Here is a 72,089-nt window from a genome sequence, read left to right on the forward strand (position 1 = left end):
TTATTAGATCTAAAAGTACTAAATACAAGTGTCCTAGGCTCAAATGAGGTAGAAGAATTGTACTGTTATTTTTGCTAAGCTTCCTAGCTCTCATTAAAGCAGGTGATATTTGTTTATTAATAATTGTACTCAACAAGTGTCAGATATTAATATCTAGCTTTATAATACTTTAAAAAAGTATTTTATACTCTTCACAGCAACCTTTATTTTAAAGATGAAGGGGTATTGTGAAATGAGTTAAATATAACTTTCTGTAAGTCATACATCTGGTAAGTGGCAGAGACAGAATTCCATTCCAGGTGGGATTGGCAGCAACATTCATGTGATTTTTTATATACCAGGCTTTCTCTCTACCTTTTATTTCTGATCTTACATGGTAGACTACTTGTCAGTCCTATTTTGTATAAATGTAAGTCCTAAAATCCCTTATTCTCCTTTAATTTTCCAAGAAACCCCAGACCTCTCATTTAATCTAAGGCTCTTATCTAAGAAACCATTTTAGTTCCCAAATGATTTCCCCATAGTGATTGGCAACACTTAAGCCCAGTGAACAATCTAGCACTTAAACATGTAGTGTAGATGCACCAGTCAACTTCGGGGCTCTCCCTGAAAACTTGTCATGACAGTTCCTTTCCCCAAACTGCAAAATGTATAACCATGAAATAGTAAAGAAGCAGTGAATTTATATCCAGTAGATAACAGAGAGGACATATTTGATGTATACATGCTTTGGTGGTATGGCTGATGCAGAGATTTGGGTGGTGTGGTTGCCTCCCAGATATGCATTAGAGACACCACCTGCCCACTCCTTGCCACACCTATTCTGAGTTCAGTATAGTGAGTTGGCTATATAGAGCAAAGATAGATGGAGCATATTTTTAAGCAAGTTGGCTCTTGATTATTTGTCTCTACTAGGCATAAAACTTCAATAACTCTCCTACCTTAATTGTGTGCTGCCAGAATGAAGAACAAACAATTTCCATATAAGCCAGCAACTCTACTACTGGGTATACATCTGGAAAAAAATGAAAACACTAATTCAAAAAGATGTGTGCACCCCAATGTTCATAGCAGCACTATTTACAATAGTAAAGAAATGGAAACAATTCAAGTGACGATCAACAAATGATTGGGTTAAGAAAATGTGATATATATATATATATATATGTATGTATGTATATATATATATGTGTGTATATATATATATGTGTGTATATATATATAGTGTGTGTGTATATGTGTGTGTGTGTGTGTATATATATATATATATATATATATATATATATAAAATGGAATATTACTCAGACATAAAAAGGAATGAAATAATGCCATTTGCAGCAACATGGATGGACCGTGAAGTAAGTCAGATAGAGAAAGACAAGTATTACATGATATCAGTTATATGTAGAACCAAAAAGTAATACAAATGAATCTATATGCAAGATAGAAACAGACTCATAGACATAGAAAACAAGCCTATTGTTAGCAAAGTGGAATGAGAAGGAGGAAGGGGATAAATTAGTAGTATGAGGTTAACAGATACAAACTGCTATACATAAAATAGATAAGCAACAAGTCTTTACTGTATAGCACAGGGAAACTATATTCAATATCTTGTAATAACATGTAGTGGAAATTAATCTGAAAAAATATGTATATGTAACAATAACTTTGCTGTACACCTAAAACCAACACAATATTGTAAATCAACTATACTTTAGTAAAAAAAAATCTTGATATACAGTAAGTACCCTACACATGAATAAGTTCCATTCTGAGAGTACACTTGCAAGTCCAATTTTTTCATAAGTCCAACAAAGTTAGCCTAGGTACCCAGCAAAAACAATCGGCTATATAGTACTGTACTTTAATTGGTTTATAATACGTTTCACACAAATTATACATAATAAACAAACACAAAAAATGAAAACATTTTAAACCTTACACTACAGTACCTTGAAAAGTACAGTAGTACAGTACAACAGCTTACATACAGGGGGTGGCATTGAGTGAACAGGCAAGAAGATTTACTGACTGGAAGAGGGAGAGGAGGTGGGAGGTGGTAGAGCTGAAGGATCATCAGCAATAGGAGACGGAGGGCAAGCTTCAATTTCACTCACGCCTGATATTGATGGCACAGGCTCTGGTTCCTTGTTGAATTCAATTCTATCTATACTCTTGAAAAAATGATCAAGTGATGTCTGAGTAATAGCTCTTTTCTTCTTGTCATAGATGACATGGAAGTACTGGATTGCATTCTGAATGGCTGCTGCAACCTTCGTGTACCATTCTACATTCAAGTCTTGTGCCTCAAAAACTAACAGTGCCTCCTCAAATAAAGAAGATCCCCTGCATCTCCTGCCCACCCTCCCTATCCCAATAAAGAAGTTAAAAAAAAAGAAAAAAGAAAATCCCCTTGCTATTTCCTGCATTGTGACTCTCTTCAGTTCTTCAGTTATTTCTTCCTCTTGTCTCTGTCCTTTCTCTGGGCCTCCAATTCCATCAGGTCTTCATTAGTAAGCTCCTCTTGTTGCACAGCAAGGAGTTCAATGAAGTTGTCCTCTTGCAGATCTAGCTTGAAATAAAGATATTATACTACTGTATTCTCTACAGTACTGTACAGTAAAGTGCACATAAGCACAACTACTTATAGAGGATGCACACACATGACAATGTACAGCAGACACGTGAACTAACTTATGTGATTGGACAGGCAAACGCACATTCGCATCTTTGAAAGTTTGCAACTTGAAGGTTCGTATGTAGGGGAACTACTGTACTGATATACCAGTGACTTTTTGTACTGTGGACAACATTACTATTTTGGGAGTATTTTCACTAACAGACTAAGCACTTCTGTTAAATTGCACGTTTACAAATATCTGCCTCCCTTCACTCTTGAACCAAGCCCCAGATCAGCATTGACCCAACAGAGAGGGTTAAAGGCATTTATTAGAAAAATCATTGTATTTGCTCGAGAAAAATCTAACTGGATGTGGGTTTTTTTTTTGTTTTTTTTTTTTTGTTTTTTTTTTTCAGTACGCGGGCCTCTCACTGTTGTGGCCTCTCCCATTGCGGAGCACAGGCTCTGGACATGCAGGCTCAGCAGCCATGGCTCACGGGTCCAGCCGCTCTGCGGCATGTGGGATCTTCTAAGACCGGGACATGAACCCGTGTCCCCTGCATCAGCAGGCAGACTCCCAACCACTGCAACACCAGGGAAGCCCCTGGATGTGGATTTTTAAGTGAAACTTTGTGATAACCCTGTCAGTTACTTTCCGTACTTTGAAACGCTACTCTTCTCATAAAGGTTTGTAATTACAATGTCTTCTTGGTAGATTATCTTATCATCAAGTTATACCTCTTTATTTCTTATAATACTTGCTGCTTTAAACATGATTTTGTATGTTACTCAAGTCCTTACATTAATTATTATTCACCTGCTTTTTTTGGTTACTATTTATCTGGTTATATTTACATTAAATATATCAATCATTTCATCCTCCTCCGATGGAGAAAAGACCTTAGATTTCTACACTCTCTACCTGAACTCTTTCTCTTCCTTGGGACTAATGCCTCAACATCGAGTCTTCCCCAATGTATAGGTCTAAACAAATTACAATAACTCTTTTCTCTCCTCCGGGTTTAGGGGTGGGCATGTGCTCTAATCTTTGTCAATGAATCATGGGGGAAGGTCTACCTAGGGGATCCTGGAAAGAAATTTCCTCTATCTTTTATTTATTTATTTATTTATTTTATTTTATTATTATTTTTTAACAAGCAGGCACAGATTAGAGCCTTTTATGTCTCTGAGGCTGGTTATTCCTCCATATCGTTTATGGAACTGCTACAATTAATTTATGGCTCTGAATTTAGCTTGCAGTCAAATTCAGGTTGCACCTGAGGTGAATGCAATATGTTGGGCCCTTGTTAATAACAGTTAGCCATGATTTACTAATCTGGAGCCTACCTTACCTCCTGATTTCTATTAAATAGTTATTTTTAAAAACAATTTAAGCCATTTCAGTTTTCTGTTTCTTAAAGCTAAATGTATCCAAATATATATAAGTATATACATCTTTTTGTTTCTTTCTCTCTCTAGCTCTCTCTCTCTCAATAGGACAATACCAGTTAGATTCCCCAAAAAAGATTTTACCAGTATTTGGACCAAAAAGAAAATACAAATGCAAAAAATCTAAAATCCAACCTTCATTAGATCTCCAGGGAAACTCTTTGTGTCTTTGCCTGAGAATGTTTTTATTTTCTTTCACTCCTAAATGGCAGGAGTGAAACTCCTATACGATTGTAGATTGGCAATGGTTTTCTCTCAGTTTCTTGAATATATTGTTCTACTTTCTTGAATTTATTGTTGCTTTTGAGAAGGTCAGTACAATTGTTAGCCCTAGTAGTTATTTTTTCTTATTAAATCTTCTTTGGTTACTTTTTTTTTTTTTGTGGTATGCAGGCCTCTCACTATTGTGGCCTCTCCCATTGTGGAGCACAAGTTCCACACGCACAGGCACAGCAGGCATGGCTCACGGTACTAGCTGCTCCGTGGCATGTGGGATCTTCTCGGACTGGGGCACAAACCCATGTCCCCTGCATCAGCAGGCGGACTCTCAACCACTGTGCCACCAGGGAAGCCCTTCTTTGGTTACTTTTGATAAATTCTCTTTGCTTTTGATGTTTCTAATTTCACCATTATGTGTTTAGGTGTTGATTTGTTTTTATTTACACTTCTTTTTTTTTTTTTTTTTTTTTTTTTTCTTTTTGCGGTATGCGGGCCTCTCACTGTTGTGGCCTCTCCCGTTGCGGAGCACAGGCTCTGGATGCGCAGGCCCAGCGGCCATGGCTCACGGGCCCAGCCGCTCCATGGCATATGGGATCCTCCCAGACCGGGGCACGAACCTGTATCCCCTGCATCGGCAGGCGGACTCTCAACCACTGCGCCACGAGGGAGGCCCTATTTACACTTCTTAAGACACTAAGATTCTCTTTCAAGTTGAAGATTTTTAACTTTCTTCAGTTCTGAAAAAATCCCTGTCATTATCATTTTACCACTTCATTTTCTTCTTTTTGTCCTTTAATATTGATTAAAGTTAAGTTGGCCCTTTTTATTCTATTCTCTATATCTCTTAGTTTCTTCCTCATATATTCATTCTCTTTCCCTTTCTGAGATACATCATGAATAACTTCCTCAAATTTATCTTCTAATGTACTACGCCCTGCTTCATGTGTATATAATTGACTTAATACATCTATCAATTTAAAAAAAGTTTTATGCTCATAAATGGCAATTTTTCAAATATGACATTCATTTATTTTCATAATATGCTCTACTTAGTTTGTTCTTCAAGTGTCCATTTTCCCTTTTTTAAGAGTACTTACTGATACATTATTGGGGTTTGTAAAGGCTGACAACTATGCCATCTTTAATGAGTTATGGTATTTTATGAAGACTCACACCTGTCTTTGGTAAGCATTTTAAGGTTCATGTCTTTATTTCTCTCTCTGGAGACTCGCAGTTTACATTAAGCTGGGACAAACTATTTATTAATTTATCAATGTAAGCTTTTTGCTACAGATGAATAGTATGAGTTCAGACCACACACTTTCACATGGAACAGGTTTGATTTTCTAATTCTAAATGCATGAATCTTTTCCCACTCACAGCCCTGGGCATCCAGTTTTCGGCCTACATCTGGCCAGCTAATATAGTCTTTCAAGAACATGATTTAATAACCATGAATCTATCTATACTTATTTCCTTGGTGATTTCATCTTGTCTAATGGCTCATCTTATCTAATGACTTTAAATATTATCTATACACTGATGATATCCAAATTTACATATTTAACCCAGACATCTCCCATTGAATCCAGACTCATATATCCAACTGTCTACCAGATGGCTACTTAGTTTTCTAAGAGACATCTCAACCTTAGCATACCTTATGACTGAGTTCTAATTTTTGTGAAAAAAAATGGCATTTGCAACAGTCTTCCTCATCTCAGTTAATGACCTCATCTTTCCAGTACCAAGATAAACTTTGACTCTTCTAGCTATCTCACATATATGCTATCTGTCAAGAAATCCTAGTGAATTCATCTTAGCATATCAACGTTATGACCATTCTTTTAACCTCTACTGTTACCAGTCTGGTCCAATCCACCATCATCTCCTACTTGGATGATTAGCATAGCCTCAGAATTAAACTTCCCACTTTCACCCCTACCTCTCTTAAAAGTACCCATATGATCTGGCTGCTCATTAATACTCTGACCTAATTTCCTTATATTTTATCACTCAGTTTTAACCACAATTGTCACCTTACTGTTGTTGAATGTTCCTGGAAGTCTCCTGACTGAGGTCTTTTGTAATTGTCATTTCTTCTGCCTGGGCATACACGTGGATATGTCTTTGACTTACCTCATTCCAACCTTTACTCAAAGTCATTTTTTTTTTTAGTTAGGATGTCTCAGATGACTCCATTTAGACTTGCAGAAATCCTCATATTCCTATATCTGTTATCTGTTTATATTTTCTATGTCATCTATCACAGGATAATGTATACTTCTTTATTTTATTTCTGTCTTCCTTCTCCTCCATGACTAGAACACAAGTTTCCCAAGGGCACAAATGGGGCTTTCTTTTTTCTTCTTTTCTTTTCTTTTTTTTTACCTTTATACTACCAGTGTCTAATGCACAAAGACCCTCAATCACTGTTTGTTCGGTGGATGAATAAAAACAAAATAAAGCAAGCAAACAAAAAGCCCAAGAGCATACAAACATTTGGGACTCCACCTTCATATATGGTTTCATATTCAGGCAACTGAGTTCCTATCCACAGCATGCTTAGGCCTACTCTTTGCCTCAAGACACTCAGGAGTATAAAGACCTTACTTCCTACATGTATGTCAGCTTTAATTTCCCAATTCTGGTTTCACTCGGGTCTCAGTGTCCATTTAGAATTCCTTTGCCATATTTTATTCAGGATTTCTTTGTGTTTGAAGTAGGAAAAGGGAGGATTCTTGTATCAGCTCAGTCTGCCATGATGACAAATCTTGGTGTTTCCTTTATTTGTAAGAATATATTCAGAGATTGGAAATTAACTGGATGTTTAGCATTGCTTGGATGATTGCATAAACAACACTCAGTTGTTATGGAGATGGTCTCTACAGATGTTATGTCATAAAGTATAAACAATAGGCAAAAACTAATCAAATGTGATTTCCTAAAATTTGTATCTGGCTTCTTCAAATTGTCAATCAAGTCTGACAACTTTTTGTCAAGTTGAATTTCAGTTATCACTGTCTGGCTCATCAGGGAGAGGTTTTTTTTTTGTTTTTTTTTTTTCCCTTGCAAAACTCAGTGAAATATTCTAGTAAATTAAAAGACAACAAATGTGTAAAAAAAAAAAAAAAGCTAAAAACTAAATTTGCAAACTCAGAAACACCCTAAATTTAGAGGCTATCTAAGCCAGGGACCACCACAGCATGCATTCTCTCACGTTAATTGTACAGTGGATGCATTTTATATAGGAAAATATTCATTTAATTATATTAAAAGATCAATTTATTGTAAAATTCTATAATAAAACAAACTGGCTAGATTTTAACTAATTGGATAAGTGCAAGCAAAAGAAGAGTGTAAATATCTTCAAGCAGCCAACTTTAATCTGTACTCTAGAGCTTCTCCGAAGGCCTAGAATTCCATATTTAAATAGGAAACACAAATAGAAGACAGATAATGAATTAATTATTTTCCTTAATTTCTCTTGCATATTTAATCCATTATTGTTTCTTCTCTGTTTGGATTTATCTACCAACATAAATGACTTCACTCATGTTCACATTTTCCTCTTATGTTCTAACACAAGCATACGAACCCTTCAAGAAATCTCACTGTAAAATCCAATCCATGACACTCCCCTTCTATAAATTCCTATAGCAATTGATTGTTACTAGGCTTGACACCTAAACATTCATTGCTTTGTATTGTGCTAATTATTTGGCTTGGTTTTATAGCTTAGTTTAATGGTGTTAAAAAGATATAGTCATTGTCTCCTCCAGTTGTACCCTCAGATCCTTAGGTCAGAGACAGAGGTGATTTTTTTCTCAGTAAACAAATATTTTGTTATGCTTACTAGGTGAAAGAAACACTTTTCTCTTTTATAAACAGATTAAAAAAATAACTTTTATTTCCACAGAACATCAACCCCAGAAAATACTTTCTTAACCAGCTTGAAATCAATTACTTTATACTCTTGGTATTTGAACTAGTGCTAATTTTCAAAAGCTGGGGTAACGTTGTTGAAGACTTAGGAGTGAGATTTCACAAAGCGAATGTTTGGATCACGTGTATAACCAAAGCAGATGATATGAATCAGCAGGGGATAAATGAGATTCCAAAATCAGCAGATAACTTCATTTTAGCATTCATTCTGTTTTTGCATTAGCAAAATGAACAACATCCAATTTATTTTTTCAACATTGCTCAACAGCATCAAATACACATTCCAGCATTCACTGTGTTTGTATCTGTGTTCACATCTGAACCTGGAACTATTCCATACCTTATTGCATTTCTTCTGAATATATTCAGCTTGGGGATTTCATGGTGAGCAAAGAGCTCTCCGAACATAAGTTGCAATATGTTGATTTTAGCAATTCAACATCATTCGTTGGAACTTCCATCTTTTTGCATTTATTTTCCTACCAACATGTGCATATACATCAACACATTTACATAAACTATTCAAAGAACAAACATATAGATTTGCTTTTTCTCCCAAGAACTTTGTAAAGGTGCCAATAGGGCATTTTTCCTGGTTGTTCAAATTTCCATTTTAGTGTTATAAAGGGTAAATATTTTATATCTTTAGATACTCTGATGGAAATGTGTCCTCTTCAGTCATACCCCTACTGTCAGGCTGAGGGGAAAATCAAAGTGACCTGTCAAGGAACAGGAACTGTTTGTGACTGAATTATTTCATTTCAAACCAAAGCATATATTTTGTTTGTTTGTTTGTTTCTAAATAGTTACTGGGTATTCACAGCTGAATTTGTTTTCCAGTGAAAATTTATCTTCCTCATTATATAACTACAACAATGAAATAAAGAGAGAACCTCTTCATGCCACAGGGTTCAAAAAATTTAACACCAAGTTTTTGAAGTTTAGCTCTCTGATGTAAACAATGGCACAAGTAAGTTACTGAAGTAAAGGCACAGAAATAAAGAGCTGTCAACATCTATCTATTTTTTCCTCTCTGCAACCCACACAGCACTTCACCCCCAGGTTTTCATTCTGCTACACGCTCACTTAAGCAGTAAATTATTTTTTATTCTATAGTTCTTAATTCAAAGATCTGCTCTGTTCTTCCTGGTCCAAGGCCAAAGCTCCTTGCCAGGTCTTTGTCAATTCTTAGCTTAGTCCCACTGATTTTCAGATTCTTATCACTTATCTATGTGTCTTGTTCAAGGTCACTGACAGCCTTGCAGAATGGTTATAGATTTTTATTTACTATTTAGGTTTTTTCCTAACTAAATTTACTTGGTGTGTTGAGGGGAACAATGAGGATTTCTTATAAAAGTTAATTTTCTGATTTCCCAGAAAAGTTAGAAAATTTGACATCTCCTAAGAAAATGTTCACTGTTCATTCATTTTTTCATTCAAAAAATCACTGCTGAATAAACATCACTGCTGATTTTCATAAGCAGTCTGCTGGGCATGAAGAATTCAAGTCTCTGTTTTTAGGCCTTATTGCATAAAAAAAGAGTGTTGTTGAGGTGAGTAGACATGTAAACACATCATAACTCAGTGTAGTAAGTCCCTTAAGATAGGTCCTCTAGGAAAGCAGAAAAAGGGGAAATTTACTCTTCCTGTGGTAGATGAGATGATCTTTTTATAGGATCAAAGTCTTAAAAAATGAGCTTGACTTCACCAAATGTTAAAATCATTGTCAGCAAATAAACAGCAAGTTGACATGACAGCACCTAATGTTTTAGTATAGTTAATGAGAGTAAAAACATCATTATTAATCTATACAAATGATAATTATTGAAACAAATTGGCTGTGCTTGGAAGAACATTTGATAAAACACACATACATTTATCAACCACACCATCTGAACTGAGAATTTGTAGACATTTCAAAACTGACAGCATTTTTATTTGTTTCATTTATCTTACTGTGGTTAAAGAACATGATATAGTAGGAATCTTTTGGTGAATGGAAGGTCCTTATGATGAATAAAAGGTCATATTTCAAGCCCTTGAATAAAATATGTAAAATTTAGTCTGGGAAAAGATGGCCTTATTGACATTTTCTCTCATATAAATGATGACCTAATGTATGCAAAAGTAAACTTCTAAACAAACATGACATTTGGGGTGGGGCATATAATTTTCTTATCAAGTGGTCATTAGAGTGGATTGTGCAATACTATTTATTGAGGTATTGGAAAGAAATATAACATTTACATTCATATCTATATTTTAAAATTTCTTTTGAAGGAACATCTTCAACCTGATAAAAGGCACTGTGAAAAACCCAGAATATTTTGTTCCTAAGACCAAAAATAAGACAAGGATATCCACTGTCACCACTTGTACACACCATTGTGTTAGAGACTCCAAACAGTAGAATAAAAAAAAAAGTAGAAAAAAATCAAATAGAAGAAAGCAAATAAAAAAAAATAGTGAAGTGGAATATAAAAAGCAGTACATTATCATGGCCAATTGGATTCTTTAAAGAGACTAATAAAATTGATAAATATCTAGCTATAATGATTGACAAAATGGGAAAAGGTAGAAAAAGGACACAGTGCCTACAACAGACATTAAAATTGTAAGAGAAATGCAATTCAAAATCACAGTGACACTTCCGGGTAAGATGGTGGAAGAGTAAGACGCGGAGATCACCTTCCTCCCCACGGATACACCAGAAATACAGCTACACGTGGAACAACTCCTACAAAACACCTACTGAACGCTGGCAGAAGACCCCAGACCTCCCAAAAGTCAAGAAACCCCCCACATACCTGGGTAGGGCAAAGCGGAGAGATCCCCACACAGAGGATCAGTGCCGAGCAGCACTCACCAGCCCGAGAGGCTTGTCTGCTCGCCCGCCGGGGCGCACAGCGCTGGAAGCTGAGGCTTGGGCTTCCGTCAGAGTGCAGGGAGAGGACTGGGGCTGGCGGCGAGAACTCAGCCTGAAGGGGGCAAATGCGCCACAGCTAGCCGGGAGGGAGTCCGGGAAAACTCTGGAGCTGCCAAAGAGGCAAGAGACTTTTTCTTCCCTCTTGGTTTCCTGGTGCGCGAGGAGAGGGGATTAAGAGTGCTGCTTAAAGGGGCTCCACAGACGGGCGCGAGTCACGACTGAAAGCACGGAGCCCAGTGACGGGCGTGGGAAGCTGGGGCTGATGCTGCCACCGCCAAGAGGTCTGTGTGCGAGCGCAGGTCACTGTCCACACCGCCCTTCCGGGAGCCTGTGCAGCCCGCCACTGCCGGGGTCCCGGGATCCAGGGGCGGCTTCCCTGGGAGAACGCACGGCGTGCCTCGGGCTGGTGCAACGTCACGCCGGCCTCTGCCGCTGCAGGCTCGCCCCGCACTCCGTGCCCCTCCCTCCCACCCGGCCTGAGTGAGCCAGAGTCCCCGAAGAGGCTGCTCCTTTAACCCTGTCCTGTCTGAGCGAAGAACAGACGCCCTCCGGCAACCTACATGCAGAGGCGGGGCCAAATCCAAAGCTGAGACCCAGGAGCTGTGAGAACAAAGAAGAGAAAGGGAAACCTCTCCCAGCAGCCTCAGAAGCAGCGGATTAAAGCTCCACAATCAACTTGATGTACCCTGCATCTGTGGAATACATAAATAGACAGCACACCATCCCAAATTGAGGAGCCAGGAGTCAGTGCTGTGCCTCTGAGGTGGGAGAGCCAACTTCAGGACACTGGTCCACAAGAGACCTCCCAGCTCCACATAATATCAAACAGCAAAAATCTTCCAGAGATCTCCATCTCAACACGAGCACCCAGCTGCACTCAACGACCAGCAAGCTACAGTGCTGGACACCCTAAGCCAAACAACTAGCAAGACAGGAACACAACGCCACCCATTAGCAGAGAGGTGGCCTAAAATCATAAAAAGTCCGCAGACACCCCAAAACACACCACCAGACGTGGACCTGCCCACCAGAAAGACAAGATCCAGCCTCATCCACAAGAACACAGGCACTAGTCCCCTCCACCAGAAAGCCTACACAACCCACTAAACCAACCTTAGCCACTGGGGACAGACACCAAAAACAACGGGAACTATGAACCTGCAGCTTGCAAAAAGGAGACCCCAAACACAGTAACATAAGCAGAATGAGAAGACAGAAAAACACACATCAGGAGAAGGAGCAAGATAAAAACCCACCAGATCTAACAAATGAAGAGGTAATAGGCAGTCTACCTGAAAAATAATTCAGAATAATGATGGTAAAGATGATCCAAGATTCTATTTCCCAGATCCAAAATCTTGGAAATAGAATAAACAGAATGCAAGAAACAGTTAACAAGGACCTAGAAGAACTAAAGATGAATCAAGCATCGATTAAAAACACAATACATGAAATAAAAAATACTCTAGATGGGATCAATAGCAGAATAACTGAGGCAGAAGAACGGATAAGTGAGGTGGAAGATAAAAAAGTGGAAATAACTGATGCAGAGCAAAATAAAGAAAAAAGAATGAAAAGAACAGAGGACAGTCTCAGAGACCTCTGGGACAACATTAAATGCACCAACGTTCGAATTATAGGGGTTCCAGAAGAAGAAGAGAAAAAGAAAGGGACTGAGAAAATATTTGAAGAGATTATAGTTGAAAACTTCCCTAATATGGGAAAGGAAATAGTTAATCAAGTCCATGAGGCACAGAGAGTCCCATACAGAATAAATCCAAGGAGAAATACGCCAAGACACATATTAATCAAACTGTCAAAAATTAAACACAAAGAGATCATATTAAAAGCAGCAAGGCAAAAACAACAGATAACACACAAGTGAATCCCCATCAGGATAACAGCTGATCTCTCAGCAGAAACTCTACAAGCCAGAAGGGAGTGGCAGGACAAAATTAAAGTGATGAAGGAGAAAAACCTGCAACCAAGATTACTCTACCCAGCAAGGATCTCATTCAGATTTGATGGAGAAATTAAAACGTTTACAGACAAGCAAAAGCTGAGAGAGTTCAGCACCACCAAACCAGCTTTACAACAAATGCTAAAGGAACTTCTCTAGGCAAGAAACACAACAGAAGTAAAAGACCTACAATAACGAACCCAAAACAATTAAGAAAATGGGAACAGGAACATACATATCAATAATTACCTTAAATGTAAATGGAATAAATGCTCCCACCAAAAGATACAGATTGGCTTAATGGATACAAAAACAAGACCCATATATATGCTGTCTACAAGAGACCCACTTCAGACCTAGAGGCACATACAGACTGAAAGTAAGGGGATGGAAAAAGATATTCCATGCAAATGGAAACCAAAAGAAAGCTGGAGTAGCAATTCTCATGTCAGACAAAATAGACTTTAAAATAAAGACTACTAGAAGAGACAAAGAAGGACACTACATAATGATCAAGGGATCGATCCAAGAAGAAGATATAACAATTTTAAATATTTATGCACCCAACATAGGAGCACCTCAATACATAAGGCACATACTAACAGCCATAAAAGGAGAAATCGACAGTAACATAATCATAGTAGGGGACTTTAACACCCCACTTTCACCAATGGACAGACCATCCAAAATGAAAATACGTAAGGAAACACAAGCTTTAAATGATACATTAAACAAGATGGACTTAATTGATATTTATAGGACATTCCATCCAAAAACATCAGAATACACATTTTTCTCAAGTGCTCATGGAACATTCTCCAGGATAGATCATATCTTGGATCACAAATCAAGCCTTGGTAAATTTAAGAAAATTGAAATTGTATCAAGTATCTTTTCCAACCACAATGCTATGAGACTAGATATCAATTACAGGAAAAGATCTGTAAAAAATACAAACACATGGAGGCTAAACAATACCCTACTTAATAACGAAGTGATCACTGAAGAAATCAAAGAGGAAATAAAAAAATACCTAGAAACAAATGACAATGGAGACACGACGACCCAAAACCTATGGGATGCAGAAAAAGCAGTTCTAAGAGGGAAGTTTATAGCAATACAATCCCACCTCAAAAAACAGGAAACATCTCGAATAAACAACCTAACCTTGCACCTAAAGCAATTAGAGAAAGAAGAACAAAAAATCCCAAAGTTAGCAGAAGGAAAGAAATCATAAAAATCAGATCAGAAATAAATGAAAAAGAAATGAAGGAAACGATAGCAAAGAGTAATAAAACTAAAAGCTGGTTCTTTGAGAAGATAAACAAAATTGATAAACCATTAGCCAGACTCATCAAGAAAAAAAGGGAGAAGACTCAAATCAATAGAATTAGAAATGAAAAAGGAGAAGTAACAACTGACACTGCAGAAATACAAAAGATCATAAGAGATTACTATAAGCAACTCTATGCCAATAAAATGGACAACCTGGAAGAAATGGACATATTCTTAGAAATGCACAACCTGCCAAGACTGAATCAGGAAGAAATAGAAAATATGAACAGACCAATCACAAGCACTGAAATTGAAACTGTGATAAAAAATCTTCCAACAAACAAAAGCCCAGGACCAGATGGCTTCACAGGCGAATTCTATCAAGCATTTAGAGAAGAGCTAACACCTATCCTTCTGAAACTCTTCCAAAATATAGCAGAGGGAGGAACACTCCCAAACTCATTCTACGAGGCCACCATCACCTTGATACCAAAACCAGACAAAGATGTCACAAAGAAAGAAAACTACAGGCCAATATCACTGATGAACATAGATGCAAAAATCCTCAACAAAATCCTAGCAAACAGAATCCAACAGCACATTAAAAGGATCATACACCATGATCAAGTGGGGTTTATTCCAGGAATGCAAGGATTCTTCAATATACGCAAATCAATCAACGTGATACACCATATTAACAAATTGAAGGAGAAAAACCATATGATCATCTCAATAGATGCAGAGAAAGCTTTCGACAAAATTCAACACCCATTTATGATAAAAACCCTGCAGAAAGTAGGCATAGAGGGAACTTTCCTCAACATAATAAAGGCCATATATGACAAACCCACAGCCAGCATCGTCCTCAATGGTGAAAAACTGAAACCATTTCCACTAAGATCAGGAACAAGACAAGGTTGCCCACTCTCACCACTCTTATTCAACCTAGTTTTGGAAGTTTTAGTCACAGCAATCAGAGAAGAAAAGGAAATAAAAGGAATCCAAATTGGAAAAGAAGAAGTAAAGCTGTCACTGTTTGCAGATGACAGGATACTATACATAGAGAATCCTAAAGATGCTACCAGAAAACTACTAGAGTTAATCAATGAATTTGGTAAAGTTGCAGGATACAAAATTAATGCACAGAAATCTCTGGCATTCCTATATACTAATGATGAAAAATCTGAAAGTGAAATCAAGGAAACACTCCCATTTACCATTGCAACAAAAAGAATAAAATATCTAGGAATAAACCTACCTAAGGAGACAAAAGACCTGTAGGCAGAAAACTATAAGACACTGATGAAAGAAATTAAAGATGATACAAATAGATGGAGAGATGTACCATGTTCTTGGATTGGAAGAATCAACATTGTGAAAATGACTCTACTACCCAAAGCAATCTACAGATTCAATGCAATCCCTATCAAACTACCACTGGCATTTTTCACAGAACTAGAACAAAAAATTTCACAATTTGTATGGAAACACAAAAGACCCCGAATAGCCAAAGCAATCTTGAGAACGAAAAATGGAGCTGGAGGAATCAGGCTCCCTGATTTCAGACTATACTACAAAGCTACAGTAATCAAGACAGTATGGTACTGGCACAAAAACAGAAAGATAGATCAATAGAACAGGATAGAGAGCCCAGAGTTAAACCCACGGACATATGGTCACCTTATCTTTGATAAAGGAGGGAGGAATGTACAGTGGAGAAAGGAGAGTCTCTTCAATAAGTTGTGCTGGGAAAACTGGATAGGGACATGTAAAAGTATGAGATTAGATCACTCCCTAACACCATACACAAAAATAAGCTCAAAATGGATTAAAGACCTAAATGTAAGGCCAGACACTCTCAAACTCTTAGAGGAAAACATAGGCAGAACACTCTATGACATAAATCACAGCAAGATCCTTTTTGACCCACCTTCTAGAGAAATGTAAAGAAAGACAAAAATAAACACATGGGACCTAATGAAACTTAAAAGCTTTTGCACAGCAAAGGAAACCATAAACAAGACCAAAAGACAACCCTCAGAATGGGAGAAAATATTTGCCAATGAAGCAACTGACAAAGGATTAATCTCCAAAATTTATAAGCAGCTAATGCAGCTCAATAACAAAAAAACAAACAACCCAATCCAAAAATGGGCAGAAGACCTAAATAGACATTTCTCCACAGAAGATATACAGACTGCCAACAAACACATGAAAGGATGCTCAACATCTTTACTCATTAGAGAAATGCAAATCAAAACTACAATGAGATATCATCTCACACCAGTCAGAATGGCCATCATCAAAAAATCTAGAAACAATAAATGCTGGAGAGGGTGTGGAAAAAAGGGAACACTCTTGCACTGCTGGTGGGAATGTGAATTGGTACAGCCGCTATGGAGAACGGTATGGAGGTTCCTTAAAAAACTACAAATAGAACTACCATATGACCCAGCAATCCCACTACTGGGCATATACCCTGAGAAAACCATAATTCAAAAAGAGACATGTACCAAAACGTTCATAGCAGCCCTATTTACAATAGCCTGGAGATGGAAACAACCTAAGTGTCCATCATCGGATGAATGGATAAAGAAGATGTGGCACATATATACAATGGAATATTACTCAGCCATAAAAAGAAATGAAATTGAGCTATTTGTAATGAGGTGGATAGACCTAGAGTCTGTCATACAGAGTGAAGTAAGTCAGAAAGAGAAAGACAAATACTGTATGCTAACACATATATATGGAATTTAAGAAAAAAAAATGTCATGAAGAACATAGGGGTAAGACAGGAATAAAGACACAGACCTACTAGAGAATGGACTTGAGGATATGGGGAGGGGGAAGGGTAAGGTGTGACAAAGTGAAAGAGCGGCATGGACATATATACACTACCAAACGTAAGGTAGATAGCTAGTGGGAAGCAGCCGCATAGCACAGGAAGATCAGCTCGGTGCTTTGTGACTGCCTGGAGGGGTGGGATAGGGAGGGTGTGAGGGAGACGCAAAAGGGAGGGGATATGGAAACATATGTATATGTATAACTGATTACATTTGTTATAAGGCAAAAAATTAAAAAAAAAAAAAACACAGTGAGATATCTCCTCACACTGGTCATATGGTCATCATCAAACTGTCTACAAATAGTAAATGCTGAAGAGGGTGTGGAGAAAAGGGACACCTCATACACTGTTAGTGGGGATGTAAATTGTTGCAGCCACTATGGAGAAAAGTATGGAGGTTACTTTAAAAAAACAAAAATAGAGCTATCATATGATCCAGGAATCCCACTCCTGGGCATATATATGGAAAATTCAGAAACTCTATTTCGAAAAGATACATATACCCTGATGTTCATAGTGACACTATTTACAATAGCCAAGACATGGAAGCAACATAAGTGTCCATCAACAGACAAGTGGATTCAGAAGATGCAGAATATAGGTACAATGGAATATTATTCAGCTATAAAAATGAATGAAATAATGCCATTTCCAGCAACATGGATGGAACTAGAGATTAACATACTAAGTCAGACAAAGACAAATATCATATGATACCACATATATGAAATCTAAAAAAAAAGATACAAATGAATTTATTTATGAAAGAGAAACAAACTAACAGACACAGAAAACAAATTTATGGTTACCAAAGGGGAAGAGGGGAGGGAAAATTTAGGAGCTTGGGATTAACATATATACAGTGCTCTGCATAAAATAGATAAACAAGGACTTACTGTACAGCAGAGGTAACTATATTCAATATCTTGTAATAACCTATAATGAAAAAGAATCTGAAAAAATATATATACATACAACTGAATCACTTTGCTCTATACTTGAAACACTATAAATCAATTATACATCAATAAAAATTCTAAAATATTTATTATTAACTAAACTAACATATGCAAAATTTTATTCTAGAAGTCTTTCCTCCATGTCTTCAAGATAAGGAACTTTTGTTCTTAGAACTCTGAGTAGTCTTATTTCTGAAATTAAAATGTTATTACAGATCAAAAATACAAGTGTACTAGAAGACTTGTAAATGACCATTTAAAGAAAGACCTACTTTATTGTCATTGGACAACCATCAAGCACATTTTTCTCTTGTCCTTGGCAAACAGAGGTCCAGTGAAGAACAAGTCTGAAATGAATATGACATTTACACATGCTTACTGGACAGATATAATTGTTCAAATTATACACCTGCTAGATTTGGACATCTATTCAGAATCATAAAAATAAATAAATAAAAGTGGAAAATCCCATTTAGTGTGAATCCCTCTGAGAATCCATAATCCTGGTATACAATTGTACTTGTAGAATGAACAGCATCCTTCAAGATACCCTTCAGTAAGACAATCTGGGGCTGATGTTTGAGGGATATTGTGGGATGCAAAAAATACATATGTATCTGGAAGACTTTTCTAAAATTCACCATAGTTTCAGTCATGCATGTGGAGAAGTTAGCCATGAAATTCCACTTTAGGATTCTTTCCTGATAAGATATTCTATTAACACCTGTGAACAGTCCAGCCTACCCGTCTAGAAGCCATGATCAGAACATTCCTCCCCACAATGTTATGACAGAGCTCTGTCAGCTGAAAATTTGAAACTCCATATGTGACAAATCATATACAACATTGAAGACATTCTTGTCTTCTGGTTTCTTCTCATTTCTTTTTTCCAAAAATAAATAAAATTCCACATAATTTGAAATTGTTTCACATATCTACTATGTTAGGATTTATTTTTAATGTTCAAGGAAGGAGAAAATGAGGGAAATTGAAACCTAACCAATAGAACTTAAGGGAAAGTTTGCTGATAGGTTTCTGAAAAAGGTTTATGCCATAATTTTAAAAAAAAATGGATGAAGGGGAAATATATCTTTATTATGATCTTGAATCTGGCTATGTGAGAATGTGTCCTCTCAGATTTTCCAATTATGTTAGGGTTATGAGTGGTGGGCTTAAGAGTGAGACTGTCAAGTTTAGGATGATGGAGCAGAGAGATGGAGGGAAAGATGGAAGACCTGTGATGATGTTGTTGAATTCCTATCAGGATTTCATCAATCTTGATAACCTCTATTTCCAGACTTCTAAATAGGTGAGATGCTAAAGTTTTCTCATTATAAGTTTCTCTTAAATTTTAAAGCTAAATTAAACTAAAAAAAAAAATATCTTTCATCTCAACATAACTTGGCTGCATTGGCAGTGGTTCTGCCTTGTTAATTCAACCTGACAATGATGACTAGAGGTCTTGAGTCACTTTTCTTCATAGCATGAATGGCAAACTTTTTCTGCAAAAGGGTATGATAGTAAATATTGTGGGTCACAAGGTCTCTGCCACAGCAATTAAATTCTGTCCTTATAGTGTGAAAACAGCTGTGGAACATACAAAACCAAATGAGTCTGTTTGTATTTCAATGCAACTTTATTTACAATTCTGATACAGGCTAGGCCATAGTTTGCTAGTATCTGCTCTATAACCTCTGCTTTGGGAGAGTAGTAGGGACCTACAACGTTTTACCTAGAAGGAAAATTATTGTGGATGTTTCAGGAAGTATATCTATAAAGGAAACTCTGACTACGTTGGGTTTTTTTGTTGTTTGTTTGCTCTTTGGGTTGTTTGGTAATGCAAGTGCCTGATTTAAGCTTTGATTGCTGAGGCATTCATTTCAAAAAGGCATCCACTTCAAAGATCTGGAATAAAAACATTGTCAGCCACATGACTAGATAAAGAGCCAGACCAACTTACCCAACTGAGGCTCCTTTGTCTTAGGAATGTTGGAAAATTTCAACAACTGACCATTTGGGCCACTTGTTTTTCTCCTCCCATGCTTGAAATTTCTGCTCTGGTGTTTTAAATTCATCAATAAAGAGTGAGCCTGTGAAACCCTGGGCCCCCACGCTTGACCTCAGTAAAGGCAGACCCCCCGGCTCATGTGCTCTCTCTATCTCTCTCTACTCATGACCTCGCTCTGTGGCCTCAAGTGTGCTGGGTAATTTCTATGTCTTGCAAGTAATAAACCTTCATTAAGTTTCCTGTTGGTTATCATTGAAGGGCATCTTGCAATCGTAATAAGAATCAGAAGGGTTGGTCCAGCCACAACATTAGTTATTGAGAGGCTGAGACCACACAACACAATACCAGTACTGTTCAGTATTGGCCATAATGTAAAATTCTCTAGGGTTGAAAAGGGTGAAAGTACCTGGGCACAAGGAAGACCAAATCCACACTCTACCAGGGAGAGGTGGGGCAGAGTAGTGTGGGTCAGGATATTGCCTGCCATAGAGGGTAAGTGTTAGGATTTTCTTCACAGGAACAAACATGATAGCTGCCTATGGCAATCCTTAGTGATGCTTAATAATAAATAATAATAAATAATGATTAATACATTATTTTAAATTAATTAATTTATTAAAAGAATAGCAAATATTGAAGTGTCATCTTCAAAATCCTTCCATAAGACAATTGAGACTCTCAAATTTCTATCATATTCCTTAGAAGACTCTCAATTACAGATAGCTTTACTATTCCATTCAATTAGCTCTACAAATATTTTAACAGTGCAGACTTTCTATATAATTTACCTTAATTTTTGATTACTTTCAACTCTTCCCTCCATCTAATTAAAAGATAGATTTTTAAGAAAGATTAGCAGACTATATGTGTGATATGTCAAATCCTCTTAAAGGTCTTTGTGCTGCTGATTGCCTTGTCTCAAATTTTTGCTTCAATTATTGCAGGACCCCAGAAGAGTAACATTAATTTAGAAGCCATATCCATACCTACAGCTGCTTCTGATATGTTCTAGCCAATTGAACTAAAAAAAAAATCGTCTTATCAAATAAACTAATTACAGTGTGCTTCTTATCCAATTATGGATCACTTTTTATAATTCACTTTTATAAAGTTTTCCATGTCAAATCAAGAATGATATTAGACATTCATATTTATAGAAGTAACACAGTATCAACAAGCTGATCTGGACACATGAAACAACATGGGTTACATAGAGCTATGTGGGAAGGCTTGTCTAAAGGAGGCTTTGATAAAACAAAGGGAGAGGACACATGAATTGACACAAGTTCTCAAAACCTTAAGTACACATAAGCAAGAGTCAATTAGGAACTTGATTAGAGGAGGGCCTCCCATTTGTTAAGTGAATGAGCTAGGTGAGGCATGGTGTTCTTCCTTATTTTTCCAAAACAAGGGATTCTTCTGCTGAGGGATTAAAAAAAAAAAAAAAAAGTGCACTCAGCAGTTTCTTTGTTTTCATCTTTGCAGCACTCTTGGCACTACACTCCAGAATGGATAAATTAAAATTGTTTCTGTCTAATCCCCTCAGAGAGGTTTTACTGTGCATAGACTATAGTTATTTTAGTTGAGCAGGCTTAAAACATTATGCCTTTTAAAGCCTAATAGTTGTGTTGGTGTAATCAATTCTAATACGTAACATTTGGGATGTATGTGCAACTCTCCCAGGCCCTGTTTTTGCAATAAGAAACGAAAGGTGATGCGTCATTGCTGATCTATATAGGAACATGAAAGAGAGCTGCTTAAAAATTAGGGGAAAAAACATGCGCTATTTCACAGCAGGGTACTCTTCCACCCATCCCTGTTTGGGGATAGAAAAGGACAGAAAACTTAATAAGCCTGACAGTTCAAAAATGCACTGGATTAACACAAAAATGAAGTTGTCAATTGATTCTATGGCAAGAGAGTGGGATCAGTCCAGATAGTCTGGCACCTGTGGGGTCAAAGAGCCTTGGGAGGAAAAGAACTCAATGGATAAGTATGACAACTTGTCTTTAAGTGGAAAGAATGGGGGCTCAAACGTGAGGATCTGTTGCCACAAAATCTCTACATGAACTTGAGATTTAATGGCTTTGGTCCTCAAATTTCACTTCTGCAAAATGCAAACCATTGTACAAGAACGCCTGGAGAGCTTTGCCAAATTTTACATACATCACACTAGATTTTTTTCAAGACCCTTTGATTTTTTTCAAAGCTCCTTTTTATTTTCTAACTTAAACTTTTATATTTTGAGACAATTGTAGAATGATTTTCAGTTAGAAAAAATAATACAGAGAAATCTTGTATACCCTTTACTCAGTACCCCCATGGTGATCTCCTCCATTGTCAAAGTGCAATATCAAAACCAGAAAATTGAGATGGATATATTCCTTCAAACTTGTTGAAATTTTACCAGTTTCACATGCACTCCTGTGTGTGTGTGTATGTGTGTTTATTTAGTTCTATGAAATTTTAATCACATGTGTAGCTTCATGTAATATCACCACAGTCAAAATACAGAACATTTTCATCTGCAAGACTCACTCCTATTATCATTTTATAGCCAAACTCACCTTCCTCACTCCTCTCTTCTTTAACATCTGGCTACTATAACTGTTCTCCATCTTTATAATTTGTCATTACAAGAATGTCAAAAAATAAATTATATAAGTAATCTTTTGGAAGAATTTTTTTCAATCAGCATAATTACCTAGAGACTCATCAAGTTGTTTGTATCGATACATTAAAAAAAATATTCCTGTGTAGTACTCCACAGCATGGATATACCAATTTGTTTAATCATTCACCCAGTGAAGGACATCTTGGTAATATCCAGTTTGTGACTATTAAGAAAAAAAGCTGCTATAAACATTTGTATACAAGCTTTTTTCTTGAGTGTTTATTTCTATTTCTCTAGAATAAATGGCTAAGAATCGAATAGCTGGGTTATGTTGTAATTGCATGTTTAGCTTTATAAGAAAATGCCATGCTGTTCTCCATAGTGACTGGACCATTTTACATACCCACCAGCATTGTATGAATGATTGAGAAAATTGAATGATCAAGTTTATTCACATTCTCACCTGCATTTGATGATATCAGTTTTTTTTAAGATTTTTTGATAGGCATGTAGTGATAGCTCATTGTGGTTTTAATTTCATTTCCCTAATGGTTAATGATGCTGAATATCTTTTCATGCTATTTTCTTATCTGTATAGTACCCTCTGTAGTACAATGTCATTTCTTTTGCCCATTTTCTAATTGAATTTTCTTTTTTTTTTCTTTTTGGAGTTTAGTTTTGAGTGTTCTTTATATATTCTAGACACTGGTCCTTTGCTGAGTATGTATTTTGCAAATAATTTGTCCTATTTTGTAGCTTGTTCTATCATCATTTTATCAGGAACTTTTGCAGAGTGAATGATTTTAATTTCGATAAGGTCCAATTTATCAATCTTTCTTTTAAAGATCATGCCTTTTGGTGTTAAGCCTAAGAACTTCTGTTTAGTCCTAGATCCTGAAGATTTTCTAATGTTCTGTTCTAGAAGTTTTATAGTTTTATGTTTACATTTAAGTCAGTGATCCATTTCAAATTCACTTTTTAAAAGTATTAGGTTTATATCAAGGTCTTATATGTGTATGTATGTATTTTTGTTTTTGTTTTATTGTCTTTTGATCTTTAATTTTCCTTGTTGTAAAGGCTATCCCACCTCCATTGAATAATTTTTTTTCATTTCTATGGAAAATCACTTGGGCACATTTATGTGAATCTTTTTCTGCATTCTCCATTCTGTTCCATTGATCTATGTGTCTCTCCCTCCAACAATACCATGCTACCTTTATTATTATAACTTTAAGGAAGTCTTAATATAGAGAAGAGTGATTCTTCCCATTTATCAATAATTTCTCCCCTAGGGACTGTGTTTTTCTACATAAATTTAATATCATGTCTATGTCTACAAAAAATCTTGCTGGGATTCTGCTAGAAAGTACATTAAAACTAGATCAATTTGGGAGAACTGATATTTTTTCCATGTTGAATCTCCTGATCCATGAGTGCAGTATGTCTCTCCATTCATTTAGGTATTTTTATATTTCTTTTATCAGCATATTTTAATTTTTGGCATACAGATCCTATCTATGATTTTATTTTTAAATTTGTAACTAATTCAATTTTCTTTGGAATGATTACCTTATTATTTTTATTATTCACATTTTCCTACATATGTCTTCTATATGGCAAGTGATTTCTGGATTTTCTCCCCAAGATCAATTCCATCTTCTGTGCATTTTCTCACACTATTGCTTCAACATGGAAAGCTTCCCCCGACCCCCTCTCATTATGGCCTCCAAATTCTTTAGGAAGGTATTCCAGTAAAGCTGGCCCTTGAAAGAAAATCAGGGACTGTGCCGTTTATTGAACGTAATTTAAATCGTGGCTCTGAAACTTTGTGAGATCTATGCAAGTCAGTTTACTTTTCTGAACTTTAACTTTATCACTGGAAAAAGATAACATTGTTTAACACAAAGTTCAGGACATGTGTGTGTCTACATTGAAAATCAAATTTATAGTACTAATTAGAGAAACAGACATATATAGCAGATGTTCAAAAAACAGCAAATATTTTTATCTCCCCAAATTTTGATTATCAATGGCACTTATTGCCAGTTAATAGATTTTGATATTATTATATATTATTAATCCTTTTTGTATATATTGATTTTACTCTTAATGTCCTTCATGATGATGTTGTAATATGTGCTGTGTGTGTGTTGATTCCATGGATAATTCATAACCTCTATAAAGAGCAGAGACTGGATCATTTTTATGTCTGTTATGGAATTTAGACATGTTGTTGGAGTTATTGTTTCACACTGAAAGAGTCGGACTTTCATGTCAGAAAATCCTGGATTCTTATCTGCAATGCGACATTGGGAAATGTTATATTCTCTGAACTTTAGTTTTCTTATCCATAAAAAGGGGATAAAAGTACTACACAGTAGTCTTGAGAAGATTTCAAGCCAGCATATGTAAAAGTGCATTGTTATGCACATATGTCTAACTGTAATAGAATTACTAGTGATTAGTTGTCTTGAGGAAATTGTAAGGCAGCTGTGAGTACCTTCTATTTCACACAAGCAAGTAAAACTGAGATATAGGTATGCTTACTGATTTACAAAGTATAATATAATTATTTGATAACAAAATATTGCTCAAGAATGCTTCTCTCAGAATTCTGGTGCTGGAAGAAACTGTAAAGATAAATAGTTAAACTCATCTTGTTACACACATACTCACACACACATCTCCTAGATAGAATAAGTAGCTTCTCCAAGGTCACTTAGCTGAAAGAGGTAGAGCCAGAAAATACTCTGGTATCCTGATCCCCAGCCATAAGCTGTTTCCTCTAAACGATTTTCCCTCATTTGTGCCCTGCTCTTCCTGGCATCCTGGCTCAAATTACTTCCTTATCCATTCATATTTGCTGCCTCCAAACTCATCATACTTTCTCTTCCAGCTCTGCGTCCATATGGCAATGCTCATCTGGGAGGTGGATGTCTGAAATTGCCGCCATCACTTTATCCCCTTCCAACCATGTGAGTAGGATAGAAAATGACTTTTGGGCACTATTAACCCGAGTTGGCTGAGATTCACGGATGCTGAGGTGAAACACTCTCCATCGTATTTGCAAGCCCTGGAGCCAGTCTTTGGCCTTCTGCAAACCAAGATGCCTTTGGGAGTTTAGAATGTACTTTCTGTACTTTTTTCAAATGACCCCATTGAAAACAGGAGCACAGGGCAGGAAAAATGGATCCTAGTTACAAAGAGTTATATATGAAAAATATTCTGAGTGTCCAACATGGGTGGAAAACTTTGTAAATAAGCAAATGCATCATAAATCTTTTTTTTTTTAATTAATTCTCTCATTTTTTTTTTTTTTAATGGCTGTGTTGGCTCTTCGTTTTTGTGTGAGGGCTTTCTCTAGTTGCGGCAAGTGGGGGCCACTCCTCATTGCAGTGCGCGGGCCTCTCACTATTGCGGCCTCTCCTTGTGGAGCACAGGCTCCAGACGCGCAGGCTCAGTAATTGTGGCTCACGGGACTCCGCGGCATGTGGGATCTTCCTGGACCGGGGCACGAACCTGTGTCCCCTGCATTGGCAGGCAGATTCTCAACCACTGCGCCACCAGGGAAGCCCCATCATAAATCTTCAAGTCCAATGCAACATGAGGGTCTGTTTCACACATGAGGGGAATGTTATTTACCATTTATTTGTCTTTGTAATCTCTCGGGCAGGATCACTCTGAGTTGAAAAATTCAGGGAATACTTTCAGAGAGTAAGAATTGAGCTAAGTTAAGAAAAATTCTATGGTGTTAAGTTTTGTTTTGTTCTGACGTAGTGGCAAATTTCAGAGCCAAATTACCACAGTCATAAAAGTAGTAGATTTGAAGCCTCCTAAAGTCCCCTTTGCCAAAATATATATATTCATATCCTGCCATGTCATCTAAGCTTTCCACAGAAAATTCTTCCTCAGATTAAAATAATCATAGGCCTTGCTAACAACACTCACCTGATGTATTTTATAAGATTAATTCTTACTGACAGGAAATGCCATAAGCAATACCTCAAAGGACATAGTAGTTTTGATGGGGAAATGCAGAAAAGGGTCACTGCTCATGGTGTTACTTTATGATGATGATCTTAGATGAAATTCTGTAGTGAAGTGAAAGAATCACGAGGAAGGAGGGGCACCACGAAATTCCAGGGCACCTGACAGGAACAGGAAAAGACTAAGGAAGAATTAAGTTTAAAAGGACATTAAAGACATACTTTTAACATTTTGAAATTCTGCCTAGAATGTACGGAAGAGGCTCTCTCCCAGCCATGGTTCAGCTGGAGCACAGCTGTTCACAGCATGCCTGGCATTCATTGGGTCAGTCAAGGACCAAGGCCACCTAAAACAAAGACTGCTAGAGGGCACCAAGAAATAACTTCATTTCCCCAGAAGAGAAGTCAAATAGCTTGGGGCAGAAGAATATGAAATGTGGGCTGACTTCTTGGTCTCTTTCTGGCCATTAGCTAATGCCTAGGAGAATGAAATTTCTTTGCCCTTTTAACATTTATTTGTCTAGTCTATTTAACTACAGATAGTAATACTAGCACTAGAATAATACTCAGTTCTTTAGAGAATCGGCCATTAATGTGTCCCATTTTCCTTCCATGGTAGTGAATTGTCTCTAATGACAACATTTTCCATGTACAAATCTTTAGTAATAAATTTACTGATTCTAGATGCCAGTTTACTGATTCTGAATAGTTTTTGTGTCCTTAAAAGGTATGAGTAAATTAAACCTCTAGGGAAACAAAACTCAGTGGAAGTTTGTACACTTTCTTTTTGTAAAAGATGGGTTTGGGGGATTTCCTTTTCTGCTTTCCTGAGTCAGCAGAGGATCTTACAGCTCATCAACATGCATGTGCATTCCCCATATAAGAAAAGGCTTGGTTTAGTCTTGCTTATTCATCACGAAGTCTATGTCTTCATATGGCCAAGAAATTGAGCATTTTCTGCATTATCCAGATTTGCAGCTGCCTTTTGGCTCAGCTGATTGAAACTCATCAATGCTACAGACTAAATTGGACACTAAGATACCATTAAGTCACACACAAAAACTTATTCATTTATTTTTTTCAATAAGGCTCCTATAGGTAGACTGCATGGTGATGGTCATTATATGGAACCCAAGTGTTAGTGGTCATTATGCAGAGAGGACCTGGATTAAATATTCTTTCTACTATCTAGATAATCAAAAGATATGTTGAAAATTCCCTGATGTTTCCCTACTGATCCAAAGGGAATACAATAAGAGTGTCTTAATTTATGATTCTAGACTTGTTGAAGATGTTTTGCCCTACAGAATACATGACCTCTACTTTAGATTGATTGGGCTACTTAATAACTCTTTAAAATGCTTTACATTTTGCTATACAGTTTCCCAGAGTTTCTTCTCTTCAGAAATGACTCACTCTTATTGTCCACTCATATTTTTCCAATGAATTTCTTTATCTGGTGATTCAGCATACATTTTTGTGGAGTCACTATACTAAACATTGAGACTAAAATAATAAATATATCTGACCCTTCCCTCAATGAGTTTTCAGTCTTCTAGAAGAGATAGTGATAAAGATAAAAATAGAGATAGAGAATTTTAAAATTCTGCAATAGAATATATGTAATCAAAAAGAGATATATGCAAAATAACTACAAAAAATAGAACAACATTCTCTAAATACTACCCTTGAAAAATAAGAAATATTTTGAGTAGAAGGAATACTTAGGCTTCAACTCAAAAATAATGTTTATAAGTAGGGGGGAAAGACAATCCAAGTAGTATATATGGCACAAATAATAGCCCAGTGGCTTGACACAGTATCACATACTTGGAAATTTAATAGTACTTGGGTATTACTGGAATATAATTTTTGTGGTAAAGAGCGTGAGAAAATTGAGGAATGAAAATTGAGAAGGCTATGCTAGAAAATGAGAAGAACCAGATTCTGAGGTACCTAATACTTAATTTAGATTCTATCTGTTCTCTAGACTGGGGGGAGGGATGGTACTGTGCCTAATTATATTTGCACTCTAGAAAGATAATTCAATTGGATAAGAGTAGAAACTGTAGTCAAGAAAGCTAATTGAGAAGTTATTCTATAGGTCCAGAGATAGATAAAGAGATTCAAATTAGGACAATGATAGTTGGCATGGAAAAAATACCTAGATGTAGAAGATATTTAGGAATCAGGAATTAGTAAATAATTGAATGTTGAGATAAGTGAAAGAAAAAAAATTGAGGATGATTTGAAAAGATCTTCTCTATGTTACTGGATGCATGTTCACTCGTTCATTATTACATCAAATATCAGATAGCTTTTTCAGGGTTGAAAGCAGAAAAGGGCTTAGAAAATGAGTGAAATATATGGTTCCTTTAGTGTATCCAGGTGACAATGTCCACCTGATTATTGAAAATACCAGTTTGGAGCTCAAGAAAAGTGTCCAGGTTAATCACACACTTTAGAAATATTAGATAGGAAGAGATAATAGTGACAAATACCCAGGTCTATGAAAATTTGAATATGAAGTATATGTTATCACTGCAGCCTGAGAATACAGCAGCGGATACAAGTTTCTGGGGATTAATCAACTGTAAAGACCAAACAGATACCAAGTATCATAAACACTTTGTTTTCTGGAACAGTTTATTCTGTGTGTGTGTGTGTGTGTGTGTGTGTGTGTGTGTGTGTGTTACACGGGCCTCTCACTGTTGTGGCCTCTCCCGTTGAGGGGCACAGGCTCCGGATGTGCCAGCTCAGTGGCCATGGCTCACAGGCCCAGCTGCTCCACGGCATGTGGGATCTTCCCAGACTGGGGCACGAACCCGTGTCCCCTGCATCGGCAGGCGGACTCTCAACCACTGCACCACCAGGGAAGCCCTGGAACAGTTTATTCTTCATATTGCCTTATACTTCCACTTCTTACATACTTCCCTTAAGCCTGGCTCTTCCTCTTAATGCATGGTATTTTCATGGTCTACTTCTATGTGACTTTGGTGTCAGAAATGCATGTGATCAAAGCATATTAACAAATAGAAGGAAAAACATGTAAAAGATGAGGGATATGTTCCATGTCATAGATTAAATTATTAACATTTTCAATCAAATCTGACTCGATTTCATACGGCCAAGTTCCCTTGACTACTTTACTTTATGCTGAATTGTTAGCAGAATTAATAGTTACTTGAGGAAACTAATGTAAATTGCCAAATTGTTGCATCATGCAGAGTAGAACTGAACAAAATTAACCAAGAGATTTATTGGATTAGTTAACGGAAAAGGCAATCTCCATCCTCTTCTTCAGAGACAAAATCCTTGTAAGAAACTTCTATAATTTCCAATTCCACACTTTCATCTCTGGCTAAAGCCCAATCTGCTCCAATGAAACTACCATTGCTAGTGTTACCCAGGGTTGCTTCATTGCAACATACGGGTGATGCTTATACTGGACCTGTCTGTAGCATTTTACACTGTGAAATACCCCTCTTTCTTGAAATTTTTTCTTCCCTTAATTTTTTTTTTATTTTTCTATTCTTCTAATGGTCCCTCAAACTCTTCAGATACTTATTCTCAGAATTATTTTTATTTTCATTATTATTATTTTTAAAACCTTTTTTGTCATAAAATAAAATACAGGGAAAGTGCAAAAATTCCTTGATTTTTTAGGTGGTAACTACCACCTAAGTCAAAAAACAGTTTTCCCAGCCAGTCTAGAAATCTATCCATAACAATCATGAATGCCAGTCACAACTTCCTCTCTCCCCTTAAATAGAGCCATTATCCTGAGTTATAGAGTCACCATTTTCACTTTACTTGGATACCTTTAAGTCTGAATTCACCTCCCCACTTTTTGTTGCAGTACTTGGGTTATTTAAAGAGATGGGCATTTCTTGAGTGCCTATGGTGTGATGTCTTACAAATTCCTCTCATTTTACTGACCAGGTAATAGGTAAGGACTTTGGTTTCCTTGCTCTCTAGCTAGTATTTGGGGAAGGAAGAAATGAAGAGACAGAGGAAGAAATAATATTCAATCTCCAAGCCCAGTTTTCTTTCTATATACCCCTGAAATTTCCAGCTAAATGACCAATCTTTTGGAGAAAGCCATTTAGGAAGAGAACAGGGAAATGCCAGTGTATACATGTACCTCAGCAGGGAACAAAAGCAGCCACACTGAATATGTGCTGTGTGCTTCTGTGTTGAGCCACTCTAAGGGATGTGGGCATGAACATGGTAATGTAACTGCCTGCAATGGTAGAATATATTGAGTTTACCCTTAAAATTCTTCATGGAAACATGGTGGAAATTAGATGTGGTACTAGAAAATTTTATTAGGTCTCCTGTGCAAGTGGAAATAGCCAGACCTGAGAGACAAAGAGTTTAGGTTCAAAGTCACTAGCAAGGCACTGATGGAGACAGAAACAGAACCTGGCTCTCCTCAGAGACTCATGGAGGTGACCTCAGAAATCTGACGTTACAACAGAGCAGAAACCCACAGGCTTAAGGCTCTTCATCCCTCTGCTCCATCCCAGGCTGTCTCTGCCCATCGTCCATTGCTTCTTTACCACAAGTTTTCCCATGGCTCAAGATGACAGGAATTTCCCCACATCATACTATAAAGGCCTCTCATACCCAGCACAGCTTTACCACAGCAGGCCCTGGGGAGTGAGGAGAATAGGGTAAACCAATGGAGCAGAGAATCAAATGGTTTCCTTTAGTATGAAAATTTATTTGCAAAAAAAGTGTGCTGCATTTTCAGAGGATTGACTTACATAACTTTGAGAGCAAAATGTCATGTTTAAGTTGGGAAATGCCTGTCACGTGAGAAGGTTGTGGCATCAACTTGCACATAAGCCCCATAGGGGGCTTTTGACAGTTCTCAAATGTTCTCCAAAATGGAGGTAGGGTAAAATATTTCCTTAAGAATACTCCCACCAGAGGAACTGAGAACATCTCCACCAGGATTGCCATACCACTAGGATTGCCATCCATCTTGTGCACAGACCAACCCCAGTGGACTTCGTTCACATTGCCTTCAGTGTGGGTGGTGCTTTGGGGATGTGCTATAGACTGATTTGTGTCCCCCCCAAAAAATTCATATATTGAAATATAACCCTCAATATGATAGTATTTGGAAGTGGGGACTTTGGAAGATGATTAGATCATGAGAATGGAACGCTTATGAATTGGATGAGGGCTTTTATAAAACACAGAACTCTGGGCTTCCCTGGTGGTGCAGTGGTTGAGAGTCCACCTGCTGATGCAGGGGACACGGGTGTGTGCCCCAGTCCAGGAAGATCCCACATGCCGCGGAGCGGCTGGCCCGTGAGCCATGGCCACTGAGCCTGCGCGTCTGGAGCCTGTGCTCCGCAAGGACAGAGGCCACAACAGTGAGAGGCCCTCATAACGCAAAAAAACCCACCAAAAAACAAAAAAAACACAGAACTCCTTAATCCCCTTCCATCATGTGAGGATATTGCAATAAAATGACTGCATATAAAGCAGGAATCGAGCCCTAACTAGACACCAAATATGTCTGTGCTCTGATCTTGGACTTTCCAGCCTTCAGAACTTGTGAGAAGTACATTTCTGTTGTTTATAAGCCACCTAGCCAATGGTATTCTGTCAGAGCAGCTAGAATGGACTAAGATAAGGGGTATGGTGAAAACCTGAACAACTATACTGATAACACTGGTCTCCACTTTGCCTGCTTATTCAGGTAATGGCTCCTGGTTTTACATTAGAGCGACGATGAGAAACATGTTTAAAGTGTCTGGGGCAAATCCTAAATTCTCAACAATGCAAAATGATCAGAACTTGCAGGTTTTGATAGTGAAGGAGTGGAATGGGATACTGGTAGTAAGCAGGGATGCTGGAGAAGAGTTTTCAATAGAAGGGAAAGTGAACACAGTGGGAGCAGGAGAAATGTGGAGGCCAGGTGGCCTAGTAAGGGAAATGGTAACTTCTTCCCTGGGTCTGTCCCAACCCAGGGAATTGTGACTAAAAGAGAAAGATATTGCTCAGAAGTTTTTATTGAGGATATCTAAGGAGTCTAAAGGTGGGCCTTTGGTAAGCTGTGAACAGGCTCCTTCACTGCAGATCTCCAGGGGGTGCTCTTCACATTGCACATTGTGTCTGTATCAATAGTACCTCCTGGAATTGTGTGGTGTGTAGCCAGTGAGGCCATAAGTGGACCTCTCTATGCATGTTTCAGAAATCTTGCTTGAACTTTTCTGGATAGATGGAGGGGCTTCAACTTTTATTGAATGTTCAAAGGGCTCCTAATGTAAGAAAATTCATTGCTCTACTTCAGTTTAAGATGGAGCTGCTACCAGAGTAGTCTTTCTATTGATCACTCTTTCAAAAAAATATAGTGTCTTAGAATTTGGAAACCTGCATTTGATTACTGTTGCTCTGTCTCATAATTGGGTTACTGTAGAACCTGAAAACATAGCCCCAGCATGTGTGTAATGCTTAGGAATGCTGGTAAGTTGGAAATGGGAATATTAGGTTACATCATGGCTTTGTTACAGCATCATTATGCATTGAATTATGTTAACATGCTCAAAAAGTATTTTCTTTTATTTCTCTTTTCTATATAGAGTTAAAATGGTGATTTTCACACAATGGATACCCAAATACAGTTTCATTTTACTTTTAAATTAAAGCATGTCTTAAATCATAAATGATGACATAGGTCTACTAAGCTTTCAACATTTTTTTTCTCTTCTCTCTTGGACAGTTAGAGGAAAAGGGTCATGGCCTTATCTCATTTCCAATTCTATAGTTATGGCAGAGAAAATCAGTCAAATGGCCAGAATATGGAGAGACTTCTGCATGAGGATGAACAGAATGAGTAGAATGATCTACAAGGATTACATTAATTCTTAAAGGGAATAGAATCCCTACCAATATGATCATGAAAGGGAAAAAATATAGAGTGCTCAAACAATAAAAATTGTTCAGTCAATTCTGGAATTCCACAGAATAAATTAAAACTGCATTATCTGAAATAACCTGACATACAAATAATATTTAAAAATTAATAAATATATGAACAGCAAATTCTTAAGAGGAAATAGTAGGAATTTGGAGAACAATGGTGGTTTACATCACAAAAGACACTGAAATTCTGTTATTTATATTATGAAAGACATTCTCAGTTTTCTCAATAAATATGTTCCCTGGTGTCTTCATCACAGACAGAGCCCTGTACTTACTAGATCCAGTAACCAGCAACTGCCTTAGTAATTAAGGCTAGCTTGAAGGACATTTTATTACCCATATTCTGATACTCTTCCTGCTCCTTTGAAATTGGGAGAATTTATGATGTAGTCAGGCTCTGGAAAAGAGCATACTATATATTTTTTAAAAATGATGTTGTATAGGTGTCTTTTTTTAAGGAATCACTAACATTAGTGGTTTGAAAACAAAAGATTATTTTCCCTGTAATAATAAAACATGTAAAATGCATTTGCTTTGAGCTTCTACACTGGAGGAAGGAGGAGGGGAAAACAAAGAGCACATCTGTCCCCTGAGCTGTGTTGACCATTCCCCACATTTCAATACTAATTTCCCCAAACTGATAAGTTCCCAGCTGCTACCACAACAAAATATCCGGAGAAAAGACCTCCATATGCTGTTGCAAACCTGATCACACTCAGCTGCTGGAGAAAGTTGAGCCGTGAAGCCACAGCTGCCAGGCTGCTGTTCTCCATTGTATCTCAAGACAGTCTCTGCATAGAGAGGCTGTTGTGGCTGGAAAGCAAGCCGAGTTAAAGAGAAAGAAGGGTACCTGCTGGGGGATTCCCAGTGGAACCCAACTTCTATTGGGCCTCCTCCTCTGGCACAACCCTACAAGTAGAAGCTGAGCATGAAGCTGATCTCTAGAAATATGGATGTTGTTTTGGTATAAAGGAATAACTCCTAGAGTGAGCCTCTTTTCTATACAAGAGAATACATTTGTGACAGTAAGAAAGCTACCATTATTTCTTCCCTTAGGACTTTTGTCAGGGTCCAGAGATGGCCACAATGAACTTTATCATGGTCCAAAGCTCAATCTGCATGCCTCTGCCTCTAGGACTTTACCTGTGTATTCCTTTCAGGAGAGAATGGTATTCTCTAGCCCTTAGCTTTAGTTTTTATAATCCTCTATCTTTCAAGGTTCAGTTCAAATGGCATATAATTGTTGAAGTCATTCATTATTTAAAATATGATTGATGTCTAGCTTCTGAGGACCCAAAAATGAAAAATATTATTCCCAATCCTACCTTCATGGCTCTTACCATCAAGTGGGGATGGACTGCCACACAGTTTGAAAAGTAAAGCAACAAGAATTAATTAATCATTACACAAGGATAAAGGTGGAGCACTTTGACACTTATAAAAGAGTGTGGAACTGGTGCTGGATCACAGTGATTCCTGGAAGAAATGATATACAATATAGTTCTAAAGAATGGGTAGGCTATAGCTGGATTTCTTCTTTCATTGCTTGAGGGGATGGGTGTTAAGATTTCTGAGCACCCAGTTTCAAAGTGTGTGTGCATGTGGGCATGTTTCCTCACACCAAGAATCATTTTTCCAACACCAGCTACAATTCAACTCAATTCTGACACTATCTACCTGAGATAACAGCAGAGTCCACAGGTTAAGGGCTCAGTCCCACAAGACTGACCTCCATTCAGATGTCAATAACACACCCAGGTTGTCACCCGTACTAGTGACTGACCAGTGATAGATAGGATTTTCCAAGACCCCATCTTTTGTTTCAATTGATTTCCTAGAGAACTCAGGAAACAAGTCTATTGACTAGATTACTGCTTTATTATTAAAAGTTATAATTCACGAAGACCCAGATGAAAGGGATGCATAGGGCAAGGTATTGGGGAAATGGCACGGAGCTTCTATGCCCTCTGAGAGTGCCACTTTCCCAAATGTTCACATGTTCATCAACCCAGAAGCTCCGTGAACATTGTCTTTTGGGGTTTTTATGGAGGCTTCATCACATAGGTACAATTAATTAAATCATTGGTCACTGGTGATTGAACCCAATCTCCAGCCCCCTCCCCTTCCAAGAGGTCTAGGAGTGAGACTGAAAGCTCCAAACCTCTAATCACATGAGCCATTCTTCAGGCAACTGGACTGCATCCTTAGGTGCTTTCCAAGGTAACTTCATTAACATAAACCCAGTTGTGGTAGAAAGGGGCTTGTATAAACAGCAAGACTCCTATCTCACCTTTATGGCTATGAAGTAATTTTATGAACTTAAAACAACACACCAAATATTATGACAAAAGATGCTCTCATTGCTTTTATCACTCAGGAAATTCCAAGAGCTGTGAGCCAAGACCTGGGGACAAAGACCAAATACATATTTCTTATTATACCTAATAATATCACAAGTGGATGAGATGAAAAACTATGTCAGCAGATGGAATAGCATGGGCTAAGTTCCAGAGATGAGAGAGTCTATTACACATAAGAAGGATGGACAGATGTGTAGTGTGACTGCTTGTAGAAAGGAAATGTGGCAACAGAAAAAGCTAGAATGCCAGAGAGTTGACATGGTTTAGGATCTTCCAAGCTATGTGGAAGAGTCTGTGCTCACTTAATAAAAATGGAAGTCCTCAAAATTTTTGCAACAGTGGAGTCAGCTGCCTAGATGTGTGTTTCCCCTGAAATAAATAACAGTAAGAATAAAAGTTTTGGCTGCTCAGAAGAGAATGGTGTGATGGGAAAGACTGAAGACAGAGAAATCACATAGTAATCTATGTTAGAGGTGGTTGCTCCTCAGCGAGTGTAAGTGGATAGAATAAAAGGAATGGGGCAAGATCTAGGAGATAACTGGTCAAGACTAAGTGGCTGAAGAAGGGTAGGAGAGGGAGATGATAGGGTGTGAAGAACACAGAGAGACAAACATGACTGCTTGAAAGGGAAGTATAGAAATAAGTGTGCACATGAGTGTAGACAAGGAAGGAGTGATGAATTCAGTTGGGGCCTTATAAAATTTGAAGTGCTCCATTAAGTATTTAAATACACATATGGAGAGAAATCCAAGAGGTGGGTGCTGATTCAATACTAACTGGCATAAATATGTGGTAACAGAAGCTGTGGGAAGAGGTGAGATCACCAAAGGAAAATATAGAGAGTGAAGAGTAAATTACTGAGGACAGAGCTCAAGTATCCCACTTTGAGTTGGTCAAATTGACCTTCACAGCAAAAACTGGTTTCTGTGCCTCTGGATTCTCATAGTAATCTGCCTGTACTTCTCTTATGGGATTTATCATTTTAGCCCTGTAAAGTATGGTTATTTATATATTTAAATTTTGCTTTATTTGCTTCACCCCATAATAATTGAGTGTTTATCAAGCATCAGACTTTATTTTATATGCACTCTTTTTATACTCACAAGTGATTTGAGAGATAAGCACTATGATTTTTCCCTATTTGGTAGAGATAAGGCTATGTATTCTCTAAATCTTGTACATACCACCCCCCCCAGACATGCAACTAGACCTAATGTTCCAGCTAGCCTTAGGCCACTCCTGCCACTGGACTGAATGGCAGTCAAAGCAATATGATATGATTTATGCTATTTCCAGGACTGGCCTCTAAAGTACCTCCCTCACAATACTCCAGGCTCTCTTTTTACCTTTACTTGCTTCCAAATACAGAGAATCCAGTGATGGATCCCAAGTCTCTTGTGGAATATTGGGGTTTCAGTCCCTGAATACATTCTTGGAGGAGGGTGACCTCCAAAATGGCCACCTGAGCAGAAATACACATCAGAAAGTAACATAAGTAAGCAATAAATTTATTTTTTGTTTGTTTGTTTTGTTTTGTTTCTAATGACTGAGTTTGGTGTTTTTTGTTATAGCAATAAGCCTAACTGACTAATACACAAAAAAAGAGAAGAAATTAAATTTAGTAAAGTAAAAATTATTTATTCCAGTTCACATAACTTGTAAGTACCTTTGCTGGCATGTCAGTTTTCATATATTTGAACACACACACACAGAGATATATTACAAACTTCCATTCTAAGATGCTCCTTCCCTCCTAACTCACATAATCTCAGAGCTCAGGATGGGGGTCACATCCATGAGGCAAAGGACATGGCAGTGTCTCTTACAAGGAACAAATGGAGCTATGGTGATAATGCCATTGCCATGCCACTGATGGGTCATAAAACTGTTGATAGAAAATGATCCACAAAAGTACTGCTTGGGAATTTGTGGTTTAGAAAATGAATGTGAAATGACAAGCATGGTAAATAACAACTTGGTTTCTAGTCTTTTCCTCCCATTAACTTGCAACATATTTGTGGAAAAACAATACACAAAATAAAGGTCCTCTAAGGCCTCCCTTTATCTTTAGAATTCTATGACTGAGGAACACTGAATTTTAAAGATCCCCTAAGAAATTATTGTTTAAATTACTAATTTTCCTTCAGCAATTCCATATTGCAAAGAGCATCATCTTAACTGGGATTTTAAAAGAAGAAAATGAAAAATATTAGAAATATGGAAAAAAGCAATCTAGATTGCAGTGCAATAAGACAAAAAAGTGAAATCCCTAACAGGGCTGCTTTGCAGACATGTTGCCTACCATAGTAGTATGATCATTAAAATCCTGTTAGTAGCTAAACAAAACATTCAGAAGTAAAATAATCAAAGAGGGTCTTTTATATGTGTAGAATTCTTAGCAATTTGTTGTGAAATATATTACTCAATATTGGAATTGGGTGTGCAATTTGAAATCTTGCTGCAGAAATGCCTAAACTAAAAATGGTGTCCACAGCTTGTTTATGACAATAGATGTTATTTTGATTGCTGACTATATAAATAAAGTTGAGAAATATATTAAATAAGAAAAACAGAATGGAGATGACATCAGAATAAATCAACAAATCTTCATCTGTATACAGAAACATACAACAATTTCAAAAGAAGATTCGTTGGCTACCTAAAACCTGAAGCAGCAATTTGGATTTGGATAATGAAAGTAAGGAAAATCTTAATTATGTCCAAACTAAATTAATCTGGATTCCCCTAGTGCATTTATTCATGTCATAACACTCATCACTTAAGTCCATAATGATGAAATCATACATCTGAGTTTGAGCACAGAGAGGGAGGAAGGGAGAGGGAGAAAGAGGGAGGGAGGGAGAGAGGGAGGAAGGGAGGAAGAGAAGGAGAGAGAGAGAGAGAGAGAGACAGAGACAGAGACAGAGACAGAAACAGAGAGAGACAGAGAGGAGAAAGAGAGCCTGAATTAAAGTCAAGCATAATGTTTGTGCTTTGGGGGAAGGTAAGAGTAACAAGTTGGTAACAAGGAAAGTTCCTAGCTAATGAGCACACTCACTAAGAAAAGCCATGGGTTTTTATATATGTATATAACATATAAAATATATTTAATTCAATATTTGTAATAACTTAGGTTATTGAGATTTTAAGGGAAAACATGTTTTTCTTTATACCTTAAACCTAGAATGTATTCAACTTATTTAATTTATTTTAAATTTCTTATTAGAGAAACCTCAATCTTAAAGCATAGATTTTTGTTACAAAGAACAAATCAAAGAGGAGACTTTTTAAATTTCGGTTGAAATTGGTGGACAATGCTATATTTTTCTCCCAGATCAGAAAACCCAATTCCAAGAACCAGCACACAAAACTGCAGCTGGTTCAAATTGCCTGTGAGATTCCAGCCTTCAAATATATTTATCCAATGATTCCCATTTTATCTTTTTAAAATAAAGGTTTTAAGGATCATAAAGAGTTTGTGGATTGTTTTGTTCTTTTTTCCTTTTGGCTTGTTCATGCTGCGTTAGTGGCATAATTCTTTATCCAAAGCACTGGCACTCTGGTGCCATCAAGCTGTGATGATTTTTGCCTTATTGCATTTAGCAGCGTTTCAGCATTATGGCTGCCCAGTTCCTCAGGGAAAAGGAGGGGACTGAAAAAAAAATAAAAGGAACAAAATAAAGATAGAAAGAAATAATCATCGGAGAACATCCTCAGGGAGTGCAGAAAAGCAAAAGCCAAAGAAAGTAACAAGTTACAGTGTTGTGAAAATAGTGTGAACCTGTTACAGGGGAAATATGTGTTTGATAGAATTTAAATTATTTAAGACCCTAGAAAGAGATTTTACTCATCTTCTGCTTTTAGACGAGAACTATCTGTAAATGATTTTATTTACTCCTTTCTCTTATCATTTTTTTTCTACCTTTAAATATTACTTTCAATCTTTAATGTTAGATTGAGGTAACTAAGGTTATTCTGCATTGTTGTATTTCTTTTCTATTTATTTGTTTTGCTGCATTTCATCTGGTTATAAGTGCCATGATGACATATTATAGGCCGATATTGCAAAGTCAAGCAAATTGTAAACAATCTTTATGCCTTAAATTTATCTCATCTTTGCAATGTCATATAACATCGGGTTGTAGCTTTTTCTTTTTTTCTTTCTTTCTTTCTTTTTTTTTTTTTTTTTTTTTTGCGGTATGTGGGCCTCTCACTGCTGTGGCCTCTCCCATTGCAGAGCACAGGCTCCGGATGCGCAGGCTCAGCGGCCATGGCTCATGGGCCCAGCCGCTTCACGGCATGTGTGATCTTCCCGGACCGGGGCACAAATCCGTGTCCCCTGCATCGGCAGGCGGACTCTCAACCACTGCGCCACCAGGGAAGCCCGGGTTGTAGCTTTTTTTTTTTCTGGGACATAATTAAAGATGGATATAGCTTTTGGGGGGTTAGGCATTGCTAAAAATACTTTTTAGAATCATGGGAAAATGACTGCCACAACTTCTCCAATTTCTGAAGTTTAACACAACTCTGAAAAGAGAGTGACTACAGTAGACTAATTTAAAGAAAAAAAAATTAAAAGTGTGAAGAAGCACAAAGAGTACCCCACATAAAATTAGTAAGCAGAGTTTACTTTCTAGTCTCAGCACCAATAGGAAGCAAGTGTTTTTTTTACATCCAGTACAACAGATTTTTGCTTTTTGTGTCTTCTCAGGTCTGAGGGCGGCCATTTGTCTATGACACAGAAGAGACTGAAGCCATCTAACCCCTATGGAGCTATATTAATCTTTGTAGTCTAACAACATGATTTCAGTGGAGGATAGGGAAACAAATTCTTAATCTCCAAAACAAGTGAGCTTTTTACAGAGACACAGCATCACAACGTGAACAGAATGACACAACAGCACAACACCCATCTCCCATCCTCCTTAGACTAAGAAGGGAAGGGAGGGAGGATCCTTCCTCAAAGAGCAGAGTTAAGCATAACATTTTCTCAGCCATCTAACCGTGTTGACAACAGTGAGGTATGGTGGGGAAGTGTCATTTCAACAGACTGCATATCCTCAAAGAAACTGAATTTTAGCTTTCCTTGTTGGGGAAGGACTGATGCCTCTATAGCAGGTCTTAGTAAGTGCTGAGTGGGATGTCCCCTCTCCTCATGCCGACATAAAGACGATGACATCGGGCCCTACCATTAATGGGATGAGCTGCATGAGGTTCTTCCTTAATGATAGCCAGGGATTTAAGGCACACGCTTCTGAGTGAGTCGTGGTGAATATTTAGCAAGAAGCCAATCTTACATTGCAGACATTGCACTGGCACATAAAAGTCTAACTCAAAGAGCATCCATTGTTTTTCTGGTGGAGACATTCAGGCTGTAATTTATTTAGAGGTGCTTCAGTCATCAACTTTTTAGGGAGTCATAGACTCATCCCAGAGTTTGCTCCTGAAGCAGGGGAATGTATATGTTCTTAATAAAGAAGTTAAGAAGGCACAAGATCTTTATAAATCTTTGGGTACTAGGTAAACTGCATAAACTAGAGTCTTAAAAACATATATGCAAGTTTTTATGTGATATTTATCTGCTGCTTAGACCCTGTTAGTGTAATAGAAAAGTATTCCTATTTTATAGGAGAGGAAACTGAGCCTCAGAGTATTTAAGTGATTTGATAAAAAATACCATATATAATAGTATGCCAGCTCAAAATTCTACATGGCATTCTAACATGCAGAATCAGACCTGAAAAATTGTCACCCATATTCTACTCCATATCATGTGTACTATACCAAAGAAGCTAGGTGTCTATTAAAATCCTTGGCTTTGGAGAAAGGAAGACACCTAAATCCCAATCCTAGCTCATTTTCCTTCTTGCCAAGTGATCTTGGTATGTTATTTAATCTTGTGTGGGTCCTGGTCTTCTCATCTATGAAATAGGGTAAAGTGGATGTTTATTGTAGGGTTACTGGGAGGATTAAGAGAAATTGTAGGAATTTTTATTCTACTCTCATTCAGTTGCTTCCCAGGTGTGGAACAAAGAGCAACCAGTGACCTCACTTGTTCCCATTCTCATTGTCCAGAGACAAGGAAAATATTCTGGCTCTTCAGACATGGATGCCTGGAGAGGGTGAAGAATGTGGCAACATTTCTTAACAGAGATCTCAGGCCACCTGAGAATTACAATAATAGCTAAAATGTATCATTACAAAAGTATGTTTTGTGTTCCATTGAAAAATCTTGAGTTGAGAAGCCAACAGATATATGAGCTTCTTGCTATTGTGAAGAATTAAGCATATAGTCAGAAACTGAGGAAATTGGTTTCAGTTTTCAGTTTGTATAATATCCCTAACAAATTAACATGGTCAACAGGGTAAAGGTGTACCTGTGGTCCATGTATTAATTGCCTACTTTAATATTATGCAATCCACCTAAAAGACCCCAATAACGAGAATGACAAAATACTGAACATGTCACAAAAAAATGCACTGACCATAAAGATTGCAAAGTTTTAGAAGCAAATACTAATTGCATACATATGATGTGCCAGGAACTGTTCTAAATGTTTTACTTTGTTTTATTGAGTTCGTACACCAATGTTGAAATGGAGGAATATTTTTTCATTAGATTAAATCTCTGCTGTTTAGTTATGGAAAAAGGACTTCAATGTAGGCAGCCTGACTTGAGTCCATAGCCCATCCTCTAGGCTGTATGTACCATCTAACTGCAAACAATACAGAGATGAAAAAGATGTAGTTCATCTCAGCTATAAGCATCTATCTGTCTGGACGATTTAAGGACTACTTTTAGGACATGGCATATTTTAATTTATGTTAAACTGATCACTAAAATAACACAATAATCGAACACCAAAGTTTAGGAATATTGTTTTGGAAATAATATAAAAAACAGGCAATGATTTGCTGTGTTTGAAGAAAGAGAAATAAGAGCTGTATTTTAGCAATACTGCATCATCCTAGAACTTGATTAACAGCTCTGTGAAATTCCAGAGAACATATAATCTGATCCTCTTAACTTTATAAACAAATAAACTGAGGCACACAGAATAATAAAGCAGTAAATGTACCTATGTATCATATTGGTTTTGTTTGTTTGTTTGTTTTTGAATTTTATTTAATTTCTTTTATACAGCAGGTTCTTATTAGTCATCCATTTTATACACATCAGTGTATACATGTCAATCCCAATCTCCCAGTTCATCACACAACCCCCCACGCCCCCCTGCTTTCCTCCCTTTGTGTCCATACTTTTGTTCTCTACATCTGTGTCTCTATTTCTGCCCTGCAAACCAGTTCATCTGTACCATTTTTCTAGATTCCATATATATGCGTTAATATACAATATTTGTTTTTCTCTTTCTGACTTACTTCACTCTGTATGACAGTCTCTAGATTCATCCATGTCTCTACAAATGACACAATTTCATTCCCTTTTATGACTCAGTAATATTCCATTGCATATATGTACCACATTTTCTTTATCCATTCGTCTGTCAATGGGCAATTAAGTTGCTTCCATGACCTGGCTATTGTAAATAGCACAGCCATGAACATTGGGGTGCATGTGTCTTTTTGAATTATGGTTTTCTCTGGGTACATGCCCAGTAGCGGGATTGCTGGTTCATATGGTAATTCTATTTTAAGTTTTTTAAGAAACCACCATACTGTTCTCCATAGTGTCTGCATCAATTTACATTCCCACCTACAGTACAAGAGGGTCCCCTTTTCTCCACACCCTCTCCAGTATTTGTTGTATGTAGATTTTCTGATGAAGCCCATTCTAACTGGTGTGAAATGATACCTCATTGTAGTTTTGATTTACATTTCTCTAATAATTAGTGCTGTTGAGCAGCTTTTCATGTGCTTCTTGGCCATCTGTATGTCTTTGAAGAAATGTCTATTTAGGTCTTCTTCCCATTTTCTGATTGGGTTGTTTTCTCTTTTTAATATTGAGCTGTATGAGCTGTTTATATATTTTGGAGATTAATCTTTTGTCCATTGATTCATTTGCAAATATTATTTTCCCATTCTGAGGGTTGTATTTTCATCTTATTTGGAGTCCTTTGCCTTGCAAAAGCTTTTAAGTTTCATTAGTTCCCATTTGTTTATTTGTTGTTTTTATTTCCATTACTCTAGAAGGTGGATCAAAAAAGATCCTGCTGTGATTTATGCCAAAGAATTTTCTTCCTATGTTTTCCTTTAGGAGTTTTATAGTGTCCGGTCTTACATTTCGGTCTCTAATCCATTTTGAGTTTATTTTTGTGTATGGTGTAAGGGAGTGTTTTAATTTCATTCTTTTACATGTATCTGTCCAGTTTTCCCAGCACCACTTATTGAAGAGACTGTCTTTTCTCCATTGTATATCCTTGCCTCCTTTGTCATAGATTAGTTGACCATAGGTGTGTGGGTTTATCTCTGGGCTTTCTATCCTGTTCCATTGATCTATAGTTCTGTTTCTGTGCCAGTACCATAATGTCTTGATTACTGTAGCTTTCTGGTATAGTTTGAAGTCAGGGAGTCTGATTTCTACAGCTCCGTTTTTTTCCCTCAAGACTGTTTTAGCTATTCGGGGTCTTTTGTGTCTCCAGAAAAATTTTAAGATATTTTGTTCTGGTGTCATAAAACATGCCATTGGTAATTTGATAGGGATTGTATTTAATCTGTAGATTGCAATGGGTAGTATAGTCATTTTCACAATGTTGATTCTTCCAATCCAAGAACATGGTATATCTCTCCATCTGTTGGTATCATCTTTAGTTTCTTTCATCAGTGTCTTATAGTTTTCTGCATGCAGGTCTTTGTCTCCCAGGTAGGTTTATTCCTAGGTATATTATTCTTTTTTTGCAATGGTAGAGAGATTGCTTCCTTAATTTCTTTTTCAGATTTTTCATCATTAGTGTATAGGAATGCAAGAGATTTCTGTGCATTAATTTTGTATCCTGCAACCTTATCAGATTCATTGATTAGCTCTAGTAGTTTTCTGGTGGCATCTTTAGGATTCTCTATGTATAGTATCATGTCATCTGTAAACAGTGAGAATTTTACCTCTTCTTTTCCAATTTGTATTTGTTTTATTTATTTATTTATTTTTTCTTCTCTGATTGCCATGGCTAGGACTTCCAAAATTACGTTGAATAATAATGGTGGGAGTGGACATCCTTGTCTTATTCCTGATCTTAGAGGAAATGCTTTCAGTTTTTCACCATTGAGAATGATGTTTGCTGTGGGTTTGTCATATATGGCCTTTATTATGTTGAGGTAGGTTCCCTCTATGCCCAGTTTCTGGAGAGTTTTTATCATAAATGGGTGTTGAAGTTTGTCAAAAGCTTTATCTGCATCTATTGAGAGGATTATATGGTTTTTCTTCTTCAGTTTGTTAATATAGTGTATCACATTGATTGACTTGGGTATATTGAAGAATCCTCACATCCCTGGGATAAATCCCACTTGATCATGGTGTATGATCCTTTAAATCTGTTGTTAGATTTTGTTTGCTAGTATTTTGTTGAGGATTTTTGCATCTATATTCATCGGTGATATTGGTCTGCAATTTTCATTTTTTGTAGTATCTTTGTCTGGTTTTGGTATCAGGGTGATGGTGGCCTTGTAGAATGAGTTTGGGAGTATTCCTTTCTCTGCAATTTTTTGGAAGAGTTTGAGAAGGAATTTTGTTCTCTCTTCTGTAAATGTTTGATAGAATTTGCCTGTGAAGCCATCTGCTCCTGGACTTTTTGTTTGTTGGAAGATTTTTTATCACAGTTTCAATTTCTGTGCTTGTGATTGGTCTGTTCGTATTTTCTATTTCTTCCTGGTTCAGTCTTGGAAGGTTATACCTTTCTAAGAATTTGTCCATTTCTTCCAGGTTGTCCATTTTATTGGCATATAGTTGTTTGTATTAATCTCTTATAATATTTTGTATTTCTGCAGTGCAGTTGTGATTTCTCCGTTTTCATTTCTAATTTTATTAATTTGAGTCCTCTCTCTCTTTTTCTTGATGAGTCTGGCTAATGCTTTATCAATTTTGTGTATCTTCTCAAAGAACCAGCTTTTAATTTTATTGATCTTTGCTATTGTTTTCTTTGTTTCTAATTCATTTATTTCTGCTCTGATCTTTATGATTTCTTTCCTTCTGCTAACTTTCAGTTTTGTTTTTTCTTCTTTCTCTTGTTCCTTTAGGTGTAACGTTAGATTGTTTATTTGAGATTTTTCTTGTTTCTTGAGGTAGGCTTGAATAGCTATAAACTTCCATCTTAGATATGTTTTTGCTGCATCCCATAGGTTTCAGATCGTCATGTTTTCCTTGTCATTTGTTTCTAGGTATTTTTTGATTCCCTCTTTGATTTCGTCAGTGATCTCTTGGTTATTTAGTAACATACTGTTTTGCCTCCATGTGTTTGTGGGTTTTTTACATTTTTTCCTTATAATTTATTCCTAATCTCAAAGTGTTGTGATTGGAAAATATGCTTGATATGATTTCAGTTTTCTTAAATTTATTGAGGCTTGATTTGTGACCCCAGATGTGATCTATCCTGGAGAATGTTCCATGCACACTTGAGAAGAAAGTGTAATCTGCTCTTTTTGGATGCAGTGTCCTATTAATAGCAATTAAATCTCTCTGGTCGTTTTTGTCATTTAAAGCTTCTCTTTCCTTTTTTATAATTTTTTTTATTATTAGTTTCTGCTTTATAACAAAGTGAATCAGTCATACATATACATCTGTTCCCACATCCCTTCCTTCATGCTTCTCCCTCCCTCCCACCCTTCCCCTGTTTCCTTATTTATTTTCATTTTTGGATGATCTGTCCATTGATGAAAGTGAGGTGTTAAAGTCCCCCACTATTTTGTGTTACTGTCGATTTCCTCTTTTATAGCTGTTAACAGTTGCCTTATGTATTAAGGTGTCCTTATTTTGCATGCATATATATTTTAAAAATTTTATATCTTCCTCTTGGATTGATCCCTTGATCATTATGTAGTGTCCTTCCTTGTCTCTTGTAAGATTCTTTATTTTATAATCTATTTTATATGATATGAGTATTGCTATTCTAGCTTTTTTTTTTTGATTTCTATTTACATGAAATATCTTTTTCCATTCCCTCACTTTCAGTCTGAATGTGTCCTTAGGTCTGAAGTGGGTCCCTTGTAGACAGCATATATATGTGTCTTGCTTTGGTATCCATTCAGCAAGCCTGTGTCTTTTGGCTGGAGCATTTAATCCATTCACGTTTAAGGTAATTATCAATATGTATGATCCTATGACCATTTTCTTAATTGTTTTGGGGTTGTTTTTGTAGGTCTTTTTCTTCTCTTGTGTTTCCCACTTAGAGAAGTTCCTGTAGCATTTGTTGTAGAGCTGGTTTGGTGATGCTGAATAGCTTACCTTTTGCTTGTCTGTAAAGCTTTTGATTTTTCCATTGAATCTGAAAGAGATCCTTGCTGGGTAGAGTAATCTTGGTTGTAGGTTCTTCCCTTTCATCATTTTAAGTATATCATGCCACTCCCTTCTGGCTTGTAGAGTTTCTGCCAAGAAATTAGCTGATAACTTTATGGGAACTCCCTTGTATTTTATTTGTCATTTTTCCCTTAAACACATTTTTCTTTGTGTTTAATTTTTGCCAGTTTGATTACTATGTGTCTCGGCCTGTTTCTTCCTTGGGTTTATCTTGTATGGGACTCTCTCTGCTTCCGGACTCGGTGGCTATTTCCTTTCCCATGTTAGGGAAGTTTTCAACTATAATCTCTTCTAATATTTTCTTGGGTCCTTTCTCTCTCTCTTCTCCTTCTGGGACCCCTATAATGCAAATGTTGTTGTGTTTAATGTTGTCCCCATGGTCTCTTAGGCTGTCTTCATTTCTTTTCATTCTTTTTTCTTTATTCTATTCTGCAACAGTGAATTCCACCTGTCTTCCAGGTTACTTTTCCCTTCTTCTGCATCAGTTTTTCTGCTATAGATTCCTTCTAGTGCAGTTTTCACTTATTGTATTATTCATCTGTGTTTGTTTGTTCTTTAATTCTTCTAGGTCTTTGTTAATCATTTTTTGTATCTTCTCGATCTTTGCATCCTTTCTTTTTCCGAGGTCCTGGATCATCTTCACTATCATTATTCTGAATTCTTTTTCTGGAAGGTTGCCTATCTACACTTATTTTAGTTGTTTTTCTGGGGTTATATCTTGTCCCTTCATCTGGTATATAGCCCTCTGCCTTTTCATCTTGTCTTTCTCTCTGTGAATGTTTTTTTTTGGTTCCACAGGCTGCAGGATTGTAGTTCTTCTTGCTTCTGCTCTCTGCCATCTCGTGGATGAGGCTATCTAAGAGGCTTGTGCAAGTTTCCAGATGGGAGGGACTGCTGGTGGGTAGAGCTGGCTGTTGCTCTGGTGGACAGAGCTCAGTAAAATTTTAATCTGCTTCTCTGCTGATGGGTGGGGCTGTGTTCCCTCCCTGTTGCTTGTTTGGCCTGAGGTGACCCAACACTGGAACCTACCCCGGTTCTTTGGTGGGGCTAATGGAAGACTCTGGGAGGGCTCACGTCAAGGTGTACTTCCCAAACTTCTGCTGCCAGTGTCATGTCCTCACGGTGATACACAGCCAACCCCCACCTCTGCAGGAGGCCCTCCAACACTAGCAGGCAGGTCTGGTTCAGTCTCCTCTGGGGTCACTGCCCTTTCCCCTGTGTCCCAATGAGCACTGTACTTTGTGTGTGCCCTCCAAGAGTGGAGTCTCTGTTTCCCCCGTCCTCTCAAAGTCCTGCATCAATTTCCTCTAGCCTTCAAAATCTGATTCTCTAGGAATTCTTCCTCCCGTTGTCATATCCCCAGGTTGGGAAACCTGATGTGGGGCTCAGAACCTTCACTCCAGTGGATTTCTGTGGTATAAGTGTTCTCCAGTTTGTGAGTCACCCACTGAACAGTTATGGGCTTTGATTTTATTGTGATTGCACCTCTCCTACCATCTCATTGTGGTTTCTCTTTTGTCTTGGATGTGGGGTATCTTTTTCAGTGAGTTCCAGTGTATTCCTGTCGATGATTGTGCAGCAGTTAGTTGTGATTCTTGTGTTCTTGTAAGAGGGGGTGAGAGCACGTCCTTCTACTCCACCATCTTGAACCAATCTCCCTATGTCTTATATTGTTAATTAACCTTTCTGTTTCACAGGGTGTCCAGGCTATGTAGCCAATGTTAAAAAGCAAAAAAATAGCAGGTAAGCACCACCCAGGGAAGGTCATAGAGAAAGACAACACACACATTAGGCTTGAATGGTATAGAGTTTACTTACAGTAAGAAGAGAGAAAGAGTACACAAGATTCAGCTCCTTGTGATGTTGGTCTCCCATGGCTAGGTTATCCACTTCCCTCTGACAAAAGAGATTTGGCTGCATGCATCCCACTTCTTGCTGCAATAGAGGAATAATGACCCATCCCCCTTGGGATCTGACATACAGAAAGTTGGGGCCTTGCCTGAGGTCCATTGACACATGTGCTTAAGAAGAACAAAGGAGTACATGCTGAGTCTGAAACAAGGAAACACATTCCCCCACAAGGCAATCAACCCAGTGCAGGCTGTTAGGACTCTTTATCTCTTGGTAACAAAGTGTTCTGAGCCCAAGGCCCATTCTTATGTGACCAAGAAGGGGTCCAAAGATGACATGCATCAGATTGTCTTTCCTAACACTTTCGTATTTTTTTCACTTGTTTGTTAAATAATTTTTAAGAGTCTAAATAATGGTTATGCATATCTGAGACTATTTAAGGTAGAATTATGCCCAGGATTGAGTATTCTGAAAATGTTTTATGATTGTTTAAAATAGATTTTATAAGTCAGGTTTTATTTATTTATTTATTTTTATTGGGGTATAATTGTTTTACAATGTTGTGTTAGTTTCTAACGTACAGTGAAGTGAAGTAGAGTTCCCTGTGCTATATAGCAGGTTCTTTTTACTTATCTATTTTGTGTCAACCCCACTCATCCAATTCATAACCCCACCACTTTCCCCCTTTGGTGTCCATACTTTTGTTCTCTACATCTGTGTCTCTATTTCTGCCTTGCAAACCAGTTCATTTGTACCATTTTTCTAGATTCCACATATATGTGTTAATATATGATATATATTTTTCTCTTTCTGACTTATTTCAGTCTGTATGACAGGCTCTAGATACATCCACATCTGGTTTTCAAGGCAGACTTTGGTCATTTTTTAGCAGCTTGTATCAGTTTCTTATGGCTTCTATAACAAATTGCCATGAACTTGTAGACTTAAAACATCACAAATGTATCTTATAGTACTTGGGATCAAAAGTCTGACATGAGTCTCAATGGGCTAAAATCAAGGTGTTGGCAGAGCTGTGTTCCTTTTCAAGGCCCTAGAGTAGAATCCATTTCCTTCCCTTTTCCAGATTCTAGAGGCTGATTGCATTCCTTGGCTAGTAAACCCCATTGATCTTCAAAGCCAGCAATGGCTAGTTGAATGTTTCTCACATCTCATCACTCTGACATTGACAAGGCTGCTTTGCTATTTCACTTATGAAGACCTTTGTGATAACACTGGGCCCATGTGCATAATCTGGGATTATCTCCCAATCTCAAGGTGAACTGATTAGTAACTTCAGTTCCATCTGCAACCTTAATTCCCTTTTGTCATATAATATATTCACAGGTTGTGAGGCTTAGGATGTGGACATCTTGGGGGAGAATTATTCTGCCTACCACATAGCCTATACCCAGAATATCCAGACAAGAAGAAAAATCCCTAGTCTCTCCATAGAAAACAAAATTATCACAGTCATGCCCAGGGTGTCACAGAAACCTACAAACAGCTATGGGATGATCTTATACGCAGTGACACTGAGACTCTGAAGAAATTACTGCATTATCTGTAATCATTACAAACACTGAGAACTTGAATTGGGGGAGTGATGAGGGAGAGGGACTATTCTTATCCAGAACTTTCCTAAAACATTGTTCCTGAGAAGATCAGAACTTTTCACTCCTGGTTCCATCACCTCAGTCCATAACATAGACACTAACCATTGAAATTAGGTCTCTAGCTCTCTGTCCCAGAGCTGCACAGGTAAAAAGGTATATATTTCAAATATGAAACGTATCTGTAAGTTTTGACTGACCAGATCAAAGTTACTAAAGTAGATGAGTTGGCAGTGATGCTAATAATGTTGCCAGCGATGTAGGAAGAAATCAATGAATGTATATAAATTAATAAATTCTTAAGATGCATTAACCTGTGTATACAGGGATAACTTTACTAACACAGCAACAAACATCTGGAGTCTACATGGTGGCCACCCATAGGGCTATTTATGGCTATAATTAAAAATTCAACATGTCAAGCTAAAACATGGTCACCAAAATGGACTAATCAGCCAAGACTAACTCATAAGACAGTGATAAGATTAAAACTTTTAAAATGGTAAGCCCAGTGCTAATCAAATACAAAAAAGGTCCTACAGTAAGCTATATCAAGGGCCCAATGATGACTCTGTCCTAATTCCTGCAACCTGTGAATACATTATATTACATGGCAAAAGGTTCATTGCAGATGTAATTAAGGTTATAGAACTTGAGATGAGATTTTTCTGGATGATCCAGTAGGTTCATTTCAATCACATGAGCTCTTAAAACAGAGAACTTTTCCTTGCTAAGGTCAGAGAGATGCGATGAAGGAAGAGGCAGGAGAGATTCCAAGAAAGCATGGGAGGTACTTGACACACCATTGTTGGCATTGAAAATGGAAAGGGGGTTGCAAGCCAGAGGACGTGGAAGTCTCCAGAAACTGAGACTATCCTTAAGCTGGCTTCTAACACGGACATGGGACTTCAGTCCTAAAGTTGCAAGGAACTGAATTCTGCCAGTGGTCTGAGTGAGCAGGAAATGGATTTGCCCCTAAAGCTTTCCAGAAGGAACACAACAGTGCCATCACATTGATTTTAGCTTAGTGAGACCTGTACCAGACTTTTGACCTACAGAATTGTGAGATAATACACTTACATTGTTTTAAGCCCTTAAATCTCTGGTAATTTGTTCCATCAGCAACAGATAATTAATTCAGCTTCTAAAAAAGTGGGGTGTTATCATTATCTTTAAGTTTTGGAGCAAAAAACATACTGTTTACCTGGACAATTTGCATTTATACACAACTACGTTGCTAACTTTTTTTTTTAACTCTAAAATTGTGTAACATTCCAAGATCCCACAAATATTGGCCTTCTCAATCAGGAGTGTGTGGTTCCAAGACAGCTTTTAGAGCAGGAAGGATTCATTCTGAAAGAGCCATGCTGTCTCCTCCATTTTATTCAGAAAAATCAGATGATCCTGAATGCAGGCATGAAGGTGAAAAGATTTTACAAATGGGTGGTTTCTCTCTACGTGGTGTTTGTTTGTAGGCACATCTCCCTGTTTCCTTCCCTGATCCACCTCTCTCCTTGAGTTACTGACCCACAGTTGCCAGTTCAGGGACTTCTGAAGTAGAATACTGGAATTAATTGCACCAATTCTCTGGGTTTAAGTGATGTCTACTTGGTAACCCAGGGTTGTAAAGTGAATAGTTAGCTGCCAAGATAGGAGAGGTGCTCTGCAGATTCATCTTGGAGGATGTTGCATTACAAAAAGAATCAAGCTGAAGAAACTTCTACTTAAAATGAGGTTTTGTTTTAATCAAGATATTTTTTCTTGCTCTTCTTCCAATCAAACCTTCTATATAATGAAATAGATAAAGAATATAATCACAGCTAAGCTACTCATGGCAGAGTTACCTTGGTCCAAAATGATACTGGATATCCTGTTATTAAAGATCTTAAATAACCTGACTCCAAGCACAATGCTTATACTACAGTGTTCTGGTTTGCAGATGATGTTAAATTGGGGGGAAAGGTCATCCCTGAAAAACAACCCTCAGGTAGGAAAAGAATTAGCTCACTTAAATACCTGGGCTAATAGATAGAAAATTCAATGCAGATAAATACAGAATAATGACTCCTGTAGCATGTAATAAAAGGACATAATATCTCCTTAATGGGAAAGTACAATAGCATATTGACCTGGGGAGAGATATGAGTTATTTTAATAAAACCTATATTAAAGATTATTCACCTCCATTATTATTTTAAAAAGACATGCAGTGTGTTTTGTTAGACCTCAACTAAAGCAGCACATTCAATCTAATCACTATATACTCCAAGAAGTATATTTAGAATGAGCTTTAAAGGGGCGATTTGTAGAACAAACTAAATAAAAGCACTTATCAGAGACACAAGTTTGAAAGCAATTATAGGGAAAATTGACCATTTTCTCTTTGGTAAGTCAGACATGTTAGAAAGGTTGGAACAGCAAGGTGTCAGGACTGGGATAGCAAGCATATTGAATTGTGAAGACAGAGGAAAGCTGCTCAGGAAATCTACCTCTTGTTCTTCAGGGTCCACTTTTATCAATGATCTGTCAATTCCATTAACTTCTTCAGCAATTATAAAACCCTGGATAACAAATACAATGTAGATAATTCTCTCTGACAGTCCTGCTTATTTGGGACCCCTTTACATTACTGAGGCTCCGGTACCTAGACTTTAAGATTCAGACAATATCAAATGAGACCTTTATGTGATAAGGCTACTTCTTTCAGAGCTTTTGTCTTATTGGTGTCCTGATTAAGCTCAATTCATCTGCAGATTTCTGGGAAATTACAACATTAGAGAGTGCAGGCTGACTTGTATCAATCAAGGTAAAAGATAAAGGATAGGTAGATGTAAAGGGAATGTGGAGTCATTTGAAAGCAACACTTGAAGATAGGTGTGGGTTATGCAGCAAATGTAAAAACAAATTTTTATAATCAAAGAATAAGACAAATTGTTAATTACAAAACTGACACTGCAAATAGGTGAAGTTCTCCACTCTTTGCCAGGATAACTTGAAGTGTGCTGTCAAATACATGACAGACAACTAATATCTTCCTATATCTGTCTGTCATGGTACATTTCACTGTTTTGGAGGTCCCTGGATGAATAGAGATTAAACTATTATTATTGATAAGCAAATTAGTATCATGCTTGATTTCAGACTTTGGAATTGCATAGACCTGTTTTCTAAACCTGGTTCTGTAGCTCTAAGACAGGTCTTCACAGTCTCAGTACCACTGACGTTTGGGGCTGGATGATGCTTTGTTGGGCATTGCAGTGTGTTTAATAGCATAGTTGGCCTCTATCCACTACCATCCTGCCACCTAGTTGTGACAACCAAAAATGTCTCCAGACATTGCCAGATGTCCTTGGGAGGGGGTAATAAAACAGCTCCTAGTTGAAAATTGAGAGTCATTGTTCTAAGCCCTTGTGACATATTTTCATTAAATCTCAATTTCTTCATCTGTAAAATAGCATGTTTTGCCTACCACCAAGTCATAGTCACATGTCTAACTGTCTCAGAACTATGGAGCAGTTTTGTGACTCTCTAAATGAAAAAACAGAGATTCAAAGTCAACAGTCGACTTGCCCATGGACTCACCAATCTTCAGTGGTGAACTTAGAACTCTAACCCAGATGAGTAAGAAAAAAAAAGGGAGGAAATGGGTTTATGGAACATAGGGATAAAATCATTCTGACTACAAGACTAAGCATTCCATGTGTACTTTACCCAACAGACCTTAAGCCATCATTAAGGAATCACCATGGACTGTCCATACGAATTATTCTATCTCTCAGTGTAAATTTGAGGATTGTCCTGATTTACTTTCTATTTTCTTCAACTATATGAATATTTGTCTAATCTTGGCTGTGGTTTGATTTACATATACAGAAGACAGTTTTGAGTAGAGCTGGACAGATCCCTGAACTAATGGACCAAGTTGAGGAAAATATTTGTTTTTTAAAATACTGCACACTCTGCAAACAGTTAAACAAACAAACAAAAAAATAAGACACAGAAAAGGAAAGACTATTTTGCTTTTCACAAGCTTGCAAAGTTGTGTATTTTCTTCTCTGTTCAATTTTTTTTTTTTGAAAAACTTGTCACTCACCATGAGACTATATTTTTTACCATAAGGTTTCTCTAATTTAAACAGCCTATTTTTTTACCAAACATTAACCAAGCCATAAAACAGGAACTTTGGAACTTCAAATGAAGCTGTCAGAGATTCTTCCTGCCATCAGATGATTTGCAGCTGTGTGACTCATTTGTATCTTTATAAGAAATCAGGGAAAAAAAGAGATTATTAGCATTTCAATTCCTGTCAACTGCTGAAACTAACTAGGCCTGAAGATGTGCCTGGTTTCCATGTGTTAGTGCTGTGATAAATGCAGAATGTATGCAGTGATATTGGAGGGACTTAGAAGAGGAAGTGATTGAGAAAGGAAGCATCATTGGTACCAAACACCCTCATACATGAATTATCATGCTCATCTTTGCTTGCACAGCATGGAGACATGCTGGGTATTGGCAGATAAGACCTGCTTCTCTCAGGGAAGCATGAAAGCCTAGAAGATAAGACAACTCAACATTTTAGTGTAGCCTGGGTGTGTACTCTCACATCCCATCTCAGCATACCAAGCTACTGTTCTAACCCTCAGTCTGATTGAAGTCATACAATTCTGCCATCAGTTCTATACTTCATTTATACTAAATACCATTTCCTATGGCGAATATCTCTGCCTAGAATGTTTTCACCCCCACCCTCTACTTTACAAACTCCTGCTGTCACCATGGAGAAATAAGCCCTGGTATATACCAATAGGGCACTTATTCTTTCCTCTGTGTAAGGAACTACAGCTGTGAAATAGTGATTAATATGACAATCACTTCCACAAAAGAGATACTTAGTCCATGTTTGTTGTTTGACTAACTGAAAAATGAATGAAAAATTAGATGCAGAATGAGTCTATTTTCTCCATGCCAAGATTTAACATCTCTCAAGACCTGGAAATAAAACACAATTCACATGACTTCCTCTCTCAGTATTTGATTAATGATTTCTCTTTATCTGGCATGATTGTTGTTGAACACATGCCCTCTATTTTTCACCTCCTGATCCCAAACATGTAGTTCCATTATATGGAGTAATATTGTAGTGCTTCTTATATTCAAGAGTTAATTTTTATTTTTAAGTATTCTAGTCACTAGTAGAAAAATTAAAAAGAAAATGAGTATCTAGAATCATAGGATTATACATATATTTTTAATTCTTATAAATTTATACAATACAAAAAAATTCAGACACAATTTTTGGGTGGGTCTGTAATGAAAACAGTTACCATGTAAACCAGGATCCAGGGAGTATATCTGTTTATTAAAATTATTCATTAGGTAACAAACCCTTACTAAGTTATGTGAGTGGTTGTGAAGAGAATTAATCAGAACATAATTGTCTCCCCCTCCTTTTTTTAAATCTGTAGATTTTTATATTGGGTAGTTTAAAAAGAAAAAAAAAGTCCATTGTTTTGTGAATAATTTTCATCTTCATGAAAGACCTTTGGTTTTTGCTGTTTTCCTTGTGTTTGAGTCATTGCTTTAATGGTAATTTTAGGCTTTCTTTATTCAGATTCATACATAAATACAATAATAAATGTGGCCACATGGATAAGGGGCATATTGATTTTCTAGTTGACTTCATGGTATCGTGAAATACAAAGGAATCTCAAAAACTATCTTCAGTCATAAACATATTTTGCAGAGAGGGAAACTGAGGTTCTTATTATTGAATGATTCACTTAAGATAACATGGCAGGTAATGGCAGAGACCAAACTAAAACCAGATTCTGGTCTCAATTTTCAGTGTCTCAAAGTTCCCTCATGTTCTAAACAGCTGGTGTTCTTCCTTAAGCTGAGGTCCTCTCAGAAACCCCATTTCTCCATGCTGTACCCTCATTCTCAACGGATGTTGCCCTGGGAAAGTTTTATTTTTGAGGTAATGTTCAGGGCTACCTTATTCCTAAACATTAATTACTACAGTGCCAGATACTAGACAAGTGCTTTGGGCCTAACTGGACAATTCCCTCAGCAGCACAATTTCATTTATCCAAGAGGAGGGATCTAGTTGTGTCAGGAGTGTTCCCACTAAGTCTGCCTTTAATTAAATGGTCTATGGATTTTGTTGAAGCTTGTGAAGCTTCTTTTCTTTTGGCCTCCATTGAGTTTGTATCAATTGACTGTTCAGTTTGAAGTCTCCAGAGGAATACTTTTCCTTATTAAGATAAGTTTGGGGTCAAAACTGTTGGTAAGTCATAAGAAGTCCTTTGTTTTTTCTTTTAAAACCACACTCATATAACTCTGGAGATTTTATTCATCTTTTTGGTCAATGTAGTGATATTATTTTGGGTCTGAGTACCAGACATGTTTAAGGAATAATCAAAGCATTAGAACAAACAGGAACTGTGCACACTGACTTTCAATCATTTATTTGGTCAGTCTCAAACATTTTGGAACTTACTATTTTGGCAAATATTAGGTACTGTGCTAGGCTCTGGGAATACAAAGAAGAAATATACAGAGCCTGTCCTTAAGAAACTTTTGTATCAGGAAATGTGTCCTGTGGTTTCCTGTGGACTTCTGTTCTCTCATCTGATTATTATCTTCAATTTACAAAATGCTGACTGTTTTCTTAATATACATTTATTTTTTAAAATTCCCATGGACACCAATTCACTTTCTCATCTTCACATGCTTGTTTTACTGTAAATGTTTTCTTTTTTTTTTTTTCGGTACGCAGGCCTCTCACTGTTGTGGCCCCTCCCGTTGCAGAGCACAGGCTCCAGATGCACAGGCCCAGCGGCCATGGCTCACAGGCCCAGCCGCTCAGCGGCATGTGGGATCCTCCTGGACCGGGGCACGAACCCATGTCCCCTGCATTGGCAGGCGGACTCTCAACCACTGCGCCACTAGGGAAGCCCACTGTAAATGTTTTCTGACTCAACTTCTGATTTCAAATATCTGTCTCCACAATCCCAGGACTAAATTCTACTGAATTTGGATTTCAAAAGGTGGGACATGGGAGGATTTATTTTTGAAAGCCTTATCTGATTGATGGAACTATTCCATATCTTGATTTGGGTGTTAATTACATGGATACATACATTCATGAACAGTCATTGAACTGCTCACTTAAGATTTGTGCATTTTATTGTTCATAATTTTTATCTTAGCCATTTCAGAAAAAAATATTTCCAGTTAATTAAAATAATTACTGTGAGAGTGAAAGGCTTTTAAACATTTTTTATTGAGAGACATTGTTGAGAATGTCATGTAAACTATAGAATCATCCCCCCATATATGGAAAATATATAGCCATAAACATAGCTATTTCAACATTTCAGGAAGTTTTCATTTTCCCCAAAGTTTATCTATGTACCTTAGGATAAAAAATCTTGCCAAAAGACTTGAAAAATTCTGAATGACCATCAATAGTGGACTGGTGAGATAATCTATGGCTTATCTCTACAACGAAATAGCATGAAGTTATTTAAAAAAAAAGGAAAAAAAGAAAAGAATAAGGAGGTTCTACTGGGGAACCATATCTAAGATAGGTTAATTGAAAATAAGAAAGTGTTAACTAGTATGTAAGATGTGCTATCATTTGTGTAAAAACAAAAATATATATATTTTACATATATATGCACATACAAACACAAACATATATTTTACATACTGATATATTATATATTTTATATACGAATATATACATATATTTGCATTAATGTCTTATTTGTATAAATACTCTCTAGAGAACAAACTAATAATAGTCTTTTCCTATTTTTGGGAATGGGCAATGACTGGACAGTAGGACAACTAGGGTGGGAGAAATGAAAGTTCCCTATATATTTTTTTAATATATATATGTTTTCATGTTTGAATGATTTACATGTATTGCTACTCAAATAGCTAAATCCAAATTAAAAAACAAAAACAAAAAAGCAAAACCTCTTGCCTGAGAAATTACTGCAGCATGTTTCCATAGGAGAAAAATATTTACAATTTTGAGTTTTAGATGGATCAATATACAGAGGCTTGAAATGTGTAATACAGGTGAGATTTAAAAAGGAAGATCAATCAGAAAGTTGTAGCAGTTATGGAGGTGAAAGATGATGAGGGCCTAAACCAGAGAACCAAGAGTAACTTAGGAAGCAGATTCACTATAACTCAGTGGCTGATTAAGCTGAGGCTGAGTTGGAGGTCGGGGTGGGGATGGGGGGAAGGAGGAAGGACTTGGGATAACAGAAGTGTGGTCTTGGGGAAAAAGAGGTGTTGTTGTAACACGTTGAGTTTGAGTTCCACTCAGGATAACCAGGTGAACTGTCCAAAACGCAGATGATGTAAGGGTTTTCAGCCTGCAGCAATTTCAGGGCCTAACCTCTGTTTTATGGTGCCTTCTGGGTTATTGAACAACCACAAGGTGCCAAACACTGTGCAAAGAAATTGCACTGCAGCATCTCTCAACCTACAACAACCATTGAAAGTCATTACCTGCATTTTAAATATGGGAACACTCATAAGTGTATCAGTCCTGTTATTCATGGACAACCACACTTCGTCTGATGTATCAAAATGATATTAAAGCCAGATTCTTCTAATGATCATCAAATAAGTGTGAGAGTGAAGTTAATTTTTTACAAGTGTTCACATTAGTAGATGGCTGTTAATGTATTCTAAAGGAATTTCTGCTCATTATTTTACTGTCAGGAATCACCTTTAACTGGTCATCAAAGCAAAGCCATGATGGCCCCTCAGAGATCTACCTGACACAATGACATACTAGCTGCACCACCCTTTTTTTTGAACAGCTTTATAGAAATGTAATTCATATACCATATACATCACCCATTTAAGATATAGGGCTCCATGGTCCTTGGTATCCTCACAGAGTTGTACAACTAACAACAGAATCTAATTCCAGAACAGTTTCATCACCCAAAAAAGAAACTCCATACCCGTTAAAAGTCACATCTTGTTCCACCTGTCCCTGCTGTCTCCACTCTAGCAACAACTCATATGTTTTCTTTACCTATTCTGGACCTTTCATATAGATCATACAATCATACATTTCATATAAATAGAATCATATATTGACTTCATGATTGACTTCTTTCATTTACCATAATGTTTTCAAGGTCAGTCTATTGTATGGGCACTTCATTCCATTTTATTGGAAAATGATATTCTGTTGTATGGGTATATCACATTTTATCTTCCCATTTATCATATCATGGATATTTTTAGGTTGTTTCTAATATTTGGCTATTATGAATAAGACTGCTATGAGTGTCTGTGTACAAGTTTTTGTGTAGACATATTGTCATCTGTCTTGGCTGTATAAGTAAGTGTGGAATTTTTGGTCATATGTTAATTCTACGTTTAATGTTTTGAGGAACTGCCAAGCTGTTTTTTAAAATAGATGAACTATTTTTCAGTCTCATCAGCAATACACAAGAGCTCCAGTATCTCTGCATTCTCATCAACACTTGTTATTGACCATTTTTAGCAATTATTGCCACCCTAGTTAGGGTGAAATTGTATCTCGTCATTTTAATTTTCCTGAAGTCCAATGATGTTGAACATCTTTTCATGTATTTATTGGGCATTTTTATATCTTCTTTGGAGAAATTTCTATTTAGATACTTAGCCCATTTTTAATTTGGATATTATCTTTTTATTACTGAGTTGTAAGAGTTTTTTAATGTATTCTTGATATGTCACTTATTAAATATATTTTGCAAATGCATTTTCCAATTCTGTGAGTTGTCTTTTCAATTTATTGATGGTGTTATTTGTAGCACAAAGATCATAATTTTGGTATAATATGATTTATCTACTTTTTCTATTGTTGCTTATGATTTTGGTATTATATGCAAGAAGAAATTACTTAATTCATTACTTAATTGATTTACTCCTATGTTTTCTTATAATACCTTTATAGTTTTAGTTCTTATATTTAAGTTTATGACCTGTTTTGAATGTATGTGTGTGTGTGTGTTTGGTCTAAGGAAAGGGTTCAACTTCTTTTGCATGTGGATGTCCAGTTGTCCTAGTACCACTTGCTGAAATGACTTATTCTTGCCCCATTGAATTTTTTTGGCCTCATTGCAAAAAATAATTGACCATTTTGCCTACTTCTTAGTGTGAAAAAATTCTAATTTAGCATGTTCTATTTCTTTTAGTTTTGTGAACTCTAGGGTGACTCATAAGGATCATTAAAGTACCCAGTCTTATATGTTATCTGTAATCAGTTAAAGACCAATATCATTTTACCAGATATGGTAGGCAGAATGACGACCCCAAAGATGTCCACATTCTAATCCTCAGAACCTGTGAATATCTTATCTTACATGAAAGGGAATTAAGGTTGTAGATGCAATTAAGGTTGCTCACCTTGATAAGGGGAGATTATCCTGGATTAAACAAGTGGGCTCAATCTAATCACGAGTCTTTAAAGTGGAAGATGAAGAGGCAGAAAAAAGAATCAGAGAAATACAATGTGAAAAAGACTCAAGTCACCGTTAGTGACTTTGAAAATGTAAGAAGCAAGCCACAAGCCAAGTAATGCAGATGACTCCAGAAGGAAAGACAAGGAATTGGATTCTCCCCTAGAGTTTTCAGAATGAATCACAATTCTGTTGACACTTTGATTTTAACCCAGTGAAACCTATACAGGAACTCTCACTTACAGAACTGTAGATTATAAATGTGTACTGTTTTAAGACATGAAGTTTGTGGTAATTTGTTAGAGAAGGAACAGAAAACTAATGCAGCAGTATTTTAAAATAGCAACAATTTCATCTGTGTAATCGTCTTTATGGCCTACAGCACTTTCGTTCATCTAAAGACTGGATAATTTCTGATCAATTAGGGAACACTGTACTGCCTTGCCCATTTTCCATATGACTTTCCCTCACTACAGCCAAGGAAAAGTCTCAGGGTCTGAGGCCACATTCAGAGAGCTGAACTGCCTGCCTCACTGTGTAGACAACCACTCTGGTATCCTCAGCTGCTAATATTCTGCCACTAAATCTACTTTAAAAAACATAAAAATAAAAATAGAAGCACACTAAGGAATATAAATGTTTAGATGAATTAATGTGCTCTCCACTAGAGAGGATAATAATAAATCTGCTGGACAGTACAAATTGCCCTCCAAGTTTAAAGTCACCTAGTCATTCCCAGGGAGATCAGCTGAATTAATGGTTAAACATGTTAATAGAATAATGGAGCATCCTTAACCACTTCTAGAGGAGGAAGGGGAGGGGTGTTCTGGATGCTTATTTTATGGCAATTTATGTCAGTGTAAAAGTTATAAAGATTGCCAGAAAGTAAAGGAGCATGATGTAGAACCACTGCAGAAACTGTAAAATCAATATCTCTAGGGTTTTCAACATAGTACTTGGCAGGTCCTTTCAAATCCATTGCCTACATGATATTTTATGTACGTAACTGGCAATGGTGACTGTGGATGGTGTTCAACTCATGGAGCTGGCACCAAATCAATCATCAAAAATGAAAATGCATATGTCTCTCTCCATTTTCTATCTGCTTTCTCAGATGCTGTCTGAGATTAGATCCTAAACCCACGAGAAAGTTATCCACAGCAGCGGCTGTTATGAAGGATTCTAAAAGTGTCTAAATAGATAGAAAAATGCAATTAACACTACAGATTTTTCTTGGTTAGAAAATAGAAATTTATTCAAATGGTTGGAAAGTAGGTTTTTAAAACTGAGATACTATTTTACTCCTATGATACTGGCACATATATAAAAAATAATATATTTTTTGGTAAAATTGTAGGAAAATGGAAACTCATATGGTTATTGGGAGAATATACATTGGAAAATCATTTGTGAAGTGAAAACTGGTAATATTTTATGTAATTTCAAATGAGCAAATTCTGGCCCAATGTGTGTAAATAAGCAGAGGCTTCCTAGAGGTTTTTTTTTTTTTTTTTTTTTTTTTGTGGTTCGCGGACCTCTCACTGTTGTGGCCTCTCCTGTTGCAGAGCACAGGTTCTGGACATGCAGGCTCAGCGGCCATGGCTCACGGACCCAGCTGCTCTGCGGCATGTGAGATCTTCCCAGACCGGGGCACGAACCCATGTCCCCTGCATCGGCAGGCAGACTCTCGATCACTGTGCCACCAGGGAAGCACTTTCCTAGAGTTTTTGTATGTCCCTATGTCTTCCCAGTAAATCCTTGGGAATCATCATTTTGATGTTGCAAATTTATATTACTGGCAACAACTTCCTTGACATTCAATCCCCCAACTCATCCAAAGCTTGTGTGAAACTCCAGTTATCTGCATCAAAAGAATAATAATTGCAAGAACTAAATGGCTTCTGACTTACACAGTATGTAATATGGGAAACTGTTTTCTGGGAAACATAATCTCAAAGATGAAACTCAGTAATAGATGCTTTGATCAGATTAGATTTAAATCAGTGATGCCTATTTGCCTGTGTAAAATGTGACCCTGGTGGTCAACTGAAGACAATGATGAATCAATTTCTATTACTGCGGATAGCTGTCTGGAATCAAGTGTCTGTAGGGCAAGACATTGGGTACCAAGTTGCTACTGGAATAGAACATTAATGGAAATATGACTACATATGATCAAGAGGACTGTGGAGCAGACTGCATTGGAAAGTTTGCAGAAAGAACGTGACAAATGTGGGGATTGTGGGGATTTGACTTATCAGGCCGAGGCATGGTCAGAAAAGCAGAGAAATTCTTCCTTTGATCTGAAATATTATCTTGTTTCTTAAAACTTCAAGATTAATGTTTCTGAACATCACACTCAAAGTTCTTCTATTGATGGTTGAATTACAGAATATGTTGAAGTCAAAGCTATACCATACCTCTTAAGTCAAAAGTACAGCAGTGATAATGTACAGAGTCCTGAGAATTGGAATTGGGACATTTGGAGAGATTCCAGTGAGTATGAGTACTTAGATACCCAAAATTCCACAGGGTTGCATATTTTGCCAGCAAAGCAGCTTGCTCTTTCCTGTCTGAGGTGGGTACCCCACTTTTTTTCCTGAAGATATTTATTATTCAGAGCTGAGGAAATGACCTTGCAATGATGTGTCAATTCTTATCAAGACCTATTAGAACTTATGCTATCATGCTGATAACTTGACTCAGTTCCTGGTAGAGCCCACTAGACTTGATTATGGCTTCCCAACAAACTTATAACCACCACTGTAGTGCTGAAAACTGGTATTCTTTACACCAGCTTCCTTGATGTTCAATCACCCAGCTCTTTCAACAGTTGAGTAAACCTCTAATTCACTGTTTTAAAATACATACAAAGTCTGACCCAGAAAGAAGCACTGTTCACATGGAAAGCATTGAAAGATTTATTTATATTGTCAGAACCGTGCTAAATATGTGTGGGGATTGACCCTAAGTGTGTAAGACGAAGGATGATGAAACTCCAGAATGGATTGGATTGAATGTATCAATATGGGTGCACTAACCAGAGATTCTGGATTCAATAACTTAGCCTAAGTAATGTGAGGTTTTCAAACATTTTGCTTAATTAGTTTTCTAAAACCTGGACTCATAATCTCTAAATTAAGTACTGTTGAGATGCCCGAACTTCCTTTTTATACTGTAGTAAAGGAACTTAAATGCTCATGGAGAGGAGTGTTGGATTGGATTCATTACAAGTGTTGTGCTTATTTATCCTTTAAATACATACCTGGGAAAGACCCAGAGCACATACCTTTTATCACAACATTGAAAAACACATTGGTGAGGAGGACACAAGCTCCTCTAAATAGCTCTTCAGAGGCTGGCCTCTGAAAGTCACAGTTGTTAGAGATGTCACCACTGAAACAAACTTCCTGATTTCCTAAACTCTGAAATTCAGAGTCCAATGACAGCAGAAAAGTTGCAGAGACAAGGTGGGTTCTGCTCCTGTAATGAAAAGTAGGGCTAGAATAGAACTAAAAATGGGTAAAACACAGAGATCTTTCAATGAGATTACTTGATTGTGGTGTTTCTAGGACCAAAATAAAAGGAAAGCCCTTTGAATTCATATTTTATCTATATAAGTGAGCATCCCTAGGTCATGAGTAACATCATCTTTCCACAATAGACTTACAGCCTCTTATCCAATGTCAAGTCTTAAGTTTATTTGCTGATCTAGAAACCTTTAAATGAGGAGATAGATAGTCTCCTTGAGAAAATTCTGCAACAACCATAAAAGTATTTCTTAGCTTTCCCTTAAGGGACCTATGACCATTGACCAGGATAACTCTGAACTGAGGAAAAGAGAAATTCACAGAGTTTTCAGGGGTTACTGAACACTGAATTGAAAGTAGTTTCTGGAGATGTAAAATCCACTGTGTTATACAAGTAAGAAAAAAGCTATAGCAGTCAAAGAGTGAATAAATATTTTCAGTTTACCTTCTTCTGGACACATGGTAAAAATGTGGAAATTTTTCCACCCCCTTAAAGTTAGGCATGGTCATGTGCCTGCATTGACTAAGTAAATATAAGTGGTAGCAATCTGTCACTTCTGAGTGGAAGATTTCAAGAAACAATGTGTGATTAGCCATGTTCTCTTCCCAAGTCACAATGACGTAAAACATTCCAGATAGCATTTCCTCTTTTAGCCTCAGTCTCAGACCAAGGGTATCATAGTGCAGATCACTCAGTGAAGATGGTAATATCTCATCGTTATGAAATAGAGCTTTGCTATTCTAAGTCACTAAGACTGTTTGTTAATATAGCATAACTAGGCCTGTCCTGACTGACTATGAAATATGATTCAGTCACTAAAAAGAGAGAGGTAAATACGCAAACTAAAATGGAGATTTCCAAAGTAAATTAAGTTTAAAACATTAAAAAAGTATATGAGTAAATTGATTCTATTAATATTAAATAGGCAAACATACAAAAAAATAACAAAAATATATTTTCCAATAATATCTATTTATGTGAACGTATCTATATATGTTCCTGTATATGTAAAATTAAAAAAAATCCAGAAGCACAGGCAACTAATTTACAATACTGTTTGCCTATTCAAAGAAGAGTCTTGTTTCAAGGAGCAGGGACAGATGGGAAAGGTGTGAGAAGGATTTTCATTTTTAATCTGTGTTCCTCTCTTTTTTGTTTGTTTGGAAATAGACATATTTTGCATTACTATAAAAATTAAAGCCTATGAACAGACTGCTTCACTGACAAATTCTATCAAACATTCAAAGAAAATTTAATAACTTTCCTTCTCAGATTTGCCTAAAAAAATAAAGAGGACAAAACTCTTCCAAACTCATTTTATGAGGCCAGCATTACCCTAATACCAAAACTAGACAAAGATGCTACAAGAAAAGAACATTGCAAGCTAATATCCCTGATGAACATAAATGCAAAATCCTCAACAAAATATTAGCAAAACAAAATCAACAACACATTACAAGGATCATATAACATGACCAAGTGCAATTTATCCGAGAAGTGGAAGAATGGTTCAGCCACCACAAGCCAGTCAATGTGAGGTACTACCACAGCAAAATGAAAGATAAAAATCATATGATCATCCCAATAGATGCAGAAAAATCATTTGACAAAATTCAACATCCATTTATGATGAAAAAATCTAAGCAAAGTGGGTATAGTTAGAACATACCTCAACATAATAAAGGCCATATATGACAAGCTCACAGCTAACATTATACTCAATGGTGAAAAGCTGAGAGTTTTTCCTCTAAAATCAGGAACCAGCATGCCCACGCTCACCACTTTTATTCAACATATTATTGTGAGTCTTAACCAGAGAATTAGGCAGAAAAAAAAATAAATAAAAGGCATCCAAATTTAAAAGGAAAAAGTAAAACTGTCACTATTTTCAGATGACAATATTAAATATAGAAATTCTAAAAAATCTCTGAAAACCTGTTAAAACTAATAAATTAATTCAGTAAAGTTATAGGATATAAAATCAATACAAAAAAGTATTTTGCATTTCTGTACACTAATAATGAACTATCAGAAAAAGGAATTAAGAAAACAATCCAATTGACAATTGTATCAAAAAGAATAAAATATCTAGGAATAAATTTAACCAAGAAGGTAAAAAATCTATATATTGAAAATAATGAGACCCTAATGAAAGAAATTGAAGAAGACACAAATAAATATAAAGATATTCTGTGCTTATGGATTGGAAGAATTAATATTGTTAAAATGTCCATACTATCCAACACAATCTATAGATTCAATGAAATCCTTATCAAAATTCCAATGATATTTTTCACAGATGTAGAACAAATAATCAAAAAATTTGTATGGAACCACAAAAGCTCTGAATAGCCAAAGCAATCTTGAGAAAGAAGAATAAAGTTGGAGGCATTATGCTCCCTTATTTGAAATTATATTACAATGCTGTAGTAATAAAAACAATATGATATTGAAATTAAGAACAGAATTAAAAATAGAGAGCCCAGGAATAAACTCACAGAAAAGAAAAAAATAAAGATTTTTGGGGTAGAGGGTGCATTTTGACTTCCATGATAAACATGTTAAAATCAAGAAAAGGAAAAGAATAACCATTTTTTGAAGTGCATTTTTTCTCCTTTGGGATTTTACATGGGATAGATTATTTCAGCAGAAGTAAATCGTAGACATTAATATGGCCGAAGCACACATTTGAAAATAGAAAGTGGTAGTTCCAGCTGTAGTACTTTCTTTGAACAAAATTGATGTCATAGTTTTCTGTCCACAGACATGACTCTCACAGGAATGTTTGGCTTCATTCTGGTCAGTTCCTTTCTCTATATTCCATATATCAAAGCTCATTTCTATTCTCATTTGGAACATTTTAATCCCCTTGTTAGCAGTGAAATATCATGTTTGGCTGCATGGGACACAAACACAAACACTGTGACTTAATGAAATAGACGTTTTATTTTACTCCTTCAACTAGAACCTTGGAAGTGGGCAAGTTAAAGCTAGTAGAGTTGTTTGAATAGATCCATAAAGTAGCTACTTCTATTTCCTTCTCTGCCATCTGAAGAATATAGCTTTTATCTGAGTAGTCTCTTTCTAATCATAAATTAGCTGTTCCACCTCTAGTGTCATCTAGTCATTTCAGGCAAGAATAAGAAAGCCATAAAAAAGCCAATAGAATTTATACCAGGGAAGACAAAATTATCCAATAGATTTTCCATTTACATCTCGTTGCTTACATTTATGTCACATGCCCTTTGTTCCTATCATCAAAATTAAGGAAGACTGGAAACTATGGTTTATTTTTCTGGGAATAATGCTGAAAATGGCAGTTTGCATTCTGTTTTGAAGGAAGGGGAGAGTAATAATTAAGTTGATAGCCAGCAGTATTTGCCATATCTTAACCTCTCTTTATCTGAACTTTGTTAAATTTTGAAGTTCAGCTTCGGTATATAACCTCAAAGATAAATGCTTCCCAATTTATTGCTGCCTTCATTGATTCCCTCTTGATAACTCCTGAGACAATCATTAGTTGTTTACCTTATATTTTATGAATTAACTGGATATTACAAGGCATCATTACTGAGTTTATTTAGTTTCCATTATTGGTTTGTTAATTTCTAGAGATTAGGCATCACAACTTTTTTTTTCTTTTGTACCTAAGTAAGTGGATAGTTCTAGGCACATGGAGGTTAAATATTTTTGTTTATATTGTCTAATGGATGTTTAAGGAAGAATAAATACTTGAGAAATGTTCTAAATGATAAAAACAAAGCTTATTGAATAAGTTAGATTTGGGGGTCTTTAAGTAGCATTTTCAGGTTGTTTACATCATTAAAATATGTTGGCTTGTTTTATAAAGCACTTCACTTTGACTTATTCTTATGACCTCCAGGGACTAGAATTATGAACATGAGTAGCAAAAATGGAAAAAAAAAATGATACCCATTTAATCTCAGATGGCTAGTCACGGATATATGGAACTGGAGAATACTTCGTGTCCAATGTACAAAGCTAAGAATTGTTCAGAAGAATTCAGAACATGTGGCTATCAAAGGTACACTGAAGCAAGAAAATAATGTTTTAAGGATGGAAACACATGCTAACAGAAGTTCAGAGAACACACTCATTCTCCCCCAAAAAGTGTTGATGTTTATTAAAATACAAAATATAAACTTATCCCCAGTCCTTCAGCACCTTACACTATGTTCTTGACCTTCACCTGGGAGACTGGGAAATAAAATTTAATAATATGTTTCTTCTTCTCTCCAATTCCTTCAGAAAAAATAGAGGCTACTTCTGAGTTCACAAAGAAAGTAAGACACTTGAGGAAGTCATTCTGGGTACAAAACATAACCTGTTCTTTCTAGCATTTTTTTAAAGATAGCTTACATGATTAAAGATTGGAAACCTACTACACTTCCTCCATTTTTGCCCCCTTATCCTTCTCTTACTTTGATATTTTTTTGTTGATTTAAATGTGACTAAGAAGGAAGTAAGGAGGAGGTTGACCTTCTCTTTGTCCTGAGCTCTCACTTTGCATCCCAGATAAGACAAAATGTGTAGGTCTGAGGTGCTATCAGTCTTGGAGTAAGAAAAGGACAAGTCCTGAAGAGAGTGGACTGATACCAGTAAATCACTAATTTTCTGACCATTATGTCATTCAAGGAAGACTTGTTTTATGAAAAACTCATAGATGGGTGTTTGTTAATTTTATGACTGTGTTGGGTACCCAAATGATGGTGCTTCATTCAAAGCAGAGGTTTTCAAATATTTTTGTTATTATTACAGAAAAAAATCTTTTTTGAATGAAAGTATGCATTTCAGCTCCATAAGCTGGAAAAGCAGATCACCTATGAGTCAGATAATGGAGATACACTATCCCCCAGCTGTTCCCTCTGTGCTCAGAGTCAGCCTCCTTTACTCTGGCAGACAATGCATAATGTGACTTTATAAACCGATTTGCCCAGATGCCTATGGCCAGGAGAAGTTATACACAGTGACCTATTTCACTCTAAAAAGTGAACCACTTTGTGCAATAAATTATATGGCCATCTTATTGATGAGGTACCTTAGAGAAACCTTGGAGCATAATGGCCCATCTGAAAAACCATTGAGCAAAGGCATTGAAGGAGCTGTGATTGGGCTTCCCTGGTGGAGCAGTGGTTAAGAATCTGCCTGCCAATGCAGGGGACATGGGTTTGAGCCCTGGTCCGGGAAGATCCCACATGTTGCGGAGCAACTAAGACCGTGCGTCACAACTACTGAGCCTGCATTCTAGAGCCCACGAGCCAGTACTACTGAACTTGTGTGCCACAACTACTGAAACCCAAGTGCCTAGAGCCTGTGCTCCACAACAAGAGAAGCCACTGCAATAAGAAGCCCACACACCGCAACAAAGAGTAGCCCGTTTACCACAACTAGAGAAAGACCGTGTGCAGCAATGAAGATCCAATGCAGTCAAAAATAAATAAATTAAATAAATAAATTATAAAAAAGAAGAAATAGCTGTGATTTAGTTGATATGTATAAAGATATGACTTTAGATTTATTTATTTTAGCATTTTGCATACTTATTGCAGGAAGAGCTGATGAGCAAAGTTATAGCATGATATGATTTTTACTGATTGCTTTAGACATGTGAGTGTCAGTGATTTGGACTTTCTGATGAGTGAAGTATTAGAAAAGGAGTCAGTAACTTTTGGTACCAATAGTGCCTCTTCTGATAATAATATCTCTATGAAATTGAGTACTTTGCATACCTGGACCTCAGTTTCCTCTGCTGCAAGATGATGGGGTGGTACTTGAAACACCCTCCATCTCTAATCTTCTTTTATTCTGTAAGATTGGATGTATCTTTGCTTGGGAAATTCACTCTGTTCCATTTGTTGTCACATGATAATAATCAGTTCCTGCCTTTTTAGGTGGATTTAAAGAACAGTTTGTAGCATTTTGTAACTCCACTTATAGTAAGTTATTCCCACAGATAAAGAACAAGAGATTGATAAGAGAAAACATTTCCCCATGAAGTCTTCTCCAATATTAATTAACTTGAGTGTTGGATGCTGCCAATAAGTTTCATCTGAGAACAGAGCTGTTTTTACCAGACACTTATTTCATTTGGCTGGACTCTGAAAAACCGTGTACTATTGAATATAGTTAAAATTTCCCTGTTTCTGAAATGTGCAGGTGGTGTGCTCTGATGAAAGTAGATTACTTTGGAAAATACTGTTTTAAATAACCACTTTTCTCAGGCAATGGCATAATGTAGGCACATTAGAAGAACAAATAGGAGAAGGACTTTACATAAATCTTCTCTGGCTACCAAGATGAAGGCTCATTACCTTTATAACTGTAGTTCCTCTTTCCAGGAAGTGTCAGCTCATAGGATTCAAAGCTGACAGTAGATCCCCAAGCACTGTCCTTTAGTTATTAAATAAACTCTAAATATGTACGTAAAATGAAGGCCCTGTAAATCCAATTCCCAAGGTGAGGGAAGAATTGAATCCCTAAATCTCTAAAACCTATCAAGTGGCCAATGCCTGGATGCCATTTTATAAGATTGGTCTAAAATTTGAAAAGACAACCTGAAGAAATAATTTTTAAGGATACCATTCAAATGACATAATGAGCTGTGAGGGAATATTTCCAGCTAATAGTGCCCTTTAAAACCCAATGCATGTGATAGAAACCATTTTGATTGCTGGTTGAGAATATCTACTTCTGGAGTCATTTGAAGAGGCCATCATAAAATCTGAAAATTATGAACTATTATAAGAACATTGGAATAACTATGCACTTTTAATTGCAAAATGTCAGGATTTGCACAAGTCTCTATAATTATTCAGGTTTTCAGTCTCAAGACATAAAATTGAGAAAATATCTTAGAAGAAGAAGTAGGTAAAATAATAATCCCTTCAAAATATTTTTCTTTTATACTTTTATTTATGTGTTTATTTATTATTTTTATGATAACCACCTACTTCAAGCACAGCAATGGTTTACATATATTAGATATGCAAGAGAAAGTGATGACAGAGATTCTCT

The sequence above is a fragment of the Mesoplodon mirus genome (genome assembly GCF_964341445.2).
Source record: "Mesoplodon mirus genome assembly, chromosome: 13".
Classification (NCBI taxonomy): Eukaryota; Metazoa; Chordata; class Mammalia; order Artiodactyla; family Ziphiidae; genus Mesoplodon; species Mesoplodon mirus.